Source organism: Cupressus sempervirens, chromosome 1, assembly GCF_028749045.1.
Source record: "Cupressus sempervirens isolate cs-2001-9-10 chromosome 1, ASM2874904v1, whole genome shotgun sequence".
In the NCBI taxonomy this organism is placed as follows: domain Eukaryota; kingdom Viridiplantae; phylum Streptophyta; class Pinopsida; order Cupressales; family Cupressaceae; genus Cupressus; species Cupressus sempervirens.
Window position 1 is genome coordinate 196,249,801 of NC_143118.1, and position 72,089 is coordinate 196,321,889.

Genomic DNA, 72,089 nt, shown 5'->3' on the forward strand with positions numbered 1-72,089 from the left:
CTGGAAAGAAGCAATCAACACTGCAGTCTATACCTTGAATCGAGTACAGCTGAAGAAAGACTCATTCAAAACCCCCTATGAGTTATGGTATGGCTATAAACCTAATGTAAGTTATCTTAAAGTATTTGGAAGTAAATGTTACATTTTGGAAGAATCTAGAAAAGAAAAATTTGATGTAAAAGTGATGAAGGTATATTCCTTGGATACTCATGCACAAGTAAGGCATATAGATGTTTAAACTTGTCTACTCACAAACTCATAGAAAGTGCACATGTGAAAGTTGATGAGTTTGTAGAAAGGACTGAAGAAGAAAGCAAAAGGGAAAAAAAAGATTATAAAAGGTTTGTCTTTAGTGAACCTGATATAGTACCAGTTACATTAGAGAATCAGGAAACTTCTACTCCCGAGTCATCTGTAATCGAGTTACAGGAAGTTCAAATCGAACCACAGAAAACTGAGTTAAACTCAGTATCTACCGAGAAAGAATTTATCGAGAAAATACCTACCAAGCTAGAACATAAAGAGCCTGAAGTTGAAATGCAAAAGGATAATAATGAAATCCATTCAAAAGGCAAGGAACCTGTATTAGCCAAGTATGTCAGAAGATATCATTCAACAGATCAGATCATTGGAGATAAATCTGAAGGAACCATGACAAGAAATAAGCTGAAAGGTACTTGTTTACTTGCTGATTTTGAACCTAGAAATGTCAAAGATGCATTGGAAAATGATAGTTGGATTGAGGCTATGAATGAAGAAATAAAGAAAATAGAGAAAAACAAGATGTGGACACTTATATCCAGACCTAAAGACAAAAATATAATTGGAACTAAGTGGGTATTCAGAAAAAAGTTGGATGAAGATGGTAAAGTATCAAGAAACAAAGCTAGACTAGTATGCAAAGGATATGCTCAAGAAGAAGGAATAGACTATGGAGAAACTTTTGCTCCTGTTGCAAGATTGGAAGGAGTCAGAACCTTACTAGCATAAGCTTCTCACAAGGGTTTCAAAGTTTATCAGATGGATGTCAAATCAGCATTCCTCAATGGTATACTGGATGAAGAGGTTTACATTGAACAACCTGAAGGTTTTGTTAATCCAGATAAGAAGAACATGGTCTGCAAATTACACAAGGCATTGTACAGTTTGAAACAAGCCCCTAGAGCATGGTATGAAAGATTGCATAACTATCTTATTCAGATTGGTTTTCAAAGAACTAATGATAACAATAGCTTGTATATTAAGGAAGGACCAGATAATAAGATTGTCTTGGCAAAAATATTTGTAGATGATACTGTTTTCACAGGGAATGATGATCTGTGCAAAGAATTCTCAGAACAAATGAACAAGGAATTTGAAATGTCTATGTTTGGTGAGATCAAATTCTTTGTTGGTCTTCAAATTCAACAGAATAAAAATGGTATCTACATTACTCAATCAAAGTACATCAAAGAGATATTGAAAAAGTTTGGAATGGAAGATTGTAAACTAGTTGGGACTCCTATGTGTACTGGATTAAAACTTACCAAGGAAGATGAATCAAAGGAAGTAGATCAAACATTGTATAGATCTATGATTGGAAAATTGCGGTATGTAGTTCGTACAAGGCCAGATATTGCTCTTGCAGTTGGTATTGTAACAAGATTTTCAGAAAAACCAAGAGAAAACTACTTGATGGCAATCAAAAGAATAATGAGATATTTAAAAGGAACTGAAGAGTATGGTTTATGGTATAAGTTTGGAGGAAACTTGGATTTGAAAGTATTTACTGATGTTGATTGGGCAGGAAACCTTGATGATAGAAAAAGTCCAAGTGGAGGTGCATTCTTTCTTAGAAAAAGGTTGGTTTCTTGGACAAGCAAAAAGTAGAATTGTACATCTCAATCAATAGCAGAGGCAGAGTATGTTGCTGCAGCAGTAAACTGCTCTAACATTGTTTGGTTTAAAAAATTGTTGGAAGGCATGAAGATGGAAATCAAAGAACCTATTGTTATGTTCTGTGACAATACAAGTGCAATCAACATATCTAAAAATCTAGTGATGCATTCCAAAACCAAGCACATTGCAATAAAATATCATTTTTTCAGAGAATTGGTGCAAGATAAGGAGATTAGATTGGAATATATTCATACAAAGGACCAAATTGCTGACATATTCACAAAACCATTACCTAAGGATGCATTCTTGTATCTAAGAGGTAAGTTAGGGGTCACTCCCCTGTCCGAAGTTCACTAAAATAAAGTTCTAATGATGCATCAACTCATACCTGATTGAAGATCTATCAGTTGATGCAACATAACCAGGAAACATTGCATATGAATCAGTACTAAAGGTACACTGAAATTCATTTGAGTTTGAATTGTCTTTGGCATGTGTTGTCAAAGAGGGAGAGTTTATTACTGTCATATCTCTCTGAAATTTGTTCAAAACAGAAGGAGATTACTGTAAGAGGAAGAGTTTTCTATCTTAGAGGGAGAATTGTGATATTGACATGCTATGTTGCCATATAAGTAAAAGACTTGTTTTCAAATTTCATTTCTGCTATGACATGTTGTGTTTCCATCAATGCCAAAGAGGGAGATTGTTGGATACAATTGTTAATTGTGTATTGTCTTTGATGTTACACAAATGTCATAGCAGTCATCAGATAGAGTCTATTGAGCTCAGATGGTTAGCAAAGCAATTTACAGTGACTACCGAGCATTCCTGAACATTACAAAGGTAAGTTAGCTTTTATCAAGCTCACTTGGTAAGCAAAGGTAAGTTAGCTTTTACCGAGTTCACTCGGTAATCAAAGGCAAGTTAGCTTTTACCGAGCTCACTCGATAAGCAAAGGCAAGTTAGCTTTTACCGAGCTCACTTGGTAAGCAAAGGCAAGTTAGCTTTTACCGAGCTCACTCGATAAGAAAAGGCAAGTTAGCTTTTACTGAGATCACTCGGTAAGCAAAGGAAAATTAGCTATTACTGAGCTCACTTGGTAAACAAAGGAAGGTTAGTATTTATTGAGTAAACTTGGTCTCTGAAGGAAGTTGCAAGGTTTGCAGTGTTTACCGAACTTCACTTGGTTAACACGGGGAAGACATTTGAAGCAGTGGTCACCGAGCTGGGTCGGGCAACAAAGAATTTTATGATTCTAAAGAATTAAGTTTAATTGTTTTGTGCAGCCGACTGATTTATGTTTTTCCAGTTGTTGTAAACTTGTAATTAAGCCAACTTGACAATTTGTAAGGTATATATGAAAAGTCAAGTTGTGAATTCAAAAGTAAGGATGTGAATGGATGCAAAAAGTGCGAGCAAATACATGAGCAAATGTTGAAGAAGAATTTGTCCTCCCTATGAAGCTGCAAAGTTGCATTCGATTAGTGAGGATTTAATGAAGCAGAACAGAGATCTGTACTCAACAAAGATAAGTTGCATTCGATCAGTGAGGATTTAATGAAGCAGAAAAAAGATCTGTATTCAGCAAAGATAAGTTTCATATATCTCAGATCACTTCATTTTTGCTTTCCAATAATTGTAACAATGATTCAAAATCTCTTAACAGAGTTGGTTTGACATCCATTTTTGTAAATCCTCTAACAAGGTGACAATTCAGTTGAATTGTTTTAAAGACCTCTCACAAGGCCACTTCTAACAAGGTGATCAAATCCTCTAATAGGGTCACACCTAATAGTGTGTTTTGTAACCTTTAATAGGGTTGGCTCCTAACAGGGCTCACTTCAGAAGAGTGAAAATTGGTAACTAGTTACTTGGTGGTTTTTCCCAAATTGGGTTTCCACGTTAAATCTAGTGTCTCTTGTGTTCATGTTATTTCTTTATGCATGCATGTTAATCACTTTAAATGCTTAATAAAGTTAACAGAACATCTATCAAGTTTCAGCATTTATTTGTGTGGTTACCAAGTGTCAACAGCAGCAGTATTTTAAGACATGTAAGGATCTGTAGAAATAATTTTTGTGGTAACTGATTCACCCCTCCCCTCTTAGTTACTCCATCTCTATTTCCAACATCTTTTACCTACCTAGGTATAGAGTATTAATGGACCCCTAAAATTGAAAAAATGATAAAAGGGAGAATTCAAAGTTTTATTTGTCACTGTGAATTTAAATCTTTTAAAGAGCACAATAGTCCTTGAGCCCCCAAAGAGATTCAGAGTAAATTTCTTGAAGGAAAATCTCAGTCAAAGCCACCAACTCCAAATCCTTCATCAACCAAGTAGTATGGTAACATCTTCTAGTGCAAAGGTCAAAAAGGGTTCGACAATGTCAGTAAAGAGTTCAAATTGCATTCCTCCAAATTTCAAGCCATGTCCAAAAATTTCTAAGAAGGATCCATAAGCGGCACACTCATCAATTCCTCTTGAGGTAATTCTCATCACAATGTCAAATAATTTTGTCACTATTCTATTCAAAAATTAGGGAATTTTGATTTGGATTAGACATATGGTTCATTGTGCAAAAATGATGTGTTGAAGCCAAGACACAAGCATTTGGAGGTCAAGGGTTTGACCCACATCATCTACATGCCAAATTTTTTTCAAATTGAATGGATCAGATTTATACTAAGCTAAGTTCATGATATGACATTTTGGTTGATGCTCACCTATCCCATCATGAAGAAGATGACTAATAGGATAACTGGGTATCCAATGTTGGAGAAGTCAAAGGCTACCAAAACCCTAGGATGGGCAAAATTGGCAAAGCTAACCCTAGTTGGATGGGATGGAAGAGGTATGAAATTGAACAATGTGACTAACATGTAAATCAAGTTTTGCATCCATGTTATAGCATACAAAATCTAAAGTTCAAGCCATCCAAACAACATGCCTTGTGAAGTAGTGAACTTGACACACAAGGTCATGAAGAAGAACCTATCCCTTGACCTTGCCAAGCTTTGCCGCATCTAGCTAGGCAAGAACATGGAGAATGTTCAGGCCTCTAAGAATAGCTCATGTAAGTTCAGTTCACTCTTAGTCTATTTATTCTTTTATGTATAAAAATTCTTTCCTTCAAAATGAAATGTTGTTTGGAGGAAGGACAAACCAGTATTGTATCAAATTAATGAATTCATAAATGAGATGGGTGAGAACTTTGAAAGCATCATAGATGCATACTTTGATAACTTCAAGAAAAGGATGTATAGAAGGCTTAGCATCCCTAAGCAGTTGGTAGATGATTATGAGAAGGATATATGCTTCTTGGTTAACTATGACATAGTTCATCTACAAGCAGTTAGACCTAGGATTGCATGGGTAAAAACTCATGCATATGAGGTAAATATTGATGATCGAAGAGACATTATTGAGGCTCTCATCAATCAACCTATGGAACCCAAGGATACATATTTTCAAACATATGAGGAAGCCAAGACAAGAATCTCACTCAAGATTTAGATTACTCAAATTCCAAAGAGAGGAAAGAAAAGGTTAGTAAACATTGGAAAGAAACTTGCAAAAATAGATTTACCTCTCAAAATCACTGAAGCAAAAGGTGATGATATAGAAGAGGAAGATGAAGAAGAAGAGGTAGAGGAACCTCCTAAGAATAAGGTGAATACCCCATCAAAACCTCCACCCAAGAGAACAAAAAGGTATACTCCTGTGTTTACTACCACCAAACCTAGGAAGAAAAAAAAGAAATTGAAACTTGAGGAAGAGGGTGATGATTCAGATGAAGACAATACTCCTATCATCTCACTCATGAAGCCACCACCTACCTTGGAACAAAGATTAAAGACATTAAAAGAAGGTAGTGGGATGGAAGATTTTAGATATCTAAAATTTGAAGCAAGAAGCAAGGAAGAGCAGAAGTAGATTGAAGATGCAATGGTTGAGAAGATGGAAATTTGGAAATTGTTGGCATTAACAATGGAAAAGTAAGTTTTGAGGTTGGGGGGGGGGGGGGGGGGTGTGGGTGGTGAATTAGCACTTAAAACTTTTACCTCTAAAACATTTCACCATACATCCATCTCATAACTTAACATGTAAATTGAAATAAGTAACCATTCATCACATCAAGAGCATGAAATAAATCAACACATAACACATATGATTTTGGTTACCCAAAAACCCTACAAGGAGAAGGTAAAACTAGGGACACCCACAAATCTTCATTACTACATTTGTAAAGTGTGGCCTATTATGGATAGAAAGTTTTGATCATAAAATATGATCTACCCTATTAAAGGCTTACAAAGACTATTAGTTCTCACCTTGCTAAAGAATTTGAACTCACAATGAAGTAAGCCCTTGGTTAAGAGATTTACAAAATCCTATTAAGACTACTTTGTATCACTTTTTAGAATGATTCAACACTTGATCCTTTGGTTAGCACCTTACTACTTGATCTAGATATCCTCTTTACTAGCTATCTCTTGATCCTCCTAATCAGATCTATCTTCTCTAACTTTTCACTGCTTGTCTTTGTTCTTCTCAGACTAATTCTTCATTGCAAAACTCTGCCTTAGCCATTTTCTCCATGTTTCTTTCACACCAAATACTCTCTTTAGTATCCTCCTTGGAGACATATGTTACCCTTAGGGCTTACTTCTTTTATTAAAATCATAAAGACAAAATTAGGTTGGAATCAATGACTGTGGTTGATCCATATTGCCGCTTAATGCTTCCCTCAATCTGATTGGTTGCATGCATAGAATAGGGATGCATATTATAACTCCCTCCTTATTTCTTATAATAAAAAATTCATGTTCATTTCAACCAAAAAAAGTTTACATAGGAGGTTGTGGCATTACAAACATCTATGACATAGACTATTCACTTGTCATCAATAGGCTTCGATGCTTAATCTTCACTATGCTCTATATAATGATATTCAACTTCTGAATGGCTTAGTACTCACTCTTGCTTCACACCTGAATCACTTAGTGCACACTATTTGTTCAGCTCCTATTTTCTTGGTACCTAGGTGACTCAACACACACTGACTACTTGACACATACTAGTTCTTGACACTAATTGCCATATTAATTAGCAAGTATTATTTGTAGACTTATTCTCAACATGCTTTGTTTGCTCAACTTGCACTAATCACTCAGCTCACTCTATTCACTTGGAATGCACTATGCATTCAACTTGCACTATTGTTTTCTAGATAAGTGTTTTGTCACTACAATGTCAAAACCATAATGAGATTAACAATATCCCCAATTGACATGAGTGGAAAAAACACTTTGTCATGGCATATACATTCCTTCATGCATAAGTTAGACAATATATCTTCTCTACTCGACTTGTATGCAAAATCTTCAAAATTTGCAAGAAATATTGAAGTTACCTTGTTAATTTTACTCCCCCTAAGTGAATGTTTCACTTTTGTTCTATAACTCCCTCTAAGTAGATATTTACCTTGACAAAATCTTCACAATTTTCAAAAATTAATATAATTCCCCTTTTTTGACATTTATGTCATTTGAGTGGTACACTTAAAGTGTATTTGTCCAAAAATTGCTTATGCACTTGCATGATGATCATCAATGTTGAATCCCAATTATCTCTTATTACATCTAGTATTTGAATATGGATTTCTAGTCTGGCAACCATATCAACTAGGCCTTCATAAGTAGAAAGATGTGGATCTTTCTTAATCAATGCTCCTGCTTGGGCTTGTTCCTTCTGTAAAACTTCCATGTGTGGAGTCAACATGGACTATATGCTAATTAAAGTGGATCTAATATATGCATCTTTTGCTTGAAGCTTGGCAAACCTACTCTATGTCAAAACCAAACTCTAAAAATATAATTGGCTAGTTCTAGGAGATACTTGTAATAAATTTCTAGTTGATTTCAACTTTCCTTGAAACTTATCAATTGACTATTAAGTCTCTTGGGTAAAGATATCAACATCATATAGTTTTGTGTACAGAGAATAAATGTGCCCCAAAACTATCTTCACACCCTCTATCTTAGTTGCTAAATCAACTTGACTAAGTGCAATGGTACTAGATATCTTATCCATAAATTTGGTGTGAAATGTTTTCTTAGACCATTCCAATAACTAAACATTGGTATCTATATCTTCAAATTTTATTTTGTCAACTAGATGTACAAGTTTCTCTATAATAGGCTTATTAGATAATGAATCTGAGAGACTAAAAACATCAATGAAAATATCTTTGATTTACAAAAATTGCTTTTGCTTGTTCTCTCTCCTTAAAATATCTCACTTTTTCTTCCTTTGTAGTGCCTCTTAAAGAACATTCATTTTTTCAAGTGTGATTGTTGTCAGATAAAATGTAGGTAATACAATCACCTCATCTAAACTTACATCCTCAAAAGATGTAGCTTCAACACTCTTGGGTGTGCTGGTACTCGATATTGATATCTACAAGGGTGTCACCTAAGTACTTGGTACATGACAAGTTTGGTTGCTAGGAGGAGGTGTAGTGACTATTAAAGTAACCAATGTTTGAATGGAAATTTGATCCTTTGGCTCAACAATTGTCTTATCCTCTTCCTTCTCTTCAGTCCCCTATTGTTCTGCACTAGGTTTCAGTGGGGTCACTATTGGGTTTTCTTCCTTATCATTTCTCTTTTCATTTCCCTCTTCATCAACTTCCACAATAGCTGTTAACTTTTAACTTAGTAGACTTGGAAGTGATGTGATAGGTGGTATTGCCTCCTTTTCTTTCATCTTAATGATAATTATTTGTCTGTGAACTCAAAATAGTGGGTTACACTTTTTTGGAGGAAGAAATTCATCCAAAAATGTGCAAGACAAAATTTTGGCCCCAAAATTTTTGATAGAAACTCCTCACATAGTTTCAATCAAAACTACTTTTGAAGGCAATTTCGATCAAAACTAACTAAACAAAAAAATTTGGCCTAAATAGTTTCAATAGAAACTAATTTATAGAAAATATGTTGGAATTATTTAGAATAACTAGGCAGGGGTGGGGAGGGTGAATCAGTTATGCAAGGTCTAGATGTACAAATAAAACTTTTCATAGCTTAGTGATCCCATATTGATAAAAAAAATTCATTATGCATGAATCCATTAGATTATGCAATCACTTGAACTTTTAGGTTACTCTCAAATCAATTTGAAGAAATGTAAACGTGAAACATAACAGATTCAATAACACATTTGACACAATAATTTAACGTGGAAACCTAATTTGGGAAAAACCACCAGTAACATGCTACTCATTCTCACTCTTCTAAAGTAATGCCCTGTGAAAGGCCAACCCTATTAAACATTACAATGCACATTGTTAAATGTGACAAAAGGATTTCAGTCACCTTGTTAGGAGTGAGCCTTGTTATAGGACTTTAGATCATTCACTTGGAATGTCACCCGGTTAAAGGATTTACAAATGTCTGTTAGGTCAACTTTAATCCAAAGGATTTAGCCTAGATTGATACAATAATTAGAGAGTAACACTAAGGCTTGATCTGATAACAACTTATAACACTCTTGTAGATTACAGATCTCTATTTCAATCCTCCATTCTACTTTTCTTTCATACATTTTAGTTCTAATAGCTTGTTCACCCTTCAATCATCCATACCCTTAAACCATCTTGCTTTGTTTTCCAATGCAGACTCTTCTCTTAGGTAACTAAATGAAGCAATACCCTAGACTCCTTGTCTTCCTTAGTTTCTCATACATGATAACCTTTGCTTCTGACTAACCATCTCTATAAATAGAGAATTAAGATCTTTTACCATTCATCCTCCATCATCCATTTTATGTTTAGGTTAGATTAGGTAGGATTCAATGAATCTACCTCTCATTTCACTTCATTCCCTTCTAGAGTCTTCTCCTTCAATTCTCTTTAAATTCACCTCAAAATAGTTTATCTTGAACTCTATGCCACTAGATCATCAATCTCATCCTCCACCAGGTTCACACAATCTAAGAAATCAAACTTGTCAAATTAGATTCATCTAATTCTTGATCTTTCTTATAATGCTGACACTCAACATTAATTGGCTTCTGATGTTTAGCACATACTGTGTTGCTTGACATCCTCTGTCAAAACACTCAGCAAGAAATAAAGTTCACTGGTGCTCGACATCAACTAAACTTTACCCAACTTACACTATTTAACTAAGCTTACACTGAAATTGACTTTTCTCGGCTCCAACTAATTTTTTGCTTGGCTTGCACTAACTTTTCTTGGCACTTACTATCCACTCGATCAAGCATGGTAGACAAACTTTGTTTAACTTGTTCTTCTAAACTTACTTAGTATAACCAACCTTTGCAATGTTAAGTAGATTATCAATACACTATAATATCATTGTCTTAACCAATTCTTATACTCCTTTTCATATCATAACTTAACCTTTCCTCTAGGTGCTTTTGTTACCTCATTTGATCAAATCCACTTCATCAATCAAACAAATGATAGTACTTAAATCATATAAGCAATTGTCTTACCAAAAAATAACAGGTTTGACATTAGTGAAAAAATAATGATTGAAACATATTTATCATACTTGTATCAATTTTTTTTCAACAATCTTCCTCTTTGGTATTGATGGAAAACCAAACTAACTAGACTTAATTAGTATGACCAACAAAATACCAAAAAGAAAATAATTCCTTGTTTTGAAATCTCTCCCTTTATCAATAACTTCCATCTTCTGAATAGGTTACCAAATTTTGGTTTGTTCAAAAGAAAATCAATTAAATCATCCTTATGAATCCCAAAATACTATCTCCCTCTTATTGGATAGATGTAATCAATAGGTTCGATTGTACACTTTCTCCTTCTGAATAGATATTTCGAAGTTCTATATCTTCTATATCTGGATTTCTCCCTTTGTGATTTCCTGAACTTAGTATACTGTTCTTGACAATAATATTTTTCCCTCTTTGAAAATAATGCCAAAGATGTGTCATCTTCATATGCAAATATGAATATTTATAGTTTCTCCCTCTGTCACCTTACTTGTGATTGACTTATAGTTCTAGCTCTTTGATTACTTTAGGCAACTCCTAAATTAAGATATACTACATCAATGTGTAACATATCTCAATCAAATTGTTTGATGTAGGGCACTCCTCATGCTTCTTAGATATCATTTGATAGGGTTATCACCCCTAATTTACCTCTTAGATACTCATGAGCATCCTTAGGTAATGCTTTTGTGAGGATATCAACTATTTTCTCTTTTGTGTTAATATATTCCATCTTCACCTCTTTATCTTGAACTAATTCTCAATGATACTTGGTTGCAATGTGCTTAGTCTTTGTTTGCATCACAATATTCTTTGATATATTTATAGCACCTGTATTATCACATAAAAGTATCACAAATTCAATGATTTCCTCCTTCATACTTTTGAGTAGTTGTTTGATCCATACAATGTTTGTACAATTTACTACAACAACATATTCAGCTTCAACAATAGATTGAGAGATGCAATTTTGTTTCTTTCTAGTCTATTTAACCAAACTTTTTCCTAAGAAAAATTCTCCTCTACTGGTGCTTTTTCTGTCATCAATATTTCTAGCACAATCAGCATCAATATAGGCTCTCAATTCAAATTTCTCACTTTTCTTATAGTATAGACCATAGTCCTCTGTTCCTTTCAGATATCTCATTATTCTCTTAATTGCCATCAAGTGATTCTCCCTGGGATTAGCAAAGAATATTGTAACTATCCCTACAAATGATACACTATTAGGTCTACTATGTACTATATACTATAATTTTCCAATCATAGACTTATATAATGATCTCCATTCTTTGACAAATGATGTCTTATCACCATAGGTGTACTTACTAGCTTGGAATCCTCTGATCCAAAAGTTTTTAGTATCTCCTTTATATACTTTGATTGAGTGATGTATATACCATATTTCATTAGATGTACTTGCAAACTCATAAAGAACTTGATCTCTCTAAACATAGAAATCTCAAATTCTTTCTTCCTTTCATTTGCAAAAGTATTACATAAATATCTTGACCTCCAAATATGATATCATCAACAAAAATTTCAAATAACAAAATACCTTTGCATTTTTTTGTCTTCAAGTACAAGTTGCTATTATCGTCAGTCCTTTCAAATCCAATCTTCACTAGATAATTATGAAGTCTCTCATACCATCCTCTTGGTGCTTGCTTCAAACCATAAAAATATTTTTGTAGTCTACATAGCATGGTTTTGTTGACAACATCAACAAATCCTTCTGGTTGTTCTATATAAACCTCTTCTTCTAATATACCATTCATAAATGTAGACTTAACATCCATTTGATAAAATTTGAATCCTTTGTATGTAGAGTATGCAAGCAGAGTTCTTACTCCTAGTCTTGCAACAGGGGTAAATGTCTCTCCATAGTCTATCCCTTCTTCTTGTGCATATCCTTTATAGACTAATCTTGCCTTGTTCCTTATGAATTCACCATTTTCATCTAACTTGTTTTTGTATACCCACTTAGTACCAATCACATTTTTGTCTTCTAGTCTAGGAACTAGAGTCCATGTCTTATTTTTCTCAATTTGTTCAATCTCTTCTTCCATGGCTTTACTTTAGTCCACATCTTCTAAGACATCTTTCACTATTTTAGGTTCTTGCATGCTTATCAAATATGTATCATTCCTCAACTTGTTCCTTGTCATTGGTCTAGCATCTTTATCTTCAATGATTTGTGCAGTAGAGTGATATTTCTTGACATACTTAGACAATCTTGGTTCAAATCTGGCTTCTATATTTGGTCTCTAAACTTCTGAATCACTATGTACCTCTCTATCAACTAGTTTAACATCTCTTTCATGTATACTAATTCCAAATTCAAAATGTGCTTCTACTTCATTTGTAACTTGGCACCTGAAAGTAGCTCAGTTCCTGAATGTAATTTGACATTCATAATATGTGACTCTACAATCACTAAAAATTGTTATTGGTTTGCAACTTGATTTACATCATCTTCATCAGTAGGCATGCCTTCATAAAAGTATAAAAAAGATTTGTGTTCTTCAGGTTCCTTCATAGGTTCAACCTCATATACTTTTGTATATTCATCAAATTTCACATTCGCACTTTCCACAACTTTGTTAGTCTTAATATTTAACACTTATAAGCTTTAATACTTGTGGAATAACTAAGAAGTATACCTTATTCACTTTTTGCATCTAATTTATGATTCCTAAAATCTTTAAGAATATAGCATTTACTTCCAAATAACTCAAAATATTTTACGTTGGGTGAGTAATTATACCATAGTTCAAAAGGTTTTGAATGAGTACCTTTCTTGACTTGTACACAGTTCAAGGTATAAACACCTGTACTTACAACTTCTCTCCAGTATTTCAATGCAACATTTTTCTCCATCATGAGTGTCCTAACACAATCTATTACAGATCTATTCCTCCTTTTAGAAATTCTATTTTTTGGAGGGGTTCTAGGAGTAGATGTATGTCTTTTGATTCCTTTGTCATTACAAAACATCTCAAACTTATTTGATGTAAATTATCCTCCTTTGTTAGATCTCAAACATTTCAGACTTTTACCTATTTCCTTCTCAACTCTTGCTAGGTACCACTTAAACATTTGGAAAGCATCAGATTTATATTTTAGAAACATAAAAGTCATCATTCTAGAATAATCATCAACAAGAAGCATAATGTACTTATCTCCTTTCTATCTTTTCACTTCAATTGGTCCACACAGGTCAATATGAACAATCTCTAATATTCCTTTAGAGGTATGAGTCTTACTCTTAAAACTTGACTTTGTCATTTTGCCTAATTGACATTATTTGCAAATTATATTGTCAGGCTTCTTCAACTTAGGCAAATCTTTGACTCTTCTCATGTTACTGATACTAACCAAGTTATCAAAATTAACATGACATAACCTCTTGTGCCATAGCCACACATCATCAAATTCTACAAATAAATAAGTAGCACCCTCTATACCAAGGTAGAATAGATTACCTCTAGTTTGATAAGCTTTTCTAGTCAGTTTTCCATTAGTATCATATATGTTAGCAATTTTGTTCTCAAATTCAACCTTACATCCCAAATTATTTAGTTGTAACACACTCAAAAAATTATAGTTAAATCCTTCAACATAGTGAGCATTGTCACATAAAATCTTTTCTGTGACTTGATAGAACCTTTTCCTTTTATCAAACATCGTGCATCATTACCAAACCTTACACTATTTCCATCATAATATTTCAAGGTAAAAAACTTACTTTTATCTCCAGTCATGTGATCTGAACACCCACTGTCAATGATCCATTTGTCATTCTTGTTCACACAAGACACTAGGGTAGTTGCCTCATCCTTTTTAGATTCATCCTTCATTGCAACACACACCACTTCATCATCATGATCTTCAGATCCTTCTTTTGTTTCCTCTTAAAAAATGTAGCAAGACTTCTTGCCTTTTTCTTTGTAGTTTTTGCTATCTTCATCTCTTCTACTTTTGTATTTGTCACCACCTTTTTAATTCTTCTTCTCTAGACATCTAGCAACAATATGACCAACCTCATTTCAATTGAAACACATGATAGGTAACTTACCTTTAAACTTGCCTTTACCTCTGTGAAATCTTTTTTCTAATAGTGCTTCAAGTTGATCTACATCTTCCTCACCTGTATCACTATCATTGGACACATATTTTGTCTTTTTCTTCTTCGTCTTCTCATCAATTTCTTTTAATGATATCTTAGCTTTGAAAGAAGATTTAATGTTTTCAAGTATGTAATTATCAAAGTTAGATAGCTCAAAAGTAGTGAGCCTACCTATCAAAACTTTGAGAGTTAGATCATTCCCTAGCATACATCTTAGTTCTTGTATTACAAAAACTATAATAGCATAAATAGGCAATAGTGTTCTCAAGACTTTTTTTAGCACAATATCATCATCTATTTTACTAGTAGCTCCTCTTATTGAATTAACATCTTTTATCCTAGAGTAATATTCTCACCTTCTTGAATTCTCATGTCATTGAACTTACCTTTGAGATTTTCATCTTTGGCTCTTAGTACATTCTTATCACCTCCATAAATAGAGTGTAGAGCATCCCACATTTTCTGTACACTATCACAACTTTTTATATCATCAAACTCGACATGGCTTAGAGTAGAGGTAATCTCCAACATTGCCTGGTTGTGTTCTTTCTTCTTTTTTTAGATCTTCAATAGTTAGGGATCCAACAGGATCAGTATGCTTATCAAAAATGGTAGATTGTGCATGATCTCCAAGACCTCCTAGGTGTAGCTTCATCAAAATTTTCTATGCAAGAAAGTTATCTCTATTTAGCTTGGGTACTTCCATTTTTGACATCTTGATCTTTGTGCTTTTAGTACCTTCAAACTAGTCCTCTTAAGTAGATGACTCTGATACCAATTGTTATAATTCTTTAGAATAATTGAGAAGGGGGGGGGGGTGTGGGTGAATCAATCATCCAAGGTCCAGATGTAAAAATAAAACTTTTCACAACTTAGTAAACCCATATCCATAAAACATTTTCATCATGCATGCATCCATTAGGTTATGCAATCACTTAAACTTGTAGGTTACTATCAAATCGATTTGCAAAAATGTAAAAATGAAACATAACAGATTCAATAACACATTTGACACAATGATTTAACATAGAAACCCAATTTGGGAAAAACCACTAGTAACATACTACTCATTCTCACTCTTTTGAAGTGATGCCCTATTAAAGGTTACGATGCACACTATTAGATGTGACCTGGTTAAAGGATTTCGATCACCCTACTAGGAGTGAACCTTATTAGAGGACTTTAGATAATTCACTTGGAATATCACTTGGTTAAAGGATTTACAAATGACTGTTAGGTCAACCTTAATCCAAAGGATTTACCCTAGAATGATACAATGATTAGAGAGTAACAATAAGGCTTGCTCTGATAACAACTTACAACACCCTTGTAGATTAAAAATATTTGTTTTAGTCCTCCATTTTACTTGGCTTTCATACACTTAATTTTTGATAGCTTATTCACCCTTCAAGTATCCATACCCTTAAGCCTTCTTGCTTTGTTTACCAATGCAGACTCTTCTCTTAGGTCACTAAATGAAGCAATACGCTAGAATCCTTGTCTTACTTAGGTTCTTGCACATGACAACCTTTTCTTCTGACCAACCATCTCTATAAATAGAGAATTAAAATATTTTTCCGTTAATCTTCCATCATCCATTTTAGGGTTAGGTCAGATTAGGTAGGATTCAATGAATCTACCCCTCATTTCATTTTATTCCCTAGCAGAGTCTTCTCCTTTAATTCTCTTTGAATTTGCCTCAAAATGGTTTATCTTGAATTTTATGCCACTAGCTCATCAATCTTATCTTCCACATGGTTCACACAATCCAAGAAATCAAACTTATTAGCTCAGATTCATCAAATTTTTGATCTTTCTTATAATGTTGACACTTAGAATTAACTGTCTTCTGATGCTCAACACATACTACATTGCTCGACATCCTCTGTCAAAACACTTAGCACAAACTAAAGTTTACTGGTGCTCAACATCAACTAAACATTACTCGACTTACACTATTTCACTCGGCTCACACTAAAATTGACTTTGCTAGACTCCAAATGATTTTTTGCTCGGCTTGCACTAACTTTTCTCAGAACTTACTATCCACTCAGTCAAGCTTGGTAGACAAATTTTTTTTAACTTGTTCTTCTAAACTTACTCAGTGTAACCAACCTTTGAAACCTTAAGTATATTATCAGTGCACTATAATATCACCATCTTAATTGATTCTTGTACTCTTTTTCTGTGAGGCCTCACCCCAACCCATCATAACATAGATATTTTACTTCCATTTTGTTACTTAGGACTGGATATCTTGACATATATTTTGATACTTGATGGACAGTAAATTTTGTTACTTATTTGATGATATTTACCTTGTGATCTTCCATTATGATATTTATTAGGACTCAATTGGCATAGTCGATGAATTAAAGGATATTTATTTAGTATTTTACTATTAAGATAAGACATAGAATTATGATGTGATTCAAATTCTTAATTTGATCTTGTTAAGGAAGTTAGTAATATGCATGTTTTTTTTTGAGGGTTAATGACTAAATGCTTTATAAGTAAGTGATGGAGAATATTAAGTTAATTATGGAATGTGTTAAATGTGAATGGTAGAATGATGAAATTATCATGTATCTTTACTTTTATATGTATTATATATGTGAATTTTTATTAGACTATTGATGCTCGAGTTTAGTGTGCAAGGAAGGAACCATGGAAACATAATGGGGAAACAAGGTATAAACACATGTTAATATGACACTGCCAAGGTGAATCTTTAGAAGATTTGTAAACCTTGTTGTGATGTGTTTATTTTGTAAACATGAAATGTATGTTTGTAGTATGTATTTCATGAGTAGATTCAGAACATGCCATGTGTGCTGTATTGTGAATTTTGTGTGTGTCACTTGACACTTGTACTCATTATGTGAAAATGACATGTTCTCTAAAGATGGATCATGTAGCCACCTTATGTCAACTTAAATTCCTTAATTAAAAATTAGACTTAATTGCCTTGATTTAGTAAGGGAAACAAGGGTTACCACATAATAAATTTGAAATTGGACTTTACTTAACATTGTGAGGGCCATTAAGTAGCTCTAAGGTGAATTTGTGATGAAAATAAACCCTACTCATGATAATACTTTAAGTTAGGAGGCTAATAGTGACCACTAGGGTGCCTAGAAGTCCTAGGAGACCCCAAGAAGAATGCATTTTATATTGAATCCGAAAATGGGAGTCATATATAGGGGCATGGCCAAACTGGAAACCCACTTGCCCACTCTCTAACTTTAGAGACCTTTAGGGTTTGGAGGAAGATGATAAGGAACTCTACTATGACTTTCATTGCCATTGCTTGGAGTGTTGTTATTGATCCCTTACATGTGCTAATAGAGAGATTTTGAACCATTTATGCTTGTAAAAGGGTTCTTCCATTGTGTATATCTAGATATGATGATTTCACCACCCCATTTGCTTGCTTGATACTTGTGTTGAATGCAAGTCTTGAGAGGAACATGAAGGAGAATTTTAATTGTGTGGATGTTGTTGTTTCATTACCTTGAATAGGAATGTATTGAAGAAAAGGAATTATGTACTATGATATACAATAAAAGAATGAATAGGAGATTATCTTTTTGTTATTCCATCCCTTTGGAGTCTCAATTAAAAAAATGAATGCATTTTTATGTTCAATCTTGGAACATATAGATGAATGTAGAATGTGAAAATTAGTGGCTAATGAATTTACCTTAGTTATAGTCATGCAATGGATGTCAATAATGTAAATTGAATATTTGATGTTCATGAAATTATAAGCAAAAGATTTCATTTACATTCCATATTAGTGTATCTTGCAAGTATATTTTGTTAGTAATATGATAGTTGTTATATGTTAGATTTTCTTTATAGCATAGATTTTATAATGCATGATACAATGTTCAATTTCATTAGCTCAATTATAAACAATTATAGGGAATGTATGAATGAACTAGGATAAAAAAAGAGAGTTTAACTTCAAAGTAGCATGTAAATGCATATTACTTGCTGGAAAATGTATGGCTTTTCAAACAAAACTCTCCTCAAAATACAATCAATAAAATAATATAAACATAATAAAATAAACACACTCCTACCTATACCTTTATTAAAAAAAATTAAGTCACAATCATAGTGATATAGCCTTACAAGAAGTTAATCAAATGAAGGGGCTTAGTACTTGTTAGCAAATCAATAATAAAGTGAGCATTCAAAATGAAAATAAAATATATATATTCATATATGAGAATATAGGGTCTTAAATACTAGCAAGCACCCTTTAAAAAAAGAAAAAAAATTAAAAAATGTACTCGCCCTATTCAAGGCAGCTGGAATAGGTTAATAGTCAAACTTGCTTTTAAAAATAATTATTAAATATAAGTTGAGGGGGAGAAAAGACAAGCCTTTTCCCCCTTCCCCATACAAGTGGCCTTTCTTTAAGGGGGGAAGGGGGAGGTGCATTTAATAAAGGGTGGGGGGGGAGCCTTTATAGGCACGTCACCCTTCCCTCCTCCTTCCCATGTGGGAAGAGAGAGGGAAAGGGGGACGTTGGGAGAAATAAAGGGGGTAGGGGTAGGCTAGGTTAGATTTGTTAAAAGTTTGATTTATTTTTTTGTTATTTAATTTAATTTATGTGTATAGGGAATATGTTAAGTTAGATGGGAATTTAGGTAAGTTTGAATTTCTTTATGATTATTATTATTATATTTAGTTGATGTGTATGGGGAAATATGTTAGGATAAATGGGCATTTAGGTTTTCTTTAAAAAAAAAAGAGTTAGAAATTTCGTTAATGGGGTAAATAAAAATTATATATATATATATATATATATATATATATATATATATATATATATATATATATATATATATATATATATATATATATATATATATATATATATAAGTATTAAAGATGGTACTCGATTGAGATTTTCTTTTTGTTCAAGAGTTACACTTTCATCTGTGGTCTTTTCTTATGGCTCATTTTCTTTCACCTCAAGAACACTTGATGGCACTGATAATGTATATTTCTATTGCTCATACTCAGTGGATGCAACCTCAACTTGTTCAACTTTATCAATCCTCACCAATATAGGATTTGTGCATGACATTGTAGTATTGGTAGATTCTTGTTGTAGTTTCCTTATGTCTGTATGCACTCTAAAATGGTCGCCTACACTATGAGCCCCCATTATTCAATTTATCAATTTATCAAATTTCTTGAATCAATGGTGTGTAATATTTTATTAAATCATTTAAATCAATTTCCTTGATCAAATTCAATTATTCTATTTTTCTAAGGTTGATCATTTTATCCTAAGTCTTATTTAATTAAAAGAAAATCTCCTCTTTTAATTAAATAAAATAAGTCCCCATTTAATTAAAAGAAAACCTCTCTTTTAATTAAATAATTCATTGACATTTAATTAATTAAGAGAAAAACCCCTCTTTTAATTTAATTAAATATTTCCTATTTAATTAAAAGAATTTTCTCCTTTTTAATTAAATAAATTAAACCCACTTGAAAAAAAGAAATAAATTAAATAAAGTTTAAATAAATATTTTATTTATTTTCTCTACACTTAATGCACATATCTCTAAGTGGGACTTATCTTTATCCTCTTTCCACTTTCTTCTCAACCACTCTTTTCTTATTGGTGGAATTTTGTCTCACATGGATCAAACTCTATTATCCCATATTGGTTGTGGGAAGCCTCTCACCTCCATATTTTTCTTTATAAGAGAGAGGCCTCTCCTCATTTTGGACAACCACAAATCATCCACGGTTATGCTATTATTATGCTACAGGTTTGGAGAGCAATTTTTGAAGAAGGAGTTTGAGCATCAAAGCTTTTTGTGGTGAACTTCTATCTTCTTGTCTTATTCTTGCATGTGTCCATGGCTTCCATCATGAGGTTTCATCCTTGCATTTGCATATTATCTTAGAGTCATATTTATTTTCATAGATTAGTATTGCATTGTTATTAGATTTCATTTCTTGCATTGTTTTGCATTGTTATCATTTAGATTAGTTTGCATTTTCATTTGCATGCATATTTTTTTTATCATTGAATCTCTTGTTTCATGGTGTACTTGCATGGGCACAAACTAGGTCAAATTGAGGGCCTCCATTACAAACCCTTGCACTCCATGAATAGAGAGCTATGAGTCGCCATTCGAGACCTCATTCTTGAGTAATCTTGAGGATATAATGACTCATAGAAGTGTGCTTATATTTTAGGCATACATTTTTGGCACCCACCATGGGGCAACCCACCTTTGCTTGCTGGTTTTTATGCAGATATGTTTGTAGACTCAAAGAAACCCTAGATTTGAAAGATTTGATCATATCTTTCAAACAGCTAGGTATTTTGATCTGAATTTTTTTTTTTCAGGTGGTGATATATCCAAAAATCTTTGGTCCAATTTTCAAATTTTTTCAAAACAGTTTCGATTTTTTATGATTTTTCCTTGATTTTTCATAAAAAATCATTTTTGGGAGTAAATAAACACATTTTTTGGAAAAATTTATAGTTTCGGAAATCTCTTGGAATTTTAAATAGAGTTGGTTCTTTGTGTTTTGATTTTAGAGGTCATATTAGGGGTCAATAATTTGATTTATAAAAACTAGTCTATTTTGATAAAATGACTCCCTAGGGCACAAATTAAAAGATCTTTTCAAAATTCTTGCATTTTTGGAAATATCTCTAATTTTTGACAAGGGTAACTTTTCTGTATTTTGAGTTTTGGATCTGAATTCATATCATGTAGATTCAATCTTTATGACTAGGTCAAAAATCAATTGAAAAAAAAGGCATTTAATGAATAGTTTGCATTTTATTTTTACAATGAATCAATGCATGATGTGAGCTTTCAGTTGGGTTACTTGCTGATTATCATCACTCTTAAAAATCATATTTTCAAATCTAACCTTGGTTTTGCATGAGTTGACATATATTGCATTCTTGTGTTTGCTTGTGTTGTTTGTTGCTTTGTTCGTTGCGAGCAAGTGATCAAGCGTAAACGAAAGGTACAACAAAGAAAAGATGCATTGCAAGGATTATCAAGTATTTTGTTTGAACTCTAAAACATTTATATTTGGGATTAAAATTAAACCTCTCATGTGTTTGGCTTGAGTGTTTCACATGCTTTCATAGAACACATTTCAATTGATGCTCTTAATGGGAAATGAATGAACATAGATTTGCTTTCATACAAGTTTGTGTAAGTGAATGCTTGTGTTTAAATCTTAAGTAATTCTTCATTCCAATATCAAATATCTCATTAAGTGATTGAGGGCATGGATTCATTTCTTGTTTACATAGGGAGTTAAATGCACCACTTTGTGGACTCACTCTATGTTTACTTGGAAAGTTAAATATTCCATTATTCAACCCTTTTTCATTTGTGAGTAGTATTGATTAGCAGTCTTAGATTACTTGTGATTGATCTAGATTACTATCTTGTGTTATTGAACTCGCTAATTCGCCGGCCCCTCATTTCTGCCCGGTGGTTGCAAGATCAGTGCCACATTAAGGGGGAGGGGTCTACAAGAAAGAAGCGTTAATTGCTCCACTAGGCAACCCTTTTGTGCTTTTTGGAACTCACTTGTTTTCTAAGGTGTGGAATCAATTTGAGTTTATGTGAGGAGTTAAATGTTCCACTTTTGGACTCACTTCACATTTACTTGAAGAGTTAAGTGTTCCACCTTTAATGCTCTAAATACTTTTGATAGTGAATTACTTAGTTTTTATTTCTAGAAGGCTTGCTTGGGGACACACCACCTCAAGGGATGACCTTAACTCCTATGTTCCGGAAGAGTATAGATATCAGGAGGTGAATCCAAAGACACCTCTCTTGGGAATTGAGTTTGATATCACTCTTGACTAATCCTTAAAGAAATTTATACCTTTGAGAAGTGAAGGAGGAGATTTGGGTTACCGTCTCCCCCCAGCTGTGTGATTTTAGATTTTTCTTATCTATGAATTTGGGCCTCATGTACCTTGCATATATCGAGGACTCTTTTTAGAAAGCCACGTATATCCTTTTAGACAACTTGATAAGGTGTTGTTGTGTTCTAAGCGCCTGCTAAAACATTTTCAAGAACATACACAAGTAGAACCTTTAAGGAGTAGAAATACTAAGTCACTATACTTATTCATGCACAAGGTTGCTTTGCCCCTTGCTCATTGTTTGAAGACTGTTTGCTTGAAATCCCTGATTGCTATCTTGTGTGCTTGGTTCATGATAAAGAATCTATTGATACATCTAGTTGGATATTTAAAATGAACAAAATCTAAGTTCTTGAGCTGAGACTTTATGATCAAATAACTTTGTTATCCCATTATTTCTAGTCTCCCTAGGTTGATCCTATTTGGATTAGGCTACTTACCCAATTGTTAGAAGCCTTTTTTCACCTTAAGTTATTGTGCTTTGATCTCTTGAATTAGTAGTCATTGATTTCACAAGAGACCTTGTTTGGAGTTGGTGAGTTAGAAACTGTCCTTGTTGAGAAATATATACACTTGGATCCTTTGATATTACACTTGGAGAGTCTTAGTAATCTCTTGTCCATTAACTTTCATAAAAAAATCAATTTTAATTATTTATAATTTGGGTAAATCATCCTCCTGGTCCATATGTGCTAGGGTATTCACCCAAAGTTGTGGGCACCTCTGTGGTAGTGCTGGTTTATGCCTATTGCAAAATTCTATCTTATCACATCTCTTTTGGACAAGTTAGTGTTTTTACTATCCTAGTTTGGTACCAATTTTTCTTAGTGTTATCCTATCAACTAGTACCTTTTCTTTTATGTTGGTTACAAGTGCTATTACATGTTGCTCAACATTCAAATGAACTCAAATGGTATCAAAATTCTCAAAATGACTCTTAGTCTTCTTTCTTCTTCATCTTCCATGTCTTTCTAATCTTCCATTTCCATTCTTCCTCTTCTTCATGTCTTCTTGATTCTTTTCCTCCTACTATCATATAGTCTACCTTCTTCTATTCATCCTTTCTCTTCTTCTATGCTTGATTCTTCTTCTTCTAGAACCCTGGATCTTGGATATCTTTTTAGGGATTTTCATTTGAGATCAGATGAAATCCACCTCCTTCTTGAATTTGAAAAGTGTTGTTGCTCCAATAGATGCATGGATGCTAACATTGCAACAAAAATGATTAAAAAAATCGATAAATTAGACACTTTTGCTAGGATCATGTGCAAGATCAAATCACAATATCCTTCTTCCAAATAGTTTGCATCTTCTAATTCTTATGATGATTCTTCTAAATATCATTCACATTCTTCATCTTCTAAATCTTACCATGATTCTTCTAAATATCATTCGTCTAGGTCTTCACCTACCTCTTCTTCACGATATCATTCTTCTTCTACTTCTACCAAGAGTCTTATTCCTCTTATTGAGACATATGATAATGAACAACATGAAAAGTCTTGTGATATGCCTATCTATAATTCCTATAATGACAATGATTATGATGATGATGACTATTACATTCCTATGATTCCTAAAAGTCCTCCTACTCCTATGCTTGTTCTTAAAGGGGATGAGTCACAAATAGATATTGATGGTAATCCACATGAATCAAATCTTGAAAACAACATTGATAAATTTTGTGAACAATACCTAAATGATAAATCTGCATTTTTTGATGAGGAGAAAGCATTTTTTTGTGCTGAAATACAACATCAATGGGATAAGAGTTCCTCTTCTAAGAGCCCTCATGCTAAAAATAAAGATTCCACTCTTAAGCAAGATCATGTTAATGTTGAACCTTTGTCTTCTAATTCTCCCCTTCCATCTTCTACTTCCTCCACTATCCATACATTCCCTAAATATTTTGAGTCGCTCAAATCTTCTACCAATCATTCATCCAACAAAGATCTTGATGATTTTTATGCAGTTCCCTATAGTTATCCTCAAGGGCTACCTCTTAAAGAAGTTCAAGCTAACCTTAACTTGGCTAGAAATACTTCCAATAATGCTAAACCTAAAGAACCTAAGCCTTCATGCACTATAATGCCTACTTTATCTAGTCCTTCATCATCTCCTCCAAAGTCTTCCATACAATTCCAACAAGCTTCCTTGTCCTTAGAAGTGGCTTCATGTCAAAAGGACTCTAAAAATTATAAAGAAAATAATATAAAGAAAGGTCAAGATCAAGAACCTTATATGTCATCCAATCCTTTTCATGATATCTCTGATACATTTCATGGTTCTTTTGATCCCTTACGCCATTTTTCATTCATTCCACCATGTCTTAAGTCTTCTCCTAAATGAGATCAAGCTACTACTTACACTGCTGAGTTTATTGACAATACAAATGACTTTGATACAGTTGTGACTTCCAAAGATGATACTTCCATTAAGGTTATTAAAAATAGTGTTGTTACTTCCAATGATGATCCTATTGAAAATCAAGAGAGAAACTCTACACTTATGTTATCCAAAGATCATTGTCAAGATCAAAGTCTTCCATCTTCTTGTTCTACCACTCCATGTTCCTTTCCACTTTCTACTCTTCCTAAGTCTTCTCAAGCTTCAAGTACTCCTATCAAAGAAGTTGCTCCTATTAAAAATTTTCATGTTCCTATAGAAAATCCTAATGCTCACTCTAAAGATGTTGATGTCCTTAATTGTCAAATGGATGTTGATGAACTTATTGATTACCCTTTTGCATCTTCCACGTCCATCCTTGGACCTCCCCCAACAATACTAAATTCTTCACATCTTCCTTCCATCTTGGGTCCTTATGTCCCTTCACTTTCCCCTCCCAAATATCCTAATTCATCACCCATCTTGGGTCCTTACGTTCCTCCCTCTCATATTTTTCCTCAAGATGAACGTAGATGCATATCCTTAAATCATTTTCATCCACCCACTCACCTAAACCAGTCATATCATCCTTCTTCTTCCACAAGTCCCAAGTCATTTGGAAGTAACCTGAATGTTCAATACAAGAAAAAGAAGCAATTCAAGAATCCATATAAAAAAGACCACCATGTCTCCTCTAATCGACATGGGGGCATAAAGTCAAAAGAGATATCTAAGAAAAAAATTATAAGACAAGTATGGGTTCCAAAATCCATCATTGAAGATATTATCTCTACATCACCAAAAAGAAATGAAAAGAGGCCTATGGCTATATGGATTCCAAAATATCTCTTGAGAGAGTCTAATGTTGAACAATAATTGAATTTGACATTCAAGCGTCCAAAGAATTCCACTTCATCTTCTTCCAAAAGCATTCTTCGATTCTATGTGCCTAAACCGCAACCTTTTCAATCCACTCATCATATTCCTTCACATATTCCTTCATTCAAATTTTCTCCATCCTTTTGCCACCCTTCAAGGTGTGTGTTGATGTTGATCTTGCCTTCATTTCCATCTTCCAATCTCACTCACTTTGCATAAAGCCATATCCTCCATTTTTGTCTTCCATCTTCCTTTCCCTATCAACATCTTTGAACATATCATTTCAACTTCTTTGCATGTCATGGTTTAAAATTTCATGAAGAATTATCTAAAATGCTTGACTTTTTCCAAAAAATTTAAAAAAAAAAGAAAAGAAAAAAAAATTGAAAAAAAAAAAAGAAAAGAAAAGATTTTTTTTTGAAAATGTGCCTTGGTGAAAACCTGGTAATTAGGCACCTTGGTAGCAAAAGTAAAGAGAAATAAATTCATCCTATGGTGAAAACCACTCCCTTGTGGCACCTTGGATAAGTACCATGATGAAAACCTGACAATTAGGCATCATGCGTAGTTCTTCTACATTTTTCATCCATTCCGTCTTCTCACTTTGATCTCGACAATGTTCACCCATGCACAAAAATTTGGCTATCTTGTGAGCTATCTTATGATGATCTTATTTTCATTCCTTTCATATTTATCCTTCAAATCTATTTTCCTCCATTCATTATTGTCTTTCGCTATCTTTTTCCCATTTACCCCTTTGGTCTTGATTTAATAAAGAAGAGTAAAATATGATGCTATGAAGCCTCTTGACATGTCTGCTCCTTTGGATTGCATCTTTTCCACATTTACATTATGCTATCATGAATTATCATATGCTGGCCTTTCATTTCTTGTCCAAATGTGCTTTGCATGAAATTTTTTCCTAGCTTGGGTACTCTTGAGGAGTTAGTCCTTGAAGATCACTTTCACTTACTTCATATACTCCTTGCTTATCCATCATATCCATCAGCTTGTTGCTCCATCATGTCCTCTATCTTGTTAGACATTGGGACTACACGATGTGATCTTGCTTAAGAGTTTGATGCCCATTCTGTCTAGGGTCATCTTTGTACATATTTATTGATCTTGAAAAAATTCATAAAAAAATTGATATATTTCAAAAATCCAAAAAAATGATATATTGCAAAAATTCTAAAAATTGAAAAATGTCCTGAAAAAATGATCTTCTTAGTGACAACTTAGCAATAGGCACTTTGATGTATCTCCAAAAAAAATTATATATTCCAAAAATACAAAAAAAATAAAATAATAAATTCAAAAATTCAAAAAAAAAAATAGAACAAGTGCCTTGGTGAAAACCTGGAAACAGGTGCCTTGGTAGCCAAAAATACAAAATATTTATAAAAAGTCTCGAAAAATAAAAATAAAAATAAATCCAAGCTATGAAAACCTAGAAATGGGCGCTAATTCAGGCCTTTGCACCCCTATTTCTTAGCGCATTTCTTTGACACTTAGCCTTTCTCCATCATGCCTTATCCTTGTTGTCTTGGTTTGGAATTGGTCTTTGTCTAGGGGGCATAACTATGTTAGATTTGGTCTCTTGGATGTGTTAGTCTTTAGGACACCTTGCAAACGGTGTTTTTCAACACCACCTCAATTGTATTTTTCAATACAACCATTGACATCGAGTGTTTTTTAACACTTATTGGTTTGGTCTTACCTAGTATCATCATGTGATCTTCCCTTCCTGCAAGCATTTGATCCTTATCCTCGGAACTCAGTATCAGTTAACACACTTAAATTTTTAAACGCAACACTTAATGCTTGACTTATGTCATGATTTTTTCTTTGTGTGTTGACTATTATTGATTTTTGTTGAGTGTCCTTGTCTGATAAGTCTCTCCATGATGCATCGCTAGAGGACGTGGGGCATGGGACATGTTTTTATTTGTTTTTTGCTTACGGGTGTGGTCTTGAAACTCTAGAGTGTCTCTTGTTGTCCCCTTGAAACACTTAGGAGATTTGAGGCATCATCCTTGATTATTTTTGCACAACTGTTCTTATGGTCATCTTGGCATCTATGCCTTGATGTGAGCATGGTTTTGCTACATTAAATTGGGTAAGCTAACATCAAAGTCATCTTAACCTCTATGTATTTGATGCTTATGCTAGAATCTTTCCACATTCCAATCCAATATAAATCACATTCATATCTTCATAGTTGCGCTTGTGACTAGTGACGATTGTGTGATTTTTCGATGTCCATTAATAATGGACCAATGATGAAAATAAGTTATTTTACATTCTCTAATGAATGATGAACACAAAATCCTATGTTACAATTTCTCTTTTGCAAGTACACCATTGCATTTTCATATAGCTTGCATTTTTAGGCTTCATGTTAGTTTGCATTTTTAGGCTCCATTATGAGTTTGAGAGGGTTCTCTCTTCATCTTTCTTGTGGAATTTTAATCAACTATGGTCACATTTTTATCTTCATTTCCTTATCTTCTTTCGTGATCTCAATCAAAATTTCTATCTTGAATAGTTGATTGATTTTGGAGAATTCTCTTTCTTTTGGGCCATTTTCTTTTCTTCTTTCTATTTCTTTCTATATCTTTCAAAATTCTATCTTCCATTTTCTTTTTCCCCACTTCTTTTCTTCTAAATCACCTTTGGGGAATAATATTTGATGCTTGATGATCTACCTTGGTTCTATACTTCTTATATCTTTCATCTTATATCAAGAACCTTATCTTTTTTTCGATTTGATCAAATTTATCAATTTGATGTTTCTCCTCTATCTCATTTTGATTTCGATCATGAGGGGGCAATAATTATCAAATTCAATCTTTGATTCAATTTTATCAATTTTATCCTTGACTTATTGAAGTCAAAATTTATTTGTATTCTTTGTCCTGATGTGTTCCCAATTCGACCACACATCTGGGTTATTTTGTGATCCCAAATTGACCTCACACTTCAATTTCTTTCTTTGACTACATGTGTTCCCAAATTGATCACACATTAGTTGAAGAGGGCCAAATGTATGCACCCTAAAATGGTCGCCTACACTATGAGCCCCCATTATTCAATTTATCAATTTATCAAATTTCCTGAATCAATGGTGTGTAATATTTTATTAAATCAATTTAAATCAATTTCCTTGATCAAATTCAATTATTCTATTTTTCTAAGGTTGATAATTTTATCCTAAGTCTTATTTAATTAAAAGAAAATCTCCTCTTTTAATTAAATAAAACAAGTCTGCATTTAATTAAATGAAAACCTCTCTTTTAATTAAATAATTCATTCACATTTAATTAATTAAGAGAAAAATCCCTTTTTAAATTTAATTAAATATTTCCTATTTAATTAAAAGAATTTGCTCCCTTTTAATTAAATAAATTAAACCCACTTGAAAAAAGAAATAAATTAAATAAAGATTAAATAAATATTTTATTTATTTTCTCTACACTAAAATGCACATATCTCTAAGTGGGACTTATCTTTATCCTCTTTCCACTTTCTTCTCAACCACTCTTCTTTTCTCATTGGTAGAATTTTGTCTCACATGGATCAAACTCTATTATCCCATATTGGTTGTGGGAAGCCTCTCACCTCCATATTTTGCTTTATAAGGGAGAGCCCTCTCCTCATTTTGGATAACCACAAATCATCCACGATTCATCCACGATTACGCTATTGTTATGCTACAGGTTTGGAGAGCAATTTTTGAAGAAGGAGTTTGAGCATCAAAGCTTTTTGTGGAGAAGTTCTAGCTTCTTGTCTTATTCTCGCATGCGTCCATGGCTTCCATCATGAGGTTTCATCCTTGCATTTGCATATTATCTTAGAGTCATATTTATTTTCATAGATTAGTATTGCATTGTTATTAGATTTCCTTTCTTGCATTGTTTTGCATTGTTATCATTTAGATTAGTTTGCATTTTCATTTGCATGCATATTTTTTTTATCATTGAATCTCTTGTTTCATGGTGTACTTGCATGGGCACAAACTAGGTCAAATTGAGGGCCTCCATTACAAACCCTTGCACTCCATGAATAGAGAGCTATGAGTCACCATTCGAGACCTCATTCTTGAGTAATCTTGGATATAATGACTCATAGAAGTGTGCTCACATTTTAGGCATACAATGTCTTCCTCAATTAATGGATTTACATTCTAAGTGGAGTTATCAGGTATGGCTTCAATGTTACAGAATCTTGCTCTACATGTGGAGGACTGATGCTTGACACTTGAGCATCCTATGCATCTTGTGCATTTTCCTCAACTGTGTCATCCTTTTCTTCTGCTGTAGCTATTTTTTCCCCTTTTCTTGGTCTCCCTTCTCTTCCACAACTTTGGTGGACACCCATAGATAAATTTCCATAGTAACTTGCTCTGGGTTACTACCTCTTCTACTTTATTCCTCAAAATGTTAAATGCTTGGTAATTGGGAGAAAATCTCCCCTTGTATTTCTCTAAAACCTTTGTAATCATTCTTTTTTCAAGTTCAGGCATAAGTGTAGCTAAAGTAGCCTCTCTAATTTTTTTTAGTCTCCAAACTAAACTTCCACTTTTTCTCGTCTCTCTCATATATAATTTTAAAAATAGAGTTAGCCATCTCTAATGAAGTGGTCTTAAATGTGGCCATCATATCATAAATAGACTATTCAAGATTATATTTATCCTCACTCCCTAACTTATCAAAATCAATAAATGAAAAACTAAATAAATTTGCATTGGTCTTTAAATTTTCACATAAATTGTCAATGTCAGATGAGAGATTGTGATTTACCACTTTGAATTGACTTAAGTCATCAGATTCTATCTTCTCATCATTTGAGTCATCTTGAGGTTTGTACTTTCTCCTTGACTTCTTTGCTAGCTAACTCAACTTTGCTATGGAAATTTCTCTTTTTCTTGTTGCCTTTGTTTCTTTGGCTTTTGCAATGGCAAACCTTGTGGTTGACCTTGTGAAAGGTGCATCTGGCTTCTTTTTAGTTTTCTCTACTGTTTTCTTTGGTTTTTGTAGTGCCTTCTTTTTTGCTTTCCTCTTTTTGCCAATTTCTTCAATTTCCTACTCGACATCCTCTTCATCACCATATTTTCCTCACCTAATCCTTGAGTTATTCCCAATGGTTCTTGGCCTTCTTCTTTTGCTTCACCAAATATTTCTTTTAGCTTCTTCACCATCTCTTCTTTCGTCCTTATGACTGTGGTAGTTTTCAAGTCTATGGTGATCCTTGACTTTTCTTCCTCATAGTTCCCAAAGGATATAGCATCTTTATCAATCTCTTCTACCATTAATGTAATAATAGTTGTTGAAGTTTCAACAACATTAATTTCATATGTTAAAGGTCTTAACCATCTTACCCTTGGAATTTCTTCATGTACATATGTGTAGTCATCATCATCTAGAAAAAAAAAATGTCATTATAATGTTGTTCAACTAGTGACATAGAAATTATCGACCTTTGCTTCATAGACTTCTTAAAGTCTTAAAAATAACTAGTCATTATTGATTCAAAATTATCACCTAATTGCTCAATGAGCTCTCCTATTTGTTGAGTAATATATCTTTTTGTCTTCCATGCAACCTTGCTAAATTTAAGAAGTGTATTTTGTACATAAAAGAATATGAAAATGATAAGTGATAAAAACTTACATGAGGCACTCTTTTCTTTCCTAATAGCTTCCAAATTTTTTGGTAGTTGCTGAAGCTTTAGCTTGACTAAGTCATAGCTGTGATCTCTATTCATAATCTTATAGCCTAGGTCAACAATAAGGCATGACACACTATTGAGTTCTCTAGACTGATAGAATCTATGTGCAATAACTCTTACTACAAATGCTATAATAGGGTCTATAATGGTGTCAATTGACATTCTACATTTATTCCACATGGCTCCAGTATTCTTCTCAGTAATCTCTTTTGCATCGCTCCTCAATGTCTTTAGCTTGTCTAGGGTAGGATACCTTGTGACTTTATGGACATATTGTAGAAAATTGTGTAAGAACACATTTCAGAAGAAGATCTAGAAATTTAAAGAACTTTGGTATGATATGATTTCATTATTAGAATGTCAATCACCTAAGCAGAGACTTTAGGAACTAAGCATCAACATACAATGATGAAGAGAATAAAGGAAAATAAAAAGTTAGCGTTATGAATGATACGCTTAGATATTTTGATTGGTCCACCTTATAACCATATCTAATTGTCATGAATTTGGTTCACACTATCTTTATCCATTCAATCTTGAAAAATTAGGAAAAATATAGGGCACACGTTAACCCATTTTGCTCTATGATTTTAATCTCTTCTTTCAAAATGCCATTTTCACACAACTTCTGATAAGTTTCTCTAATTTCTAAATCTCCAACCTGAACAACATCGTACATCATAGATCATTAAAACCTTTAGTGGTATCATTGATAGTGCACCAGATGGATCTCCTTTATACGTGATCTTAGGAATGACATAGAATGGAGGTTGTATCGCATCATTGCTAATCAATTGAACATTAAAAACATCCTTCCCCTCTTTCCTAGGTGTTGCTGAAGAACTTATTGCTATCTTGACTCTCTAGGGTTTCCAAAGCATGAAACAATGTAACTTGACACAAGTTAAATACCTTTCAAATATGATGTATGATATTGAGTTGCAGTAGAATCTTGTTTACAAATGTTTAAATCTCGTTTCACAAATTGCCTTCATACTTTTCAAAATCTTGTAAGTGCAAATGACTTAAAAAATTCAGTATATAGCCTTCAAAACCTAGCATTTAATGCTTAGTGCATATAGATCTATTCACTTAGTTGCTATAAGGTTTTCCAGTATGCTGAACTATCATAGCAAGCTTGACTATCACTACCATACCTTCATTACTTGATAGTAACTGCAAAACTTTCAATGCTTGGAAGAAACAAAGAAAGTAACAAAACAATATATTTTCTCTGTGTTCTAATCACTTTATTGCATCTTAATATATGTTGATAGATCTATTTCATTACTTAAATGCTTGGAATGAATGCAAAATATATCATTTCAGATGTCAGTTCTACACATACCTTTGATTGCCTAGTTGGGGGTGATGTGATCACTCGATCCATTGGATGAAGTGACCTCATCTTGGCTTGATGTGCTACAATATTCTTTCTTTTTCCATGTCTTGTTCATGTACATCTTTGTCTTTTCAATATCTACCTTTGCTTTTCCTTTGCCAAATTCATTGATCAGTGCAAGTGATCGAGTTGGACAAATTCTTCTCACATAACTAGTCCTAAGACAACTAAAGCATATAACCTCATTCAACCATATGTTGTAATTACCTCTAAAATGTGTCCTAATGAAATTTATAGCAACATGACCATACTCACCACAATAATGAAAAACTATTGTAATACCCCAAAATTGGCACATTGCCATGTTAACCAGTTCTAGTCTATTTGATCAATTCCTAAGCCCTATTTTACTATGCTATTCTGATTCTGATACTTGCTACTTGACCTAAGTGTCAAATGCAGAAAACCCTAATTTGCACTAATCACACTCTTTATTTAATTCCTAAGTATCAACTCGAATTAGCAACATTAAGCCTATTGATTAAATTAAATTTAATTGTAAGTGTTCATACTTTAGTTAAATTAAATTACTTCTTTAGCTAATGTATAAAGGAATTAAATATATTTAATTTAATAATGTCCCCATTTAAATTATTGGGTTTAATTATTCAATTAATTAGAAATATGCATTTATGAGGTCATATCTTATTTTATTAAATTAAATAATATTTTCAAAATCTTCTCTTTAGTTCAGTAATGAGAATTCTAATTGTCTATCTCTTGAATTAGAATTGACCTCATCAACTTATTCTGACACTAAGGTGAAACTCAGTTAACTCTTCATCACACTTAGGATCTGAGTTAGTTAACCTCGCCTGCATAGGGAATCTTCCATCCTGACTGAATCTCATCTTCAATCTTGACTATTCATTCTAATTGATCTCGACCATTGGTTAATTTTAGGAATTGTATTTAAGAGGCCTCTAATTCCTCATTATAGGTGGAATTGAATTGCATCAAATTAATGTTAGAATAATTACATACTTGCTCATACTTTCATAAGCTTTCATCTTTTCTTGCATTATTAATATCATATTAGATTAAAATGCACTCATATAGAATAGTTTTCTTTTCTCTGTTATTAGATTAAACTACACCTCATATAGATTAATTACACTATCATATAGCTACATAAATCCTTCATACTAGAGGTCTTGTTGTCCGCTTCTCATTCTAAGAGAAAAGGCAAAATCCTTCTAGTTAGAAGGCAACAGGTCACATTGTTGGATTACTTAGATGAAAAATTCAATGTTCATTATGGGATGATCTCTCAAATAATGACCGTGTTGAAGTGTATGTGAGGATCAGAGGCCCACATTTTATATATACATTTTTGGCACACACCATGGGGCCATGAAACCAAAATTTCTGTACTCATTTACTCTATTTTCTGCATTTTTAATGATCCTGTCACATTTATCTGTACAAATTTCCATATTTTCATGCGAGAAATCTCATTTTCATACAAAGAAATAAGGATTCTACCCCTTTCATCACACTTCCTCATGCAAAAAAGTGCATAAATGCAAAGTTTCTCGTGCAGTGCACATCATTTTCTTACATAGGCCTGTGCATGATTTCGTGCAAAATTTTGCAACAACACATGCAAAATATAGTTTTCCAAAATTTAGTTTATCATTATATTTTGACCAATGGTGTTCTTTGAAGTATTTTCATTTGGATTTCTAGTTTTTCTATAGCCTAACAGTGGTTTGTAGGATGCTTAATGAAGACACCTTTATCTAAACACTTCAAACATGTACTGACTATATGATTACAAGATGATTGTTGAAGATACACATGTCAAAGACTTATTTCAAACCCACTTAAATTTCATGTCTTATTTTTTATTTTCACACATAGTATAATTAGGGCTTGTGAACTTTGTAGGGTGCAAGATAGGGGAATAGGGGAGTATGCTCTTTACTACTTTGAAGTGATGCCCAAGAGTAAATCAGAAACCTAGAGGCCTCTGAAAATGACACCCAAGGGAGGCAAGCAAGTTAGTTGTTCTCTAGTACAAGTCTTTTCTATGAAGGGATGATGATTTCCTTTTAGTGAATCAAAATATTGAGAAAGGAGAAGTCTGGATCAATTAAGCTAACTCAGTGATTAAGATGTCTTGTGTGTTTGGGCAAGGTGATGAGGTAGAGAAGAATGCTCTTTTCCCTTGAGGAAAATTAGAGACTTAGACCCTTAGATATAAACCACCAACCTGAGTCAACCCTTAAAGGGCCTGTCAGAGTGATCCAACTTTGGGGAATGACCCAAGTGAGCACACTCTTTTTGCTAGAGATTCCAACTCACTATAATAAAGAATCTTTGTAGAGCGAAAGACTCCAAAGCCATATTAATTTCCTCTTCTTCATTTTGATATCACATATCAAGAAGGGGCCCTGTCTATTGCACTAGCCAGTGCCAACCCCAGTCTTGCTAGTCAAGTGTGTGCACTTTTAGATGCTGGTGTGGGCTACTGGCCTCAAATTTTCTTGTGAAGACATTAGGGGTTAATATGAAAGGAGGCCAAGTAAAAACCTCTTAGTTAGTTGCTACTCGGTTCACCTCCGAAAGGGGGCATAATCTTTGTGCAAGGAGGGGGAAGAATCTCTCTTATAGATACTCACCATAGGTATGTACCTAGGTATTGGAAGGTGGTGTATGTGCTTGACTCCTACCACAAGGGTGTTCATCCAACACATATATTATTGAGTCCTTGTAATACACCAAAAACATAGGTGCCCTCTATTGGGGTGACACAGCTGTGTGAGGTGAACACATGCACATAAGTTGTGGGACAAAGGTTTTGCTTCCTCTACCATTTTTGGTTATAGGGATAAAGTGTGTTTGTTATTGAGTCTTTAAACTTGTCCAAAACTATCAAATAAAATAAAATTCAAGACTCCCCTGTCCCTCCGAGTTGCCCTGTCCTTGGTTTGATTGTTTATGACTATTTCTTTCTTCCCGTGTCTATCTGAAAAAAATTATCTTTTTGAAAATCACCATGCTATTCAAAACTTGAAAAACATTTTTATACCTATCTAAAATCTATCAAAACAATCAACAATTCATCCAAAACTGTATGAAACTTGGAAAATCTCTTCAAAATTCTGTCTTAGTTGTTAGTCTAGTTTACTTTCTCATGCCTAATTTTACAAAATTTTGTGTGAGAACCCTTTTAGTCAGCATTTCTTTGTGTGGCTCTGTCCAAGTCCTTGTGTGGTCCTCTACAAATCTCCACATGAGATCTTGCAAATACTATCCTTTTATGTCAATATCTTGTCTTTTTGTCAAATTAACACATCTTCATGCAACCTTGTACAATTCCTCGCATGAGAAAACTATCTAAAATTTGTTGTTCTGAGTCTTCGCCTATTTCTTTGTGCTTTTTTGCATGAGTCTCTAGGAATCTTTGCGTAGAATCTTGTCCTTAAAATTGTCAAATTTTTTTGTTAGATCTATCTGCACTCTAAGTCTAGTTTGTTATCTACAACATCTTACCTCTTTTCTATCTGAAAATAGTGTCAAACAATGGCTTTTTGCTTAGCTGACAACTTGTGACCTACATGCAAACTAGTCTCATCTCTTGTCTATCTTGTCCTTTTCCTTTCGTGTTTGTCATACTTTGTGTCATGATAGTCATAATCTTTGGCTATTCTAGCCATTACTCAAACAAATCCTACCTAAGTATAAAATACTCTTATCTTGCCTTTTTGAGACTACACTAGTGTGGTCCTTGTCTAGGTTTTTTCTTTTTTTTCCTTATCTATTACTATGGCAACAAAAAGAAAAAAACATATTTTATCCCCTTAGACTTAGATGAGTTAGAGCTAGGGGTCATAATCATGACAAAGGTTGCTTTCCATTTTAAACATGGTCTATCTCTAGTTCATCTACTGAGGAGTCTTAATGATCTCCTTCACCTATTATATCACCTCATGTTTAGAGAATGTTTTCTATAAACATACAAAAAACTAGGAACCCCTTGTATCAAGAGGATCCTAAAACTAGCAAAGGTCATACATCTCCAAACAACACAGCTTAATTCTTATTCAAGGTACCTTTCTAACCAACATATACTAAAAATTATCACATTCCTACAATGGCTGATCAAGAACCCGATCATGGAGAACATAGTAGATACCAAGATAAAAATAGGAACGAAAAACATAAGGAACCTTTTACTGATGAGGTTGAGGAGGAGGTAGAAATACTTGCTGAACACATCAAAAAATATCATAAGGAAAAAATTCCAGAAAGTCATGGAGATCTTGCTTAACGAAGAGAAAGAGAAATACTTTCTCAAATGTGCTTAAGAGGGAGCCAAGATGCTTCATCACTTAAACGTTGAAACTATCATTACACTCGAAGAGGAAACTAAAACATCTAAACTGCAAAAACAATTGAAGATCATGCAAGAACAATTAGCCCAAATGATGTGTGATAAAGAAAAACCTATGAACACATACACCTTACATGCTCTTTGTCCATTTCCTTTTGACAAGAGTATAGATGTGCCTCATTTTCCAAGAGGAGTTGAGTTACCTAAGTACAATAAATACTTTTGAACTACCGATCGCCAAAGATCATTTGTAGGAATTAAGTGCCTTATCTATGAAATTTATGCATAATTAGGCATATCTCATGCATCTATTCCCAAGAAGTCTAGGTGGTCAAGCTATGGAGTAGTTTTCACACTTTCCTACTGGTATCAAAATGTTTGATGAGATTGCTAACCTATTTTTCCAACAATATTCTCACAACATACAACACCCAGTTAACATTTGAGACTTTTGTAACCTTAAATAGAAAGTTGGAAGACCTTTCCTCACATTCCTTCAAAGATGGAGATAAATTTACAACAAATATTCATGAAAGATTCCTAAAATGAAAAAAGCCTGATATCTTTACTGATAATCTCCAACCTAATTTTGGATATAGAGTTCAACTTCAAGGTCCACACACCTTTGAAGAAATGGTCACACAAGCTATCTGTATAGAGGAATTCATGGTTAAAAAGGTTGAAATAACCCTTCAAAAGGAAACCAAACAAGGATCCACCTCTATCAAGGACAAATCTAAGTATGTGAATAAAAACTGAGAGGTTGTGCATGACAAAGTTGTTGACAACATTACCCCTAAACCTGTTAGGGTAGCCTTTAATCTTATAGGCAATCTTAAAGCATCCAAGAATGTTGATAAACCTCCTACTAACAACAATATGTTTGGAAACAAACCAAAGAACTCATCTTGGGTCACATGCCCAAAACAAGAATATACACATCTTGGTGAACCTTTGGATGTGTTCTACAAGACCTTGCTACAAAAAAAACACATTTCTCCATTGGATAACTCTCATCCTTATGATCCACAACCATGACCACCATGGTGGAATGAAACTACATTTTGCAAATATCACCAGAACAAAGGCCACATAACCAAAAATTGCATAAACTTGTGTCAAAAAGTCCAAGACCTAATTGATGATGGTGACATTGTTGTGGATGGACATAACAAGAACATAGATCACAAGGATTTCAATGAGCCATTCTTGTCTTATTAAAAGGAGAAAACTCAAAATACTCATAACAAGATCAATGATGCATACTATAATGATAATGATGAGATATTCCACATGGTTGAATCGGTGGATGCTGAGTACTATGAAGTTATCACAATCAAGGGCAAATAAGACATAACTATACTTAAGACACCATTTGTCTTAAGGGACCCTACTTCCAACACATTTGACAATGAACCATCACAATATTATGCCAACACTATTACACATTCCTATGCTAAGTTGGTATTCAAAGGCCCTATGCCTTCTGCTCCTGATCTAGAATAACACAAAGAAAAACCTCTTACTGGTCCATCTAGAAAAGGAACAAAACTTGCAACAACTTTTGTGGCTACTAGTTACAGTATCCTTAATTAGTTAAAGTGAACTAATGCTCAAATCACGATCTTTTAACTACTTAAAATCTTTCCTACTCATAGGAAAGTTCTCGACAAAGTCCTTTACTAAGGAAAATGTACCTCAAGATCTTGATCTTGATAGGTTCCAATCTATGGTAGGTCATGTGACCTCACCTTACTATATGTCCTTCTTTGAGGAGGATGATAATTCATTGAGTCATCCACATAATCAAACTCTATGCATTAAGGTCATGATACACCAAAAATGTGTCCATCGGGTGCTCATTGATAATGGAGCTGGTTTAAACATTGTCTTTGCTATGCTATTCAGATAATTGGACTATTCTGAAGAGTCCTTTGATCCTTGTCGCAAGATAACTATCAAAGCATATGAAAAATTCAAGCACAAATATTTAGGTCTTGTGGTGTTGCCTCTTCACGTTGGTCCTGTAGAAAGGGATGTCACTTGTTAGGTCCTTGATAGTCCCTTGGCTTACAATATTTTGCTAGGAAGACCATGGATACATGAGATGTGAGCTGTGCCTTCCACTTACCATCAGTGCATCAAATTCCCATTTCAAGGCTCTAAAGTCACCATACCTACAAGTACTAGCTATACCTATAACATGCTAAAAATATTATACCTACTAATAGAGAATCTATAGACTATCATGATAACAAGTTGAAGCAAATCGAACAGTCACTCAAGCTGAAAGAAATTGGAATGGGTGAATATCACATAGAACCAATTCTGTCTTTGACATATCTTCCTAAGTCTTCCCATTATTATGGGAGACCACCTAAAGTGAAGAGACCCTTTTTGCTAATAGCCCAAACTAAGTATGATGGTACCATTGTCAAAGCTACTATACCTATTGAGGAGGAATCTAAAAATAGAGCTACTGCTGCATGGTTATACAAAGAGGAGACTCCAGTGGACCTCATAGAACAATCTCATGAAATTACTCTTGAAAAGTATGGTCCATGTCTTAAACTCATGAAACACTTTGGTTACAAGGGGAATGGTCCTATTGGATGCAAAAAAAATGGTCTAATTGATCCTCTATCAAAGCGACACCTAGGAGGAATCAAGATACATTTGGTCTAGGCTTCAAGAAATTCCCTTCCATCTAGGGATTAACAAATTCATACTAGAACCTAAGAGTTCATCTAAACATAAGTCACAAGCTGAGTTTGATGACCATGAAGACAATGCTAATGATGAGGATCCTTATCCTTATCCAATTCTTGATGATCTGATTAAATTCTTTGTAGAACTAGATGACTTTGTACCACATGTCAATATCATGGATGGCGATAGTGATTGTTCCAATGATACTACCAATTCACATCATACCCAACAAGAACAAGGAGAGTCAAGTCATGCTTTACACATTGAGTACCTTTGTAAAAATCCAGAGGATGAAGGAGAGTTTGTTCCCATCACTGTTGGGGAATTCTACAGTCTGTCTCCTTCCAATGAAGATTCTTGAGAGTATGAATTTGACTCTCTCTCAAAAGCAACTATAGATAAAGAAATAGATCAAGTTCATGTCTATAAAAACCTCCTCAAAGTAGGTGAATCATCTGGGGTTAGGTTAGATGAGTCCTATCCAACTAGTGTCATCGAGTCTTTGATTAATGATTTTAGTGCTCAAAGGTATTCAAACACACTTGTGGATGAAGCCGCTCTAGGTCTTGAATTTCTTGTCCAAGCATTTAATGATTATATTGTGAATGCAATTGAACCTACCACATCTCTTTCGCTCACCTATCTCAAGCTCATAGATTGGAATTCCAATGCATCTAGTGAAGTTCTCACATTCTAGAATGACTATGCTCTTGCTTGTTACTTAAACACTATTGAACCTGTAACATCTTCCACCAGTGAACAAGCATCAACATGACTAAAGATGACATGAAATATCTTAGTCATACAATCAAAAAGAAAAGAAATAAAAAATTCGATGGTAAAACCCACATTGTGGTAGTGTCAAAACCTAAAATAGTAAAAATAAAAGATGCACCCAAGGGTGAAAACCTCTCTAAGGCACCTGGGGATGAGATATTTGATGCACTTCCTAGTCATTTTTAGGAAAGATCATCAGTGCTGATAGAACCAACATAACCAATCAACTTGGGAATAGAGCAACAACCTCACATGATATATCTTGCAAAGTCACTATCTCTAGAGGAAAAAGAGGAATTCATTGCTTTTTTCCAAGAGAAAAAGATAAACTTTGTGTGGACATACTCAAACATGCTAGGATTAGATCCCGATCTCATAATGCATCACTTGTCTATTGCACCAAGAGTTAAACCAATCAAACAAAAACTTAGAAAAATGTATCCTCATGTTGCATTACTAGTCAAAGCTAGATTAGAAAAGCTTCTAAAAGCTAGTTTCATATGTACTATTGATTACACTGAATGAATATCAAACATTGTTCTAGTCTCCAAGCATGAAAAATCTATCAAAGCCTATAGATATTTCTAAGATCTAAACTTAGCATGTCCAAAGGATGATTTTCCACTCCCTAACATTGATATGATAGTGGACATTATGACAAGATATGAATTGTACTCACTCATGGATGGATTTTTTGCTTATAATTAGATCAAAATTACACTAGAAGATCAGGAAAATACTACTTTCACTTATGCATGGGGAGCTTTCTATTGGGACATGATGCCATTTGGTCTAAAAAATGCCAGTGCTACATATCAGAGGGTAGTTACTATAATTTTTCATGACATGATGCAAAAAAAATGGAAGACTATGTGAATGATACTCTAGTTAAGAGCACAAAATGCAACACTCAACTTTAAGATTTGGGACCTATCTTGGATTGCATGGAGAAATTTATTCTGAGACTTAATCCCAAGAAATGTGCATTTGGTGTAACATGTAGGAAATTAATTGGTTACATTGTCTCTGCAATAGGAATTGAGGTCAATCTAGAGAAAGTTCAAGGAGTCATGGACATGCCTCCACCCTATAATATCAATCAAATGAGGGGTTTATAAGGAAGTCTTCAATCCATTCATAGATTCATCTCATAAATGGCAGATAGGTCACAACCTTTTACCAAGACTCTACATAAAGGTGTGAAATATAGCTAGAGCCAATATTGCAATCAGAGTCTATCACAGATAAAGCAATACCTTGCTAATCCATTGATCTTGATGTCTCCTATTCATAGGAAGCCTCTTATTCTATACATCTTAGCAAAAAAAAATTCTCCTGGTATCTTGCAAGCTCAAGAATACAATGATAACAAAGAAAGAGCTATCTACTATATAAGTCACACAATGATCTCCTATGAAATGAATTACAATATCATTGAGATGGCTTGCTTGGCAGTCATCTTTGCTTTCCAAAAGTTGAGACAATACATGCTTGCCCATACTACGTGACTGGTTGCTAAAATTGATCCACTAAAATATATACTCAGCAAGGTAGCTTTAACAGGGAGATTGGCTAAGTGGGTCATGATCTTGAGTGAGTTTAACATTTAGTATGTTGAACAGAAGGCTATCAATGGACAAGAAATTGTTGATCAATTAGCAGAAGCATCGATGCAGAGTCTTCTCCCATTGAACATTGATTTTCTTGATGAATCAACTATGATGTTCACACACCAAGCTTGTGTGAGTTCTTAACGGTTCCTTCACACAATAAGGATCTAGTGCTAGGCTACTATTCATAACACCATAGAGATATTCACTTCCTAAGGCATACAAGATTCTATTTACTTGTACAAACAATATTGTAGAATATGAAGCTCTCATTAATGGCATGAAGATTGCAATTGAATGGAGAGTGGATTAGTTGAACATCTTTGGTGATTCACTACTCATAATCAACCAGGTTAATGATGCATATTAGACAAAAGATGAGAAATTGATCCTATATAAATGCATGGTGGATGACATGAAGAAATAATTTTCTCATATCACTTTTCAAAAAATTCCTTGGGCAGACAAGAAAGTGGCTGATGCCATGACTAATCCTTCTTCCATGTTACAGATGCTAGAGAATGATCTTTTACATGAGTTCTTGGTGGAAATGTTACTCTACCTTGCCTATAACTCCCCTAAATCTTGAATGATCTATTCTATTGTAGGAAAAAAATCATCTTGCTACAACCATATATACTCCTATCTGTGTGAGAAAACAATTTTGGGGGGTCTAACTTGGAATGAAAAATGTCACCTCATCTGCAATGCTTCACGATATGTTATTATTGTCGACAACTTGTTTAGGAGAGGTCTTGATAGAACATTCCTTAGGTGTCTAGAACCCGATGAGTCCAAAAATGCATTAATCGATGTCCATGAGGGCATTTATGGATCTCACTCTAACAACTTGACACTAGCTTGTAAACTTATTAGAGATGGTTACTATTGGTTGAATATGGAGTAAGAGGCAATCAAATATGCAAAGTCCTGTAAACAATGCCAACTCCATGGGAAACTAATTCATACTCTAGCCAGGGAGCTAATTTTTTCTATCACACTATGGTCATTCCAACAATGGGCCTTTGATCCTATGGGTCAGATTCACCTATCATCTTCAAATGGACATAAGTTCATCATTACAACTATAGACTAGTTCACTAAGTGGGTAGAGGTAGTTCCTCTCTCTATAGAAAATGGTAAAACTGTGGCTCTATTCATCATGAATTACATCATATGTAGGTATGGTACTGATAGTGGGGTATAGCTTAAAAATAAGGATCTTAAGGAGTTATGCAAAAAGTTCAGAATCATGCAAACATTGGTCTTCTATCTTTTACCCCCAGGGTAATGGTCAAGTAGAGGCATCCAACAAGGTGATCCTTAAGATCTTGCATTGCATAGTCAACAAATTTGGAAGGGATTGGCACCTTCAGATTAATTCAGCTTTATGGGCTTACAGAACAAGAATAAAAAATCCAACGGCTATAACACCCTTTGCTTTAGTATATGGAGCAGATGCTATGCTTCCCATTGAGGTGGAGATTCCTACTTTGAGAATCTCCATGAAGGGCCTCATTACTGACGATGACTATAGAATATCTCAGCTTCAAGAGCTAGTATTGTTAGATGAATGTTAGCAAGTGGCATGCGATCATCTCTAAGCTTATCAACAATGTATGTCTAGAAGCTACAATAATAAAGTTAAGCCACGTGACTTCCAACTGGGTGATCTTGTTTTGAGAGAAAACCCTAAGAATTAGCAACAATAAGTATAAAAGGGGAAGTTCAAACCCAACTAGCTTGGTCCCTACATAGTCATTGTAGTGTTCGGATTTGGTGCTTACCAACTTTCTACAATCGAGGGGGAGGCACTCAAGGAGCTTATCAAAACTCTCCATCTGAAGTGGTTCTACAATTGATCTTGATTTCAAAATCTCTCTATATATGTCTAAATGTTCTAAAAAAAAATCTAAAAATTCCAAAAAGTCCTAAAAAAGTCTATTATCTTGGTGAAAACCTAGCAATAGGTGCCTTGGTAATAACAAAAAATGAAAAATTCAAAATTCAAAAAAATCAAAAAGGAAAAAATATAAAAAAAATACAAAAAAGAAGAGGAGAAAAATACAAAAAAATAGAAAAAGTGCCATTGATGAAAATCTGGCAAACATGCATCATGGTAGCAAAAAAAAGAATTTCTGCCAAGTTCTTGTAGCACTTCTTCTGGCTCCTATACAATTGTGTTCTTGCTTTAGTTTGCTACATTCCCTCATGTATCCATGGCTTGAATCTTGTCATAACTTGGGGGCAACACTCTATAGTGTCATAGGAATCTCTCTCACATCAGTCACTAGTTGTTCTAACTGTATCTGCCTACTGTCGCTAGTATCACTTTTTGAGATTCCTCTCATAGACAATCTCTTAAGTGTTAGTCACCAATTGTTCTAATTGTGTCTAACTACTATCACTAGTGTCACTTATTGAGATTCCTCTCATGGAAAATCTCTTAAGTATCAGTTACTAGTTGCTCTAACTATGTCTTCCTACTATTGCTCATGTCACTTTTTGAGATTCCTCTCATGAACAATCTCCTAAGCATCAGTCACTAGTTGTTCTAAATGTGTCTATCTATTGTCACTCAGTTCCTATTAAGGTTCTTCTTACTGAAGATTCCTCTTTGACTTTAGTCACTAGTTGTTCTAACTTTGTCTATCTACTATCACTTAGTTCCTATTAAGGTTCTTCTTACTGAAGATTCCTCTTTGACTTCAATCACCAGTTGTTCTAGCTACGTTTGTCTACTTTTGTCACCCTACTGAAGAGATTTCTTTCATACATGTTCTGAACATTGATACTTGACATAAATCCTATAACAAAACAAGCTAAACTCAAAATGATAAACTTGTTTGGGATATGCCAAGCTTTTCTTTTCTTTTTTTGCTTTCACTTTATCATGTCTCTTCAAGCAACTCGATGATGTCACTTTCTACTAGATAAGTGAGGACTAGGTGCATAATCTTTTCTTTGCTTTCTATTTGTGTTTTAGTTCCAATGATCTAAAGCATCCAAATAAAAGGGGTGTCCACTAGAAGAGCCTACATCTCATATTGGATGGCTGTGTATACCTTGACTCCTTTTATGTGGACTCTTCATTGAGGTTGGTTCTTCTCCTTTCTTGTTGGAGTGAACTCTCTATGCTACAATAAATACTAATACTCATCGTGCTAAGTGAATGTATGGGTCACTACAAGTATACCTAGCACACTTCTATCTCAAGTTATGAATGCAAGGGTCATGGATAGAATAATTATTAATTACTTAGCATAAGAAGGATCTCCCATGTGTCTTGTGTGTCTACATGCAAGAAACATTCTAGTCATCCTAGTGTTTATGCTTTGATACTTATGTTTCCTTGCTATATTAAAAGGGACAAATATTCTTGTCATTTTGGCTTCTTGTGTCTTGAATGCTTATATTTAATCCCAATAAAACTAGAACATGTGTCATATTCATATTTCTATGATTGCAATGTTAGTGGGAGTTGTGTGACATGTGGGGTTCAGCTAAATGTTCAGTGACATCTGATAATTGTTGAAGCTTGGTAACTAGACATAGGGTTGCATCTAGTCTAAGGTTGCATCTACCATAGGGTTGAATTGCATAAGCACATGGTTTGATTATAGATATACTTGCATTCTTTGTGATGAGGGATTGTTGGCTTCTTTAAAGTATCATGCTTCTCCATGGTTGTACAAGCATTCAGTTCTTTGGTTCATCCTCTCAATCTTCATGGGATACCTGTCACTATTAACAAAATGGAACACTGCATGAGATTGTTAGTTCATTCACATTTTTCATTTAATACATAATTTCATGATTCATCTTATTTGCACTACATTCATACATCATATCAAATTTGCATCCATAATCACATCAAATTTGTAGTCATAATCATAAGCATAAACATCTCATGTACAAAAAGCTATAAAGATAGAAAGATGATACATGCAATGGTACTCGAATAAAAAATCTCGTGTATATATATATGTGTATATATATATATATGTGTGTATATATATATATATATATATATATATATATCAAAAGTATAAATTGGTGCAAAATGGATGCTGATCGAGTGCTGTCAGTCTCAAAAATGATACAAAATGGTGTTGGCACACCAATCAGTACATAGCCAGATCAAAATCAAAGTAAAATGAATCTAGCTCTCTCCTTCTCCATCACCTCTTGCTAGTGGCAGAGGAGGAGGAGGAGGAGGAGACATATCTAGTCTTGCTGTAGGCCGTGCACCTTCCAACTCTCGTGCATACTATGACAATTGAGGAACCTTCTTAGCCTCATCTAGTACAACTTCCATGTATGCTACAAAAAAATAAGCTACCCTAGTTGACTGCAACTAGATCTCATCTTGTTGCTACTCTGATCTTTAAGCCTGTCACTCTACCTACTCTTGTAGCCCAAGGATCTCATGCTCTTAGTCGACATCCAAAAGCCTCTAATAGCCACCTATATCTGTAGCTCTCCTAGCTATTACTATACGGTCTATATCCACTATCTAGATCTCCTTAAGGCCTCCTGAGTTTGTATTAAGATATCTCTTCCTTGGACCCCTACAACAGACTTGTCTTGCATCTCCTCATCTCCCTACTCAACTGGCTACTCTGCCTCTATGTGAGGCCTTTGTGCATATCCTCTGATGGCTCCCAAGTAACCCATCTCACATCAAGGTTTCCTTTGACCTAATCCACTCCCACCAGTACTTGGGTCCACTCTCTTTTTCATGGAGGAATGGGCAACTAGTCTATCCTATGTCTCACTCTCTCCTATTGTGGCTATTGTGGTAGTCCTTGTGGTGCCTATACTAGCTGGATCAGTGCGACCATCCCCACTAGATCTGTAAATTATGGAAAAGGATGACTCACAAAATGGGCCTGATATGTGGGAGTCATCCCTCCATCCACTACCACTGGTAGGTAGTCCCACTAGGTCACAACCAAGTTGTGCACATCAATCATTGACATGCCTGGTTTCAATCTTGGAGACCGCCCATTGTCCAAATCTGTCACCAACCAAGCATATGAACAATACTCCTATGATATTTCTTGCAGTTGCCTATACTATCACCACATGTGAGTCATTGGGAATCTCTCCACAATCTGCACCTAGCAACCTATTAGTGGTCAAGAAGTGAACATATGTCCCAGCTCCTAGGGTGCATTATCCTAATCCTCTGTCTCTCTCTAGGGCTACCATACCACTACTACCAAGTCATCTACATGACCTCTCCATTGCTTAGTCTTCCCTAGAGCTATTTGGGTAAGATGGCCTCTATATCTACAAATTTAAGGCTTCAGAGGCTATTGCTCATCTGCAAAAATGGGTCTAGTAACTGGCAAGTTCTCCCATGCCCATATCTAAAGAATGTAGAATCCAGCGCCCACACTCTTCCTCTCATGGTAAATAATCTCATGCATCTCATGGAACATGTGAGTGATCATGAACTGACCCCACCCATATCTCTCTGGGGTCTCTAACATCATTTGAAGTATCTGGCCCCATCTACACTCTAATCCATGTTGATCTCTGTCAGGAATCAAGAAACAATTGATGAATATCTCCAACACTGCTAGCAATCTGTGTGTGTCCATAGGTTTTTACCAACTTCTCCCACTTAATGGCTCTATCCATGATCAAATCCTCCTCAAACATGACCCCCATTACCTCTGTGCCCGTTCATGAAACTATATCATAAACCACTTGTGATCCATGGAATGGTATGTAGAGTATCCTATAAATGTCCTCTAGCATGACAATCATCTCTCCCTTAGGTAGGTGGAAAGTGTTCATCTCTGAATGGAAACGCTCCACTAGTGTAGTCAAAAGGCCATGATTCACCAACATTGGTGGAATCTAGCAAAGATAAGATAATCCCAATCTATCAATGTGTGCCATATTGGCACCATCAAGCTACCGCAACAAAGCTCTGTATGACAGGTAATGGGATCAAAATTTGACATCGAGAAATGTAACCTACACATACAAACACAACATGCAAATGATTAGTCTCCACTAAATGAATAAGATGAATGAAAGTGCAAAATTACAATGAAAAATCAACTCTAAAACTTTTAAACTTGCATTTTACACTAGAATTTCACACAAAATCTTATGTTCTCATTAGAGATTGCACATCTTTGTGCAAGAACACATTTCTTCATATGAGAAGTGATTAAGAATTAGGTGAAGAAACCATAATTTTTAGGGCTTCTTGTGTGACACATGGGTATCTCCCACACAAGTAAACCCATTATATCAGGCAAAGAAGTACATGCCTGATACTTCTTCACGCGAGAAGAGATTAGGCTTATGTGAGGAGAGACATCCTCACGTGAGAACTGACACACAAATTTTAAAAACACTCTAAAACATGCTAAAATACCTCAAAAAGCATGAAAAACAAAGTATATTATTCAATACTCAGACCAACAATTTGAAATATACACAAACTTTCTCATTTGAACTAAACAATGTTGCAACTTTTGGCATTAGGCGAGAAAGGGATGCCAAATCCAAATAAAATTGAATCTCTTAAAAATGAGATATTTTTTTATAGACCTAGACGACATGATCTTGTAGCACTTGATAATTCATCAATACCCCACATAAGCTCAGAGATATGCTCAGTCAAACATCACAACTCAATGGTGCTTAGAGACCCTTAAGAATGCTTCTATTTAGTATGGTCAGAAGCATTTGAGGGACATTATGGCTTAAAAAATGTTGGCCTTAACCTAAACTTGGCCAATTGGAGCTAACAAAGAAGATGATTTGATCCTAGGACCAACAATTTGAAATATACACAACCTTTCTCATTTGAACTAAGAAACACTATAATTTTTGGCATTAGGCAAGAAAGGGATGCCAAATCCAAACAAAGTCAAATCTATTCAAACTAAGATAAGAGATTTTAGGCCTAGAAAAATGATCCTATAACACCTAATAGTTTTTCAATACCTCACACAAGCTTAGAGATATTCTTGCCCAAAGATTGTAGCCTGATGTTTCTTAGAGACACTTAGGGATGCTTCAGTTTAGTGTGGTCAATAACATCTAAGGGACATTGGGGATAAAAAATGGTTGGCCCTAGCCTAATCCTAGCTAAATGGAGCTAATAGAGAAGATGATTCAATCCTAGGACTAATGATTTGAAATATACGCAACCTTGCTCATTTGAACTGAGCAATACTGCAATGTTTGGTATTAGGCTTGAAAGGGATGCCAAATCCAAACAAAGTTGAATCTCTAAAAAATGAGATAAGTTGTTGTAGGCCTAGAAAATGTGATTCTATAGCACCTAATAGTTTTTTAATACCCTACACTAACTCAGAGATACACTTTCTCAAAGATCACAAACAGATGGTGCTTAGAGACTCATAGGGATGCTTCCATTCAATGTGGTTGATAGTGTCTGAAGGCTATTGTGGATGGAACAAGGTAATCCCTAGTCTAAACCCAACCAATAAGAGGTAATAGAGTATACAATTTGACCATAGGACCAACGGTTTAAAATATACACAACCTTGCTCATTTAATTGAGCAACACTAAAACTTTTGCTATTAGGTGAGAAAGGGATATCAAATCCAAAAAAAGTCAAATATCTAAAAAATAAGATAGGTTACCGTAGGCCTATACAATGCGAGCTTGTAGCACCTAACAGTTTGTCAATACTTTGCACAAGCTCAGATATATGCCCTCTCAAAGATTGCAACCTGATAGTGTTTAGAGATCCTTAGGGACACTTCCATTTAGTGTGGTTGATAGTGTCTAAGGGATGTTAATATAGTGTAGAAGAGATGAGTGAAGGTCCAATACAAGATGTATTATATAGAATTAATCAACTAAGGTGTAGGAAAGGAGGATTGAGGGGTGTACATTGTGAGAAAGCATTATTGGAGCATATAAAGTTGATGTAATGGTATACTAGCAAGTGATATGCTTTAAGAAGGGGTAAGTTATTGAGTTGATTTTGAATATGTATGTTGAATTGAAGGTGTACATTGAAAGAATTGGTTTTGAAAGTGATTGGATAGTGAATTTCTAGAAGTTCTTAGTTTTTAGGAGCAACTGGTGAGGATTTGATTGTTGGGAATGTAAACAAGGCTAAGGGGACTTTAAACCTACTGAATCTATAGTTTTGACACCTAAGTAGGCATTCTACAAAGTTGGGGACTCATGGGTTAAGGATAAAGAGTAGTTGCTTTGTAAAAGTGGTCTATTTTAAGCTTAAAAAGGGGTGTCATAGTGTGATAGAAAGGACACAACCCAAAACAACCCTAATCCACTATTTTCATATATCATAGATAATCCAAATGGGTATCCAAATCTATAATTTATTTTCCTAATGTTTTGGGAAAGTTTGGAGAAAATTGCAAGAGGACAACCATCTGGGTGTCATTAGGCCTATTAGGTGAAATTTATATTTCCCTTGTAAATCCATAGAATTTGAAGATAATTGAAAATTATTTTAATGAGATGTTATCATCAAACCCATGACATAGAGTTCAAGAATCAAATTTATAACCATAACAATAAATTCTTTGCACAAATTCATAACAATAATAACATATAACAATATGCAAAATTTATATCACTTATCGGTTTTATATACAAAATTTGGTATCTAAATATGCACATGTTACATCTCTTATAGGATTTTTATATAAAATATGGAATATAAATATGAACATATTACATGTCTTCTCTTGTATATATAAAAAAATTGCCATCTACATATGCACATCACTATGAAGTTGCAATATTTCGCATAACATATATACAAAATTTTCAAAATTATTCTACCTTATGTAGAATGATTGAGTTATATAGCACATAATCAATCAAGGGAACCTTCTACATCTTCTCTAACCCTTATTGTATCAATTATTTCCTCATGATCAGATTCACATACTCTCCACAACTTCTTGTTAAGAGGCCTACCACAATATGATATCAATTGAATATTTTTTGCAACAATAAGGTTAGAGTAATGAAGAATATTGTGTGTGTCTCAAAATCCTCAAAACACCACATGCTAGAATTCTGGATAGGGTACCTACATTTAATTGTAAAGATAATTTAAAATCAAAATTGAAACATTATACATGAGAAATTGACTTAAAGAGATCTTCATGGCAAGGGACAAAAATATAATACCTTCTAAGCCATGTTCCTATCACAATGATAGATCTTATTGGGTACTCAATACCCTCACCATCAATGAATGTAGTTGTCAGATTCTTTTTGGCCTTAATACATTGACATAGAAAGTAATATGTTCCTTCATAATTATTCTTATATTAAATAAATTCATATACATGACTTGCATTATATAGGAGGATAAGTTAATGTCAAAATTGAAAGTAATCTATTTTAACCAAGTATTAAATTGATAACTTAGTAATCGGTTCAACTAGGTCAAATACATGCTCAAAACCTATTGATTCTTCAACTTGGTTGAGATATAGTGCTATAGGAAGTTGATATGAATACATTGGATGAAAAGGTCTACAAGAACATTAGACAAACCACTCTTTTCATTCATATTCATCCCATAAATGATGTAGAAGAGAAAAAACATGCAAGTTTTTTAGTATGAATAGCTAGTGACACTACATTTGAACTTTGAATTGAATGCATCTCACTTGATCTTGTAAGTGTACAACAATTTTGAAAATTTTCAATGTTAGGTTCATATATCTACCAAAAATATCTAGAAACCATAGACTTACCTATATTACCTTGTCCCATCGTAGAATTTTACCATTGGACAACTATTTCAGAATTTTCTAATATTGCACTACCTTTTTACTTTAATTTCTCTCTACTAAGGGCTCTTTACACACATTCTCTAGAACCATCATGCTCTCCCTTTCCATGTTCTACCTCAATGAAATTCCAAAAATGCTATGCTCCACTTGTCACATGCATCCTACTCAACCAATAGAACATCCTTCCATTCTTATATTATGTGGTGCAATTGTCTGACCATATAATGTGTTGATTGTATCTTACATCTCTTTCCCTCAAATTATCATAGAAAAATCCAAAACATCCTTGAACAAAATTTGGTGAATGAGTTCGATCATCACTGATATAGAAGTGTTACTCTCTTAATACCTTTATTTCCTCCTTTGTACTATCATGTGCATGAATAAATGTTGGGTGTACAAAAATTGATACATGTATAAAGTTGTAATACATTGGTTGTATTTCATTTTGAGGTTTTAGTGTATATTTTTTAGTGAAGCAACATTTTACACAATCATACCCAAGGGAAAAGTGGTCTTACACAACTTGAATTTCTCATCTAACCATCTAGCTCTATGCGTATGGTCTATGTACTCATAAAATATTTTCTTTTGAAATAATTTCATTAAATTAGCTATACATACATCACTTTTTACTAATTCACACCTCTTTAATTCTTTTCCTTATTTAACACCATATGTAATTGACTTGTACTTTCCAAGAGCAACTAGTGTCTTACCAATTTCATGTGTGCTATCTAGATGTAGACATCTACACAACTTTTTCAAACCACCATATTGAGGGAAAAAAGCTTTCAAACACATGGTCTTATAATAAATGCACCCATCATCTCATTTACATAGTACACTTGCAATAAATTCTCTTGGTGAATTAGGAGGCATTGTAGACCACATTCCTACAATATATCATTAGTACAATTACATGTATAATGATAAACATCATAAAGCATAGAAAACTCAACATGAACCCTACAACATGACACAATTCAAGGCAAGAGAATCCCCAAGGGAGATGTCCAAGCCCCCAACAAACAACCACACAATAGAAACTACACAACAATACAAGAACAATACAAGATCTGATACCAATCACAACTCTTTATTCATATTATAACTGATTACATGAAATATGCCTGGCTATAAGGTCTTCTAGGTTAGGGCCAATTACAACAAAAATTAAAAAATTAGTTTTGCAAGATCCAACAAGAACCACCTCAAATCCAATCCCAGCTAGTCCAGATACACAACTGGATAAGAACACCAAGAAAATCCACTCTTGTACTCTTAGATCCACCAAGCAATCTTTTGGTTCCTAAGTCGCAATCCTAGCTCTTTAAAATTTTCATCTACCCTTCATCCCCTTCTCAAAGTTGGAATGATCACTAATCCCTAAAGACTCCACAAAACCCCTTACTTATACCCAACTAAACCATAAGTTGGCCCAGCTCATTACAAACTAAATCAAATCCCTTACATTAATTATAGGTCAAGCCACAAGTTAGCTACAACACTAAATTAAATACGCATACATAAATTAAATGCTAAAATTTGGCTCACAAACAAATCAACACCAATAGAAACCAAGACCAAGCTGAGCACTAGTAAATTCCTTTGCAAAGCCAAGCTCCATAGACCATGCCAAGTTCCTAGACCCTATCCAATTCCCAAACCATGTCGAGCTCCCAAACCATGTTGAGTTTCATACCATGTCAAGAAACCATAGACCATGCCAAGTTCCCAGACCTTGCCAAGTTCCCAGGCCATGTCTAGCTCCCAAACCATGCCAAACACTATCATCTACCAAGCTTCACAACACTTAACCAAAATCCCTTGAAACATGCAAGATTACAAGCAAACCCAAGATTCTCCTACATCAAACACCCTAGGTTTGAAAAGATGTTCTTAGTAGATGGAAGAACATCTTCTAGGATTCAACACATAAATCCCAACCTAGTTCCTCACATACATTTCCTCTAAGTCTTCAGCTTGCACACTCTTTTCCTTGCTCTTCTTTTGCTTCTTCACATCCATCTTAGGTGTGCATCAGGTCTAATTTCCATACTGATCTCCAACCTTCCTAGAATCTACCAACTCAACCCAGTTACCAATACTCAGGTTCCTTCTACTGAGTAATTCATTTTGCAAAGGAATTAGGGAAAACTTCCTGCCACTTTTCTTAATAGTAAATATGTTCTTGACATAATCATGTACAACCCTGCAATCATACTACCAAGGTCTACTAAGAAACACATGACAATTATTCATGTCCACAATATCACACAAGACTTGATCCTTATATTGCCCAATCTAGAAATCAACAAGTCATTGCTCCCTCACTTCCAAAGCATGTTCACCTTGCAACCAGCCAATCCTATAAGGATAAGGATGTCTCACTCTCTTCAAACCAAGTTTTTGAACCATCTCCTTAGCAAAAAGGTTATTAGTACTACCACCATCCACAATCATCTTGCAAACTTTACCACCCAACTTACAAAAAGTCCTAAACAAACTAGTCCTCTGACAAGAATCCAATGTCCTCTTACCAACTAGTACTCATTGAGCCAACAAACTTTCTCCTTGCTGAAGATGACTATCTTGAACTACAACCTCACTCACAATAGTAGTTGTCCTACCAAATGGACATTCAAAAGATCTATGTCCTTCTTTCCCACATCTGAAACAATTACCTCTAAAGCCACCTCCACCTATTTGCCTTTTCTAATTAGTAGGTTTTGGTTCACTATTTGCACTCAATTTAGCTTGTGCCAAGCTATCCTACTTCTCCTTCCCTCTAGCATTACCTTGACCTTTATTTTTCAACTTATCCTTTACCTTTAGGGCATTCTGATAAGCATCCTCAACTAAAGAAATATTTAGCATACCAACCTCATCCTGAATATTGAATCTCAATCCATTAACGTACCAAGATACCTTTTCCTTTGATAGTTCCCTATGACCAGACCAAATAGTGAACTTGTATAACTCCTTGGTATAATCCTTCATAGTCATATGTTTTTGTTTCAAATTCTAAAATCTCTTAAACAACTCAAGTTCATAATCAGCTAGAATGAACTTAGCCTTCAACTTAGTCACCATCAATCTCCATCTAGATATCTTCATTTCACCTTCCTCTTCTCTATCTCTTAATAGTTCCTTCCACCAAAGAGCATCATGTCCCTTCAACTTAGTTTGTGCCAACTTCACTCTGAGTGGATCCTCAACATCCCCAAGCTCAAAGTAGTCTTCCAATTCACCAATCTAATTAATCAAGTCTTAAGGAGTCAAAGTACATGAGAAATTAGAAACCTCCATCTTATGCTTCAGTTTCAACTAAGATCTAGGTCTATCAAACTAACCAACCCTAGTTCCAATAGGTCTCTCAACATGATCAGTTCTATCCCCACCACTAGATCTAGCAACTTCAAAGTCTTCAACAAATTCCTCATAACTACCTTCAGTACCCACATGCCTAGGTACACCACCTAAAGTATTTACAATTTCAATGATCATGTCACTTTTCATTAATGTAATCCTAGATCTGAAATCTGCTCTTATCTTCTCTAAGATCCTTTCTTCCATAACATCACTAAGATCATCAATTTCCCTAGGGTCAATCTTCTTGGAGGCATCTTCGAAAATTCTAGCAAACCCTAAGAAAAAAATCCACCAATTAAGAAGATCAATCAGCCACAAGATCAACCTTCTCTATAAGTCCTAGTGTAAATTGCCTTAGCTTCAGTGATCTATCTACACACTCAAGAAGACCTTTTCTCTGATACCACTTGACATAGTGCAAGGTAGGAGAATCCCCAAAGGAGATGTCCAAGCCCCCAACAAACAACCACACAATGGAAAGAACACAAAAATACATGAATAATGCAAGATCTGATACCAATCACAACTCTTTATTCATATAATAATTGATTACATGCAATTTTCCTAGCTATAAGGCCTTCCAGCTTAGGGCCAAATACAACAACAATTACAAAATTCGTTTTGCAATATCCAACAAGATCTACTTCAAATCCAATCCCAGCTAGTCTAGATACACAACTGGATAGGAACACCAAGTAAATCCACTCTTGTATCCTCAGGTCCACAAAGAAATCTCAAGTCTTCTAGTTTCTAAGTCGCAACCCTAGCTCTTTAAATTTCACATCTACCCTTTATCCCCTTCTCAAAGCTAGAATGATCACTACTCCCTAAAGACTCCACAAAAATCCTTACTTACACCCAACTAAGCCATAAGTCGGCCCAACTCATTACAAACTAAATTAAACCCATTACATTAAATATAGGTAGAGCCACAAGTCAACTAAAACACTAAATTAAATACCCATACATAAATTAAATGCCAAAATCTGGCTCATAGAAAACTCAACACCAACAAAAACCAAGACCAAGTTGAGCACCAGTAAATTCCTAAGAAAATCCAAGCTCCATAGACCATGCCAAGCAACCACAGACCATGCTGAGTTCCCAAAACCTACCAAGTTCTTAGACCGTGCTAACCTCAGACCATGCCGAGTTCTAGACCATGCTGAGCAACCAGAGACCATTTCAAGTTCCTAGACCTTGCTGAGTTTCTAGACCATGCTGAGCTCCTAGACTATGCCAAACACTAGTATCTTTCAAGCTCCACAACAATAAATAAAAATACTTCCAAACATGTAGGATTTCAAGCAAACCCAAGATGCTCTTGCATTAGAACAACATGTAGAAACTGAACGATTGGTGTTGTGCACTGGAGGAAGGATTCACTCTCTTTTCCAAAATCACCTTGAAGGTGACCCATGCAACAATGATAACCCTCTAGCTGTGAGCTTATGAGGAGAAGGAAGGCCTTGGTAAAGATGATTTGAAACTACTCTACAATTTTCTTGTAGAGGATTGGGCTAAGGTTCTGCTAGCTATAAAAGGCAAGAAGAAAGATGACAGTTAGTGGCCTTTCTAGTGCCTTTTGTTTTTTGGTTATCTATCAATTGTTTATTTCTCTATAGTTTACATGGTTTTAGTTTTTCTATGGAACTTGGGTTTGGGCTGTGGGTGGTATGATGTGCTGACCACCTACATGCCTTTTTTTAATCTGTTAAACTTTTTTAGTCATAAGAAAATGAACTCTAGTACCTTTATTTTACTTATGTTTTTGATGTAATTTATTAAGGGGACTATTTGGTTTTCTGTTGGTTTTTTTCTAGTAGCTTCACCATTGTTGTATAGGGCCAACCCCCTTGTTTTGGCTACTTTTATATCAAAAAGAGGTAGTGCATGTATGATTTAAATTAACATGGAATCATTTGGTCATCTCAAAAAACCATTGGCTGATTTCAATTTGAGGAAATATTTGAAGAAACATTTCATAAAATTGTGATCGAGTCATGTCCACAAAATGTTTTGCATGTGGCTCACATTTTTTTTTTCTAATTCATCTTTTGACAACATCTTTTTTGTTTGGTGAAGCCCTTGTGTTGTCATGCCAAATTTTTTCAATTAATGCTCTTAGTGCATCAACAATAACTTTATCCTTATGTGGGACTCTACCTTGGAATGATAAAAAAGAAGTCTCATTAGAATTCTCAATTTTCTCTCACGTCACTAAGGCTTTAACTAATGTTGTTCTAATTTTTTGGATATAATTGATTAATTGTGTATTTTATTTAATGTTACACAAATGTCATATCATTATCAGTTAGTGTATGCCAAGCTTACTCAGATAGTGAAGAGAGTTTTTTGTGTCTATCGAGCATTCTTGTGTTTGCCTAGCTCAAAAGGCAGTGTCTATTGAGTTCACTTGGGTGTCGAAGGAAATCTATAGAGGATGAGTGTTAACTAAGCTCACATGGTTAATGAAGTAAAAATTAGATGGAACCAGTTTTAACTGAGCTCACATGGTTACCAAAGAATCTTTGCAAGTTTGCAGTGTTAACTGAGCTTCTATTGGTTAACACAGGAAATCATTTCTGAGTTAGTATCTACCGAGATGGGTCAGCTAACGAAGGATTTTCTTGTTTTGGCATATTAAGATTAATTGATTCATCTATTGGTTATAGCCAACTGAGGTGATGAATATTAGTTATTCTATGTTGTATATGAGCTGACTTGACACTATGAATGATATAAATATAAGGTCAATTTGAGAATTTGAAAGTGTGTGTAAGAATGTGAATGCATGGATGATTTTGAAGACCTAATGATGCAGTAAGGTAGAAAATTAGAAATGATAAGTAGAATATCCCTGTGGAGTAGAAAATATATATTTAGGAAGGATCAAGTAAAGCTAGAATCGAGATCTGTAATCAACAATTCAATCACATTCAAGTTAGGTCATCTCATTGTTACTCTCTAATCATTGTAGCAATGATCTAAATATCTTAACAGAGTTGGCTTAATAGCTATTTGTAAATCCTGTAATAAGGTGGAAATTCTATTTAATTGTCTAAAGACCTCTAACAAGGCCACTCCTAGTAGGGTAATTAAATACTCTAATAGGGTCACACCTAACAGTGTGTTTTGTAACCTTTAACATGGTTGGCTCCTAATAAGGCTCACTTTAGAAGAGTGAAAATAGTTACTAGTTGCAATTGATGATTTTTCCTAAATTGAGTTTCCACGTTAAATCTTGGTTTAAAATGTGTTTATTCTATTTTATTTTATATGCTTGCATCTAATGGTAATCATAGATAACATCTAAGACTTGAATGTTAAGCATATTCAATATTTATTGAGTTACAACATTTTATGTGTGTTTGCCAAGCATCAACACTATTCAATTTTTAGATTTTATTTTGTACTGACATCTAAAGGGATCTAGGATTTATTTTAGTAGTAACTGATTCACCCCTCCCCTCTTAGTTACTCCTCTTACATTTCCAACAATTATTATTAGAGCTTTTTGTGCTTGTAGAGAAGGTTTCAAGGACCTAAGCTAAAGATGAGGATGTCTTATAGAAGAGAGATTCCCTAGCTAAACAGAGACAATTTTGCAGCATGGCAAGGACTTATGAGGTTACATCTAGCTACAAAACTCCCACAAGAACATTATCAGTTAAAGATATTGCTGAAAAGAAGAATCATAACATCATGATGATTGATATTGCATCTGCTCTTAGTTATGTTGAATTTGATGAAGTTAAAGACTACAAAATAGCTCATGAGATGTGGACCAAATTAAAAGACATATATGGAGGAGATGGAAATGTAAGAAGAGCTAAGGATGAAAGTCTTAGAGGTCATTTTGATTAGATGAAGATGAGAAAAGATGAGAACATTGCAAAATATGTAGAAAGAATCAAAGCAATTGTAAGTGCAATCAAAGCATCTGAAGGAGACATTGAAGAGAAAATATTTGTAAGCAAGGTACTTAGAACTCTTCTTCCTATTTATGTAATTATAGTGTTTACTATTCAAGATATGAGATTTGATCCAAATAAGAAAATATCTTTGGATGCTCTAGTTGGATGATTGATAGCTTTTGAGTTAGATAACTTTGATAACTATGTTCCTAGCTCAAAAGGTATTGAGTTTGCATTTGAAGCTAAAATTTCACTCAAGAAGAAGAATAAGAAATAAAAATCTAGTCAATTAGGAAGTGAAGAAGAAGAAATAGAAGAAAGCTCAAAAAATGATCTTGAAGTTGTTGAAGCCCTACTTGCAAGAAAGTATTCCAAAGGTAGAGGAAAATACAAAGGTAAAGTTCTTATGATATTCTTTTCTTGTGAAGAAGTTGGTCACATTGCTGCAATGTGTCCAAACACGAAAAACAAAGATGAAAAGAAAAACAATAAGCACAAAGGCAAGAAGGATTCCAAGAACTACAAGAAGTACAAGGACAAAGGTAAGAAATCTTGTTTTATAGCTAAATATTCTAATAACAGTGAAGATGAAATGGTATATATTGCTATAAAAGATGAATTTGACAATGAAGGAGATAAGATGGCACTTATCTCTCATGTTAGCAAAAATATACATGGACTATTGATAGTGGCTATTCACATCATATGGCTAGAGACAAAACAAAATTTGAGCACATGGAATATTATGATGGAGGTACTGTGAGGTTTGGAAACAATGAACCTTGTAACATAAAAGGAAAAGGATGTATTTTATTAACTAAATAACTTGTATGTGACAATGCTTATTGGGTTGAAGGATTAAAGCATAATATAATGAGTGTAGCATAGTTGAATAACATTAGATTTAAGGTAGAATTCATGAATGGAAAGATCAAACTACTGGATGGAAAAGGAAATTTGGTTGGATCTAGCAAGAAAACAAAAGGTAATCTATTTTATCTTGATCTAAGTGAATATTCATGTTTTATTTCTCAAATAGAAGAAAGCTGGTTATGACACAAAAGACTATGTCATGTAAACTTTGATAATCTAGTTAAGATAAGAAAACATAAAAGAGTAAGAGGTATTCCTAGTCTAAAGAAACCTAATATGAGTTTATGCAAGAATTGCCAAATTGGTAAGATGGGAAAGGCTAGTTTCAAAAAAAAAACTATCAGTCAGAAGAAGTCTTAGAAATTGTTCATATAGACTTATGTGGACCTATTGGAATAGAGGGTTATAGTGGAGAAATTTTTTTCATTATTTTTGTTGATGATTATTCTAGAATGATGACTGTAATGTATCTAAAAGAAAAATCAGAAGCTTTTCAAAAGTTCAAATGGTATTTGGCAAGAGTAGAAAAAGAAACTGGAAAGAGATTAAAATATTTAAGATCAGACAGAGGTGGTGAATTCATCTCCAATTAATTCAATAATTTCTATATTGAAAGATGGATCAAAGACAAGTATTAGCCCTTGGTACTCCATAGTAGAATGATATAGTTGAAAGAAGAAACATATATATCATGGATTGTGCAAGAATATTGATGATAGAAAAGAATGTTGCAATCAAATACTGGAAGGAAGCTATCAACACTATAGTTCATACCTTGAACAAAGTTCAATTAAAGAAAGACTCAAATCAAACTCCTTATGAATTATGGCGTGGATACAAACTTAATGTAAGTTACTTGAAAGTATTTGGTAGCAAATGTTATATTTTGAAAGAATCTAGAAAAGGAAAATTTGATGTAAAAGGTGATGAAGACATATTTCTAGGATACTCCTACATAAGTAAAGCATAAAAATGTTTAAATTTTTTTACTCATAATATTATAGAAAGTGCACATGTCAGAATTGATGAGTTTGTAGAAAAGAGTGAAGAAGAAAGTAGCAAGGAGCCAAACGATTATAGAAAATTTGTTTACTATGAACCTGATACCATACCAAACCTATCTAAAAGAAAGGAGACTTCATCTCTCAAGTCCCCAAAATCTCCAATAATTATAGAGTTGTAGATAGTGCAACCTGAGTCATGGTTAGAAGCTATCGAGCTAGTTCAAACTAAGTCTAATCGACTTGAGTCATAGTCAGAAGTCATCAAGCTAGTTCAAATTGAGTCTGATGGACCCGAGTCACAGACAATGGGACCTAAGCTTGATGTTGAAGTTCATGATTAAATCAATGAAACTCATTCCAAATCCAAAGAACCTTTGTTAGCATGATATGTCAGAAGGCATCATGCACCAGATCAGATCATTGGAGACAAATATGATGGAACAATGACAAGAAGAAAATTAAAAGGTATATATTTACTTACTAAATTTGAACCGAGAAATATTATAGATGCATTATACAATGAAAGCTGGGTTGAAGAAATGAATGAAGAGATAGAACAAATAGAAAAGAACAAAACTTGGACTCTTTTTCCTAGACCCAAGGATAAAAATGTAATTGGCACAAATTGGGTGTTTAGAAATAAGCTAAATGAAGATGGAAAATTTTCTAGAAACAAAGTAAGATTGGTACGTAAGTCTATTCTCAAGAAGAAAGTATTGATTGTGGTGAAACTTGTGCTCCTATTGCAAGATTAGAAGGTGTTAGAGCTTTACTAGCATATGCAACACACAAAGGATTTAAAGTTTATCAAATGGGTGTTAAATTTGCATTCTTGAATGTAATTCTTGATGAGGAAGTCTACATTGGACAACTAGAAGGTTTTGTAGATCCTAGCAAAAGAGACATGGTTTGTAAATTACACAAAGCATTATATGGTCTCAAGCAAGCTCCTAGAGCTTGGGATGAAAGACTTCATAATACTTGATACAGATTGGCTTTCAAAGAGTAAATGATAATAGTAGCATGTATATCAAAGAAGGACCAGACAAGAAGATTGTGTTGGCATTAATATTTGTTGATGATACTTTATTCATAGGAAATGATGACTTGTGCAAATCATTTTTGGAAGAAATGAGTAAAGAATTTGAAATTTCCATGTTTGGTGAGATAAAATTCTTTGTTGGGTTGTAGATACAACAAAACAAAAATGGCATCTACATCACTCAATCTAAGTATATCAAGGAGATACTAAAGAATTTTGTAATGGAAGATTGAAGACCAGTTGGAACCCCTATGTCTACTAGACATAAGCTTTCCAAGAATGATGATTCCGAAGAAGTAGATCAGAACACATATAGATCAATGATTGGAAAATTATAATATGTAGTGCATACAAGGCATGATATTGCATTAGCCATTGGTATAGTGGCAAGATTCTTAGCAAATACCAGAGAAAATCTCATGATTTCAATCAAGAGAATCATGAGATATCTAAAAGGTATTGAAGACTATGGCTTATGGTACAAACTTGGAGGCAATTTGGACTTGAAGATGTTTGCTAATGCTGATTGGGCAGGAAGTCTTGATGATAGAAAAAACAATATTGGTGGAGCATTCTTTCTTGGTAAAAGACTAGTGTCTTGGACAAGAAAGAAACAAAATTGCATCTCTTAATCCACAACAAAGGTAGAATATGTAGTAGCAACAGTTAACTATTCTAACATTATTTGGTTCAAACAACTGTTGGAAGGAATGAAAATAGAGATCAAAGATCTAGTAGTCATATACTATGGTAACACTAGTACAATCAATATATCAAAGAATCCAGTGATGCATACCAAAACAAAGCACATTGCTATAAAATATCACTTCTTAAGAGAATTGGTGTAGGATGAAGAAGTCAGATTGGAATATGTAAATACAAAAGAATAGATTGCAGAAATATTCACCAAGCCATTACCTAAGGATGCATTTCTATATCTAAGAGGTAAGCTAGGGGCCATTCCCCTATCTGAAGCTCACTAAATAAAGTTTAGTCATGCATCAACTAGAGCAAGTTGAAGATCATTCAGTTGGTGCAGAATTCACAAGGGCATATTGCAAATGAATCCACACTTAAGGTACATTGATATTAATAGAGTTGTTATCTTTGGCATGTGTTGTCAAAGAGAGAGAAATTTACTATCATATCTCATAGAATTTTTTTTATTACAAAGAAGGAGAAGTTTTCTATAAGAGGGAGAAACTAACGATAGAAAGAGCTCATACTGACAGAGGGAGTTCTCATAGATGTGAATCAAAATGAAACTAAGGATATGATCCTTACTTTATTCTTGTTCCAAAGTTTCATAGTGTTATGAATTTTTGTGTTGCCATCAATGCCAAAGAGGGAGATTGTTGGATACAATTGATTAATTGTGTATTGTCTTTGATGTTACACAAATGTCATATCATTATCATAGTGAAGATAGTTTTCTATGTCTACCAAGCATTCCTATGTTTGCCTAGCTCAGAAGGCAATGTCTACTGAGTTCACTCGAGTGTTGAAAGAAATTTGTAGAAGATGAGCGTTAATCAAGCTCACTCGGTTAATGAATAAAACTTTGGATGGAACTAGTGTTAACCAAGCTTACTCAGTTACTAAAGAATCTTTCAAGTTTTTAGTTTTAACCGAGCTTCTGTTGGTTAACATAGGAAACTTTTCCTCAGTTAGTGTCTACCGAGATGGGTTGGCTAATGAAGGATTTCATTGTTTTGTCATATTACGCTTAATTGATTTATCTATTGGTTTTAGTTGACTGAGGTGATGAATACTAGTTATTCTAAGTTGTATATGAGCTAACTTGACAATATGAATGATATAAGATCAAGTTGAGAATTTGAAAGTGTGTGTAAGAATGTGAATGCATGGATGATTTTGAAGACCTAATGATGTAGTAAGGTAGTGAGTCAGAAAGGATAAGTAGAATATCCTTGTGGAGTAGAAAAGATATATTCAAGAAGGATCAAGCAATGCTAGAATTGAGATCTATAATCAGCAATTCAGTTGCATTCAAATCAAGTCATCTCATTGTTACTCTCTAACCATTGTAGTAGTGATCTAAATCTCTTAACAGAGTTGGCTTAACAACTATTTGTAAATCCTCTTACAAGGTGGTAGTTCTGTTCAATTTTTTAAAGACCTTTAACAAGGCCACTCCTAATAGGGTGATTAAATCCTCTAATAAGGTTGCACCTAACAGTGTGTTTTGTAACCTTTAATAGGTTTGGCTCCTAATAGGACTCACTTCAAAAGAGTAAAACAATAAGTAGTTGCAATTGGTGGTTTTCCCAAATTGGGTTTCCACATTAAATAATGGTGTAAAATGTGTTCATGCTATTTTATTTTATATTCCTCCATCTAATGGAAATCATAAATAACATCTAAGATTTGCATGTTAAGCATATTCAGTATTTACCGAGTTATAACATTTTATGTGTGTTTGTCAAGCATCAACAGTATTCAATTTTTAGAGTTTATTTTGTACTGACATCTAAAGGGATCTTGGATTTATTTTAGTAGTAACTAATTCACCCCTCCCCTCTCAATTACTCCTCTTATATTTGCAACACTACTTATCCTTAATGATTTACTTGTTTTTCTTATCATATGATATTTTTCCATTTCCTTTCCCATTATGGTTTATGTGAGGATATTAAAATCTATGCTATGTGCTTTTGAACCAATGGATTGGTATGCATCAAAGAGATTTCTAACAATGCTTCTTTCACTACTATTTTCAAATGTTCTTTACCCCAAAATTCTCATTGTCTCTCTAAATTTCAGATTTTTAATCATTTCAAAAATAAGTTAGCATCTTCCATTTTGATTTAATTTATCAAAATAGTGTTCCAAATCTTTTGAACAATTATTCTACAAATTCTTTCTAACATTTTATCATGCATTGGCTTCAAAATATTTTCATCAATGCCAATTATAAAATTTTGTTTTCTACAAATTATTCTAAGAGATATTGATGTACGCGTGTGCTCTATATTTTTATTACTTACATTATGTGCGTTCATCATTTCAACTTGAGATGTCACATTAGGGGCATTAGGTGACATAAGTGTATTTTTCATAATCATTTCAATTGGGGTATGTTGGACATTTTTGTTTGTCAAATTAGGTGCATTTGTGACATCAATAGCAATGGATATATTTTTATCACTTACATTCAAGGCATTTGATGATGTACCTTAACACAATATCCTCATATGCTCCCTTGTTTATGCCTTTGCTACCTCTCATTCTTCAATTGTTCCTCTCTTGTTCGTTTCCATGATTGTTGATGCAAATTTCCCTACAAACAATAACACAAACAAAATGCACAATAAAATACAAAATTAAACAAATTTGGATTATTATTTTATGCTCAATCACAAGATACAAACATAAACTAACATGTGGACATAAGAAAATAGAACAAATTCACCATTTTCAAGAAAATTATACTATAGAAAATAACATGAACAAAATACATGATAAAATACAAAATTAAATGAATTTTAATGATTATTTTATGCTCAATCACAAGATACTAATATAAAATAAGATGTCGGCAAAAGAAAATAGATCAAATTTAGCATTCCCAAGTAAAAAAAACTAAATAGTTGCATACTTGGTGCAGAAATACAGGTGAAACAGTAGTAGAATCTCATGGGCCACACTAAAATACTATAATAACCATTGACATGTTGTTTTATTTATATTTTTCATTAACTTGATTGGGTTATCAATAACTTGATCGAGTTATTGAGTCTTGACTAAATCATTCATATGGACTAATAAATTGACCAGGTTTTATAAAACCCAATCGGGTTATGCATAACTACAGAGAGAGAGAGAGGGGGGGGGGGTGAGGTTAGGGGTTTTAAAGGGAGGAAGAGAAAGGGAGAGTAGGTTAAGGGTTTGAGAGGGGGGGATAGAGAGTGGCTAGGGGTCAGTAAGAGAAGGTATGTTAGGGTTAGAGATGTGGCATTAGGAGTCAGATAGAAAGAGATGTAGATTGGGGGTTTGAGAGGGAGGGAGAGAGATAGGTTAGGGATTTGATGAGAGAGAGTTAGGAGTTATCCTGGATAGAGAAGGCTTATAGGTTAGAGAGAGTGGGTGTAAGGGATTACTGAGAGAGTCAGAGAGAGTTTATAAATATATGTGGTCGTATATATAATAATAGATTAGAAATATTTGATTATATATAGATTTAGTTGCATACTTATAAATAAATAAATAAATATATAATATTTAATTATATAATTATAAATATATAATTTTAAAGATAAATTGTTTATATATTTATAAATATTAAATTATAAATATTTAGTTTATTTATGATAGACATAATCTGATTGGGTTAGAGATAACCCAATCATATTATTTCTCAAAAAATTGACCAGGTTCTTAATTATTGCATCACATTTTGGCTCCCATAACTCGATCGAGTTATGCCTTGGAATTAGCCTTGGGACTTGACCCAAAGGCTTGGGAGCTCATTTTCCCTCCAATTTTAATCCTTTGGACCCTTTTTGATCTTCTACGATGAATTCTTATTTTTTCCTTCATAAGGTTTCCAAATGTAAAATTGGGTATCTTGATATCACCACCATAATCTCACCCATCTTCTCACATTTCTGAATATGTATTTTTTTCTTTTTTGACAACATTAACATTGAAAATGTTAATTAGTTTTTCCACTATCTTCATAGTCCTCATAGGAATATGTCTATCTTTTTTAATAACTTTTAATATTCTTAAACAAATACAAAATAAATTACAAATTATTGTTGTACCCTATATTCTATACAATTAAAAAAAACTCATTTTCAATCATTTTGATGCAAGTTATTCTTTGCACATGAAAAAGTACTATAATTTTAGTATGAATTTACTTCAATAATTCGATAAAGAAAAATATTCATTCAAAAATTGCACAAAAATACACAACTTCTAGATATTGACTGTTAACTATCATCTTACCAAAGGAATTTGCATGAATATAAATAGGCATTTTGTATTGCACATGAAAATAGCTATGTTATATTTTTTTAAAAAATAGGGACTATTTTTGTGTGCGCAGGTTTGACCATCCTAATATTATCTATTTTGTACAAACTCTAGTCATTTAGAAAGTAGATTCAGAGTACTACAATTTATATTTTTCACACATCTTTTCATTTTGAGTGGATGACCCTTAAATATTTTGTCCAAGTTTAGGGTTACTTTATTTTAGGAAAAAGGTGTCCACTTATACCCCCCTTTTTGTACACCATCTTAGTTCACTTCCCAAGTAGGAGATATTTTCCACAATTAGTTCAATTGTGATAGTGCTATCAGGATTTCACTGTTTATTTCTTTGATTCAAACTCATTGAATTGTGTATCATGAGTAGTGATTCACATGAACCCATCTATAATGAGATGATGGAAAAACTTAGCACTCATTGGATCTAGGTGATACTCATAGAGGTGAAGCACTGGGACTTCTCGGGAGGTCATCCATCCTAGTACTACTCTAGCTTGAGCGTGTTTAACTACAGAGTTTCCTCCATGGTTAAACCCACTCTTCTTGCAACCTCATTTGCAAAACCTTCACCAAGTGTTTTCGTTATGAACCATTCATTAGAAAGACCCTTAAGTGCATCAATTAATAAGTAGGAGGTAATTTCCATAGCTAGTCAAATTGTGATATTGCTATCAGGATTAGACTCTATAGTTCTTTTGAGTCAAAATCATTGACTCATGTTTCATGAGTAGTAGTTCACATAAATCCATATCTCATGAGAATGAATTTAATACTTAGAACTCATTGGAATTAGGAGAAAAACCTTCACCAAGTATTGTGACTTAAAAGGGAGAGGAACAAGGTAATAAACACCCAAAACATGTGTTTAGGAAAAAGTGAAATGATAAGTACTTAATGATGGGTAGGTAAATCTTGCATAAAAATCCTAGAGTGAAAAATAAGAGAGTACACTTCATAATGAATTCCAAACAACTTAGTCTCCAAGTTTTAATGGATTGGATATTGTGAGTCATCATGATGCAATATAAGACACATCAATAATATTGTATATCATTAAAAATGATGGTTTTTTCTTTCTTTTGGGGGGAATTTATCGTTGGACCCAAAAAAAATAAAATTATAATCATAAATACCTAGGTTCACAAAGTAGTAAGAAAGCCGATTCTCCTCCTTATTGACATGGGAGATCGAAAAATCTTAAAGGGTCTTCTCAAATATAAGAAATTGAGAATAATTTGATTTATTGACCACCTCAGCTTGTATTTACCAATTAATAAATTCTCAATGTTGAGGGAGTAACTCTTGAGCCAAACCTCCCAAATATCCTTTGAAAGGACCATATGTAGACCAATATAGGCTTATCTAGCCTCAAAAAAGAGGTTTACTTGGTTACCCAAAGGGATCTTAGATGAATTTTTCTATACTAGAAACTTCACTCTTTACTATCTTAGTTCACTCCCATAGTATTGGCCCTAATTTATGTTGGAAATTGGCTAAAGGTAATTATTAAGATTTCCATTTATGGAAACATGTTACTAAGTTTGAGATGGAAAAAGTCAGAGTGAAATTTGGAGCAAATATACTTTGAAAATTATACAAGTATAATACTAGTTTACAAGGAGCAATTACATATCTTTGTTCAATCACCTTCACAGGGCTCATATCAGGTTATGCAAGCTTAAAGAAAAATAGCATAGACATTATAGAGTATGTGAAAGGACACTAAAGATAATGTTTTGATTTGCATGAGTTTTGGAAGGATTTTTAGAGACAAACACAATAGTGCAAAATAGGGAAACTCTTAGAGTATTTGGTTAAAGATTTATTTTGAATTTAAAAAATAATCACCTAACTAGGTAGGGATGACATACTATATGTTAACCCTCACATAGAAAATGTTAATTTGAATATTGGGTAATGTGCAAGGTTTCTCAAGGTTGGCAAATCAAAAGTTTGGTTATAAAGGATATTCTTTTGTTTAGTGAAGTTGGGAATTGTATTGTAATGATATGATTGATATATGTGCACTTTTTATGTAATGTATAGATGAAAAATTGATGATATTAGTGGAGAAGAGAAATTATATGAATATTTGTGAAGTGGAACTACAAGGAAAAATCAAATACTAAAGATATAAACACTATCAAGGTTCTTTATCTATTCATATAACTTGTAAAGTTATGTATACATGTTTGGGAAGTGGGCTCACCTTGTACTTTGTATTGTAATAAAAAGTCCTAATAGGTTTGAGGCTTTTAACAAGGCCTAGTCTTCTAACAAGGGAAGATACACTATATGGATGCAATATAATCTTAACAAGGTCAATATATTTAACAACATACTTTTGATTAGCAGATCATTTTTTGGGTGCCATTCCCATCAGGGTTTTCCCTTGGCCAGTGTTTCCCAAGTTAATAAAACATGGTGTTATGAGTATTTTTTAATGTTGTGTATGGTTTTAGTTTTTAGTTTACTGCTATATGCAATTTTAAGAGTTGTGAATGATATCCATATTTGGGTATAAATTTTTTTAAAGTATATAACTAATTCACCTCCTCCCCCTAAATTATATTGGTGGACTTCTGTTTCTAACAATTGGCATTAGAGCAGAGTTAAGTATAAGAAGTTTAAAAAATTAAGGGGGTTCACTATGGATTTTGTACACTTGTACATTAAACTTTAAGAAACTCTTGAGGAACTAGATACATTTACTGATGAAAGGAACAAGTTGAAAATTAAGCTTAAGGATGCATAAGACATGATTCAAAACTTGAAGGATTAGATTAAGAGAACAACATCGAAGAAAGAACTTGATTGTTATATGTGCACTTTGTATGTACTATATAGATGCAAAGATGATGGTATAAAAAAAAAATCAATTTTATGAATATTTTGTGAAGTGGAACTACAAGGACAAATTAGATATTGAAGATATCAATACTATCAAGGTTTTGTATCTATTCACATAACTTGTCAAGTTAGGTATGCATGTTTAGGCAATGGGTTGAAGTTGTATTTTGTGTTGTAATAACAACTCCTAATAAGGTTGAGCCTTCTAACAAGGCATATTCCTCTAATAAGGGAATATGAACTAAACAAATGTAAAAGACTTCTAATAGAGTCAATATCTTTCACAAGATACTTTTGGTCAATGGATCATTTTGTGAGTGCCATCCCCACCACAGTTTTCCCTTAGCCAAGGTCTCCCCAATTAAAAAAAACATGGTGTTATGAGTTTCTTTATGTTGTGTATGGTTTTATTTTTCAGTTTACTATTATATTTAATTTTAATATTTGTGAATGATTTCTGTAGTTGGGCATAGAGTTTCTTAAAACATACAACTAACTCACCTCCTCTCAATAATATTGGTCAAATTTACTTTCTAAAAATTGGCATTAGAGCATAGTTAAATAGAAGGAGTTTAATAGCTTAAGGAAGATCACTATGGATTATGTACACTTGAAAAATAATATTGAAGAAACTCTTGAGGAACTAGATCTACAGTTACTGATGAAAGGAACAAGTTGAAAATCAAGTGTAAGGATGCATAAGAATTCATTCAAAATTTGAAGGATCAAATTAAGAGGTCAATATCTAATAAAGCACCTAAACAAATAAAGATCAAAAGTCAGCCAAAAATCTCAAAAGGGAGAATAAAATACTAAATCATAAATTAAAAATCACATCATTGAAGATGAGCATGATGGAAGATGAGAAAAATAGTCAATCTGATTTGAGATTTGAGAATGTCGTTATGAAATCTTGTCTTACAAAGGTAACATTTGAAATTGAGATTACATAATTGAAGTTTACAAAACTTGAAGTATAATATTATTGTGAAAGGAGAACATAAAAAAACCAACCAACATCTTGAGAAGTTGTACACAAGAATAGACAAACTTAATAACAAATTATGGAAGAAAGACTTGTTGGAGATAATAGAGGACTTGGATATGTTGAAGGAGAATAATCTAAAGTATATGAAGTTATTGAATAATAAGAATGTGTGAACCCTAAACCTAGTCAACAATTAGACCTAAAAAATAAAGTACCATGTCAACTTGAAAAACCTAAAGATATAAGGAGACAATTGAATGGAAGATGTTTTGCATGAAACCAACTTGGAACATAAAGAAGGAATACATAGGTAAGTATTCTAAACCCTTTTCTAGTTATTTTTAGAATTTCTCTATTTATGGAAATTGATCTATGAATTTATAACAAAGATTAAATATGAGAATGCATGAAATGAAGAACAATACAATTGGTAGACCTTTAGGAATGAACAACATCATTACTAATGGAATTATGTGTTATAACTATAAAAAATTTGGACACATCGAAATAGATTTAAGACTATTGAATAATAAGTTTGGACCAAGATATGAAAAAAAAGGTTATAACATGTCAAATTTTAAATAACCTGGGACATACAATAAGATTTTGTAGATTACATGATTTTAAAAAAAAACATGAGGACACCGAACATTCAAGATCACATAATATGAGAACACATAATACAAGAATGTGTTAGTCTTAGATTGGATTTGAAATTTGAGTGTCAACACACTTAATCAATTCTCAATATGATACTACGTATGATACAGAAGTCGAGCTATAGTATGTGCTGAGCCTAAGAATTCAATAGGTGCCGAGTGAACTTTAGGTGTTGAGCGAAGTTCAAGTGCTAACTGACAAGTGATGCTGAGTCACTATAGATGCCAAGTCACTATAGGTGCCG